General features: G+C 32.0%; 6 protein-coding genes across 7 annotated transcripts; 3 read left to right on the top strand and 3 right to left on the bottom strand.

Moving 5' to 3' along the window:
• Positions 1–7,315: 7,315 nt before the first annotated feature.
• On the bottom strand, positions 7,316–10,395 carry LOC109815397 (rust resistance kinase Lr10). Its single transcript, XM_083072835.1, has 2 exons — positions 9,239–10,395; positions 7,316–9,144 (listed from the first exon to the last, which is right to left on the bottom strand). Exon 2 carries the CDS (start codon positions 9,050–9,052, stop codon positions 8,027–8,029), a length of 1,026 nt encoding a protein of 341 aa, XP_082928961.1. The 5' UTR covers positions 9,053–9,144; positions 9,239–10,395; the 3' UTR covers positions 7,316–8,026.
• A 711-nt stretch (positions 10,396–11,106) lies between these two features.
• LOC145957465 (uncharacterized) lies at positions 11,107–13,685 on the bottom strand. Its single transcript, XM_083073727.1, has 3 exons — positions 13,428–13,685; positions 12,156–12,381; positions 11,107–11,693 (listed from the first exon to the last, which is right to left on the bottom strand). The coding sequence occupies exons 1-3, from the start codon at positions 13,683–13,685 to the stop codon at positions 11,107–11,109; spliced, it is 1,071 nt and encodes a 356-aa protein (XP_082929853.1).
• Positions 13,686–16,730: 3,045 nt separating this feature from the next.
• On the top strand, positions 16,731–25,181 carry LOC109815398 (rust resistance kinase Lr10). The gene is given in 5 exon segments (XM_083072834.1): positions 16,731–17,632; positions 20,213–20,236; positions 20,800–20,823; positions 23,502–23,680; positions 23,683–25,181. Coding segments are annotated over 4 exon segments (1,320 nt in total). The 5' UTR covers positions 16,731–17,632; positions 20,213–20,217; the 3' UTR covers positions 24,781–25,181.
• Positions 25,182–28,184: 3,003 nt separating this feature from the next.
• On the top strand, positions 28,185–28,742 carry LOC145957464 (uncharacterized). Its single transcript, XM_083073726.1, has one exon. It carries the CDS (start codon positions 28,185–28,187, stop codon positions 28,740–28,742), a length of 558 nt encoding a protein of 185 aa, XP_082929852.1.
• A 10,398-nt stretch (positions 28,743–39,140) lies between these two features.
• On the top strand, positions 39,141–45,098 carry LOC109815408 (uncharacterized). 2 transcript variants are annotated; one of them, XM_083072833.1, is made up of 7 exons: positions 39,141–39,283; positions 40,639–41,264; positions 41,352–41,478; positions 41,583–41,864; positions 41,947–42,048; positions 43,958–44,645; positions 44,776–45,098. In XM_083072833.1, the coding sequence occupies exons 2-6, from the start codon at positions 40,663–40,665 to the stop codon at positions 44,609–44,611; spliced, it is 1,767 nt and encodes a 588-aa protein (XP_082928959.1). In that variant the 5' UTR covers positions 39,141–39,283; positions 40,639–40,662; the 3' UTR covers positions 44,612–44,645; positions 44,776–45,098. The 2 variants fall into 2 exon arrangements, with proteins under 2 accessions (XP_082928959.1, XP_029130611.1); XM_029274778.2 differs by having other exon boundaries at positions 43,958–45,098.
• A 2,365-nt stretch (positions 45,099–47,463) lies between these two features.
• ATERDJ3A (DNAJ heat shock N-terminal domain-containing protein) lies at positions 47,464–51,585 on the bottom strand. Its single transcript, XM_020380119.3, has 7 exons — positions 51,351–51,585; positions 50,707–50,762; positions 50,543–50,616; positions 49,519–50,033; positions 48,786–49,124; positions 48,320–48,673; positions 47,464–48,000 (listed from the first exon to the last, which is right to left on the bottom strand). Exons 1-7 carry the CDS (start codon positions 51,450–51,452, stop codon positions 47,707–47,709), a joined length of 1,734 nt encoding a protein of 577 aa, XP_020235708.1. The 5' UTR covers positions 51,453–51,585; the 3' UTR covers positions 47,464–47,706.
• Between the last annotated feature and the right edge of the window lie 16,036 nt (positions 51,586–67,621).

Raw genomic sequence — 67,621 nt, 5'->3', positions numbered from 1 at the left:
CCAAACCACATGGAGACATACAAGGGTAAGCTAGACTGCTAGAGACAATAAACAAATCATAATAATTTAATATTCAACATGACAACTATATAATCACCTTCGCATTCGACACTTGAGACAAACAATATATATATATATATATATATATATATATATATATATATATATATATATATATACTATACATCTTAACATTCATTTCAACTTACAACATAACAACATTATCGTCATCCTCAACAAGGTCAACAATACAACACAATCATAGCTTAACAACACAACAACAAATATACAACTCATATCAACAACAAATCAACTCACCAACAACTTATGCGTCGTTCTAGATGGAGAACAGGCCGTTCTGGATGGAGAACAGGCCGTTCTGGATGAGTCCCAAAACGGGCCGTTCTGATTTCAGAACGGGTCGTTCTGCATGTGATTTTTACACATGATGGAAGAGTACAGAACGAGCCGTTCCGGATTCGGAACAGGCCGTTCTGGCCACTCCTAAACCTCTATAAATAGGTGTTGAGGGGGGGGAGAAAATGGGAACTTAGAGAGAAGTTTTAGAGAGAAGGACTCTGGGCCAAAAAGCTTGCTTTTGAAAGATGGAGGCCCTGGTTGAGCTTCGGAAGGAAATTCCACTTCTTCTCAGCTCTTGGAAATGTTGAGCCAATCTTCGGGTAAGAGAAGCTAGATTGTAAAGTTGTTAGTTGTATGTGAGTTGAGAACTCATTTTGGTGCTTAGGTTGATTAACATTGTTTGGGTATTTATGTTGGCATGATATAAGGGTTGTAAATATGTAATATGGGTGGTGTTATGTGATGAAAACATTGTGTGTTGTTAATATGTGATTAAATAATTATTAATGATGTTGTTGGTGATGCTTTTATGATGAAAATGAGATGCATATTGTAGTTAAGTTGATAAGGTTGTTATATGTGTGGACATGTTTATGTTGTGAAATATGATGAGATGTTATTAATAGACTGTGTTGTCAAGTTGTTAGAGGAGAGTTATATGTTGCTAAAAAGTTGTATGTTGTGCCATGTGTTGTTAAATAGCGTTGATGAGTTGGTGTGCTGATAAACGGTGTTGTTAAAGTTGAGATTGATGACTAAGTTTCTTATTGTTGTAAAGTTGTTAAGTTGCTTATTGTTGTAAAGTTGTTAAGATGCCTATTGTTGTAAAGTTGTGTTGTTTGAGTTATAAGCTGATAAAGCTGTGATGATAAGTTGTTGATCACTAGGACTAGGAGAGATGTTTTCGAAGTTGCTCATCCCATTGTGTGGATTGAGACAGTTGTGGTGCTCTGAGAGCCCAATTTGTTGAAAAACCTTCCTTGGGAAGTTGTCCCTTAGAGTGGTCGTTGTGTCCTCTAGGACTTAGTTGATCCCGTGTGTGGGCAAGGTCGAGGCACACGTGTATAAAACGACCACGGTACATGGGCAAGGTCGAGCTATACCGATTATAAAGTGACCACGGTATAGGGGCAAGGTCGAGCTATACCGATTATAAAGCGATCACGGTATAGGGGCAAGGTCGAGCTATACCGATTATAAAGCGACCACGGTATAGGGGTCAGGCCGACCTCTATCGATTACAAGTGACCAATTTGAGTAAAGTACGAAGTCGGGAACTCAGTTCCTAACCGAGTACTATACTTCCTTGTTTAAGTGGCAAAGTCTGAGAAACCATTATCGTGTTGTGGATTGATATCCAAATGTGTTGTGTTGTCGGTTTGGTAGGACCTAGCCACTTAGACTACTTACTATGTTGTAGGAGATCTCCGAGTCGAAATGCGTGACGACGCATAAGTTGTTGATGAGTTGATTTGTTGTTGATATGAGTTGTATATTTGTTGTTGTGTTGTTAAGTGGTGATTGTGTTGTATTGTTGACCTTGTTGAGGATGACGATAATGTTGTTATGTTGTAAGTTGAAATGAATGTTAAGATGTATAGTATATATATATATATATATATATATATATATATATATATATATGTTGTTTGTCTCAATAGTGTCGAATGCAAAGGTGATTATATAGTTGTCATGTTGAATATTAAATTATTATGATTTGTTTATTGTCTCTAGCTTACCCTTGCATGTCTCCATGTGATTTGGATTGCGATGATCATATGTGGTATGGAAGCAGGGCAGGGATAGACTGGGAGGTAGCTGCTAGAGGCCACAAGAGGTGCTTGATAGTAGCAGATTTTCTTGTTTATAACTAGTTGTTTATTGCTTGATTAGCAACTTGTGTTGTAAATATTTATTATACTATTTTAGTATATTTTAGAGCAGTAAGTAATGTCGTTTCGTAGTGTGACGGTCACGGCAGGTCGTTACAATACACATTCCATCCTATTTATAAATGGACAAAGAAATATTATGCCTATTATTTGCAGATATTTATTTATACTAACTTTTTTACTATCCATAACAAATTTTATTTACTCATATAGATATTTTTGCAATCCCCTATATCAGAGGCAAATGTGGAGACTATGTTGTAATATTAATGAATATACCTTAATACACCACTTTAATGTATATTTCATAATTTTATATTTAATATTTTTTATCATCATAATTACAATGATATTATTATAATTTAAATATAATATATTATAATTCAAATATAATACTTTGTCTATTACACTTTTATTACTAGATCAATTTTAATAATATTTTTATATTTAATATATTTTTATTAGTAAAACTTACATTATTTTATCATTTTGAATCAACGTGATACTAAGAAATTTACGATATTTCATATAATATACTCGACTTAATAAACTAACATTTTAGTAAATTTACATATAAATTAATATTATTTTCTTACAGGATAGATTAATATTACCTGGGAGTCTATATTAAAATAGTAAGTCAATAAAGTGTTATGTTATATCAATTTTATTAGTGCAATTAATCTAAGTTGCAATAAGTCGTTTTGTTTGTGTGGGTTCCACTATGACATATTTCGTATTTTATATATCTTAATTAAGTAACCTCTAAAAGATCATTTAATAAATTTCATAAATTATCTTATATTTTTAATTCTTATTTTATTTTAATTAAAACTTTAACTGGTTAAATTTTAATTTTAAAACTAAAAATATAACAACACAATATTTATGACTAAATATAGTAAATTTATTTATATTGTCTTTTTATGAGATATTTATATTCTTCCCTCGATAAGATACTAGAATTTTATCATTTGTTTTTACCCTAACTCTTTTGTTCTTAACCATTAAATTTTATTTTGCGAAAAGGTTTACTTTGTCGCCTATATATAGTGTATTTGGTTTCAAGTTTAAAATTATCAAATTTTTGTTCAACTCGATGATATAAAAAAAAAAATGTGTGTTTTCAGTGCGCAAAATCCTAAAAGTAGCCTTATAAAATATTGAATCATATGATTAAACAAGACTTTAGCATATGTATATTTAATAACTTAAAGGGAAGAAAATTTTGATGTCCCAAGTTTATTCAAGGCTCTAGAGATATATTATAAGGGAAGTCGAATCTTATAAAAAGAACTTTCATAGGAGAATGTGACATTATCTAAAACGGAAAGGTGACAGGAGTTAGATTTTTAGAATGAGTGTTAGGATGTCATGTTTAGAATAGAAAATTCCACATACCCTTTTACGTAATGTTGTTACAGTATTTTCTTGGATTATCAATTGTATTCAAATATCACTTAACTTACGTTGTAACAGAAAAGTAGGTTATATCATACTTCAACAACAATAAATAAATTATTATAAAATGATTTACTATCATAAATGTTCTTTGTTAAAAAGAAAAAATTCAACATATATAAATAAATTTTTGTAGAACAAGAACTTTTTTATTTTAGTTAATCAACTAAGAGGTTGACGCCTAAAGTTTTCTTTATGAGCATATTGTTTATATGAGTGTTATCATAAAGGTTGTTTTTATGTTCTATGATTTGATATAATTTTTTATTGTTGTTGTTGTTATATTTGATTTTCTGCAAAAATAAATATATATGAACTTATCAGTCATTATTTGTTTGTATTTTGTATGTATAAAAAATTATACTCAAGAATTCTATATTAATCTTACTAAAACTTAAAGTTAGACTAGTTGGAAATAGATATGATTAAAATTATTTTGTATGTAATTTTAATTTTTTTTTATATTGAAATCATATTGCATGTAATTATCCATATTGATCTATGTTATTTAATGTATTGATATGGTGACCATTGGAGTCTGGCAACATGTCATGTGACTCACGAAAGTCACAATTAATGATTCTATTATTGATACATGAGATGAATCAAATTGTTAGATTGAAAATATAAAGACAAATAGCATATATATGCACATCTAAGGAATTGTGATATATTTGTTACAATATGTAGTTCAATAGGGAGATTGTTGAAATTTTGTATTCTACTAAATAATGTGACATCTTTCTACTCCAAAATGTAATTCTTATATATTATGCTTAAATTCACTTTTGTTCCTTATAATTTTGTAATTGTACAATTTTAGTCCGAAAAATATTTTCATTGCAAATTTTGGTCTCTCTAGTTTCAAAATCAAGTCATATAATTAGTTCACTCATTAACATATCATTTAAAATTAAATAGAAAATGCTATAGTGCTTTTTGTGAATGACATCGTCTGGCAATTAGTTAGTCGCGTGTAGGGTTTAATGTAAAGAACAACATTGCTTTTTTACGACATAAATGATACATTTTTTTATTTCAATTATAAATTATATTCTATTAAAATAATTTTTAAAAATATTTAAAACTATTATTTTCTTATGTGACTAACTAATTATTTGGCAATATCTTTCATAGACACATTAGCATTTTCTCTTTAATTTTCAATGACAAGTTAAAGGGTGAACTAACATTTACATTGCTTAGTATTGAAAACTTCAAGAAGACTAAAATTGTAAATTTGCAATATAATAAGAACCAAAATCGAATTTAAACACTCATATATATATATATATATATATATATATATATATATATATATATATATATATATATATATATATATATATATATATATATATATATATATATATAGTCATGATAAATAAAAAATAATTAGTTGCAACTTTATATAAAAGGAGTTCCCATGTATAATTTATATTGAAAACAAAAACTTCGATAAAAGAACAAACACCATATATAAATAAGCATAAAAGAGACCTTTATAAAAGTCCTTAAAACTAAACTATATATTAACAATGATAAAAATTCTAGTAACATATTCCACGATAGAAGATGATAAAACAAGCTAGTCCTTTGTCTTAATGTCACAACCTAATAAGAGCAATTTCATTAAAGCTAGTCCTCGCCTGGAATCGGCATTCAAGTCAAACAAGAACACAAAATAGAAAATAAAAGACTAAGAATATGTCTCACACATGTTTGAAGCATATTTAAAAAGGTCAGGTAGTTAACTAAACACAATTACATATAACAAAAGCTCATACACATACATAACACACAAGACATTTTTCTCATGAAGATTCATGCTAGTAGTTCTATATGCATGTGGTAGCATAAACTCTTCACACAAAGTGTACACATATGAGGCAACTCGAGAGTACATGAAATAACACAAATTACCAAACAATGGGTAGTGAAACATCCACTTTCACTAGGACGAAATTCAACCTAAGCTAGTCGAGGTCCAAAAGTCATGCATGGTTACCCCTTATCACATGTGTTGATAAGTTGCTCCCTACTATTAAAATCTCCAAGTCAAAGATAGAAGATCATGGAGACCTCCAAGTCTTTCACAACAAATACTTCTAAACAAAAGATACATGATATGCATGGATTCTCAAACAACACACATAGCATATTACTCATGACTAGGCAATGCTTAGACTTTAACACTGCCGAACAAGGTCTAGGCTTCATGAATACCCAAACAAAGCTTACAAGTATAACTTGGAATTTACCCTACTAAGCATGGTTTAAATTTAAATCATATCACATATATATCAGATCATTTGCAATTATATATATATATATATATATATATATATATATATATATATATATATCAAAGGCACAAAGATTCAAATGCTTCAAAGTTTATTTAACTTTTAGCTCTCTTGACATTTACTTATATTCTACTATTTTAAGTTCTCATGGGTTCCTTTGCAAATTTGTTTATTAACTCATACCATTATATTGAATACAGATACTCATTCACATTACTCTTACTCTTAAACTATTGTTTTTATTTGCAACTTAGTCTCTTCAAAAAGTCCCTTCATTTTAGTTTATAATCTCATATCGTCACACTTGCTAATCACCAAGTTTTTCCCGCTTATAAAAGCACATTTTCTCTTACACAGCTACAACCTATGTAGGATGTTAACTTAATAAGTAAAATTATACTCATCTTATTAAATTGATCCTTATCTCATTTGAAAGCTAACAAAATTATCTAGAACTCTCATCGACTTTGCTAGTTACTAATCTTCATCGGAGAATCTAGCTAGTTACCTTCAAACCTTGTTTAAGAGGATCGAGTCTAGTAACACTGAAACTAACAACTAAAATTGGTTCATCTCAATCTAAATCTAACCAAAATCATGCAAGTTTTAAAGCAAGTTGGAATAAATTAATTGAATTTGAAGGCATTAATTTGCATGTGTTTTCTTTGTTCGCTGTGACTCTCATGTGGCGTGCTAATATTTGCCATGATGATGGACGATGAGTAGTGACTCCTATCAAGAACATCATTCTCATTCTCAAGTATCGGCAAGGGGAAAATAAAGTAAAATTATTATACAATGTAAATATAATATTAGTCAATGGAAGAATCATGAATGCAATGTGTAGTAAAGAAATTCAAGAAATTTAAATGTGGGATCTGAATGTTTAGTCCAATATATACATATAGCTAGTTTGATATAGTTTGATGTTATAATTTGTACATATAGTCTAATGGTATAATATGTATGTATTGTTTATATACTTTAAACTATATTAATGTTATGTGATTGTATTATTTGTTGAGCTAATAGTTAGAGTATGTACTCAATAAATGTGTCTGTGATATTGCTCTATAATGAAAAGTGTGTATGTTTAATATACAAGAGTGAGAATAAAATTTTATGTACTCAATTTTTACTCTTTATTCTTATATTCTATGTGTGTGTTTGTATTTCATCTCCAACAAAAGTAACCGGAATACACACATACACAAACTGAGCAGTAGCAATTCAATAGTAATAAGACAGTCGTCTGTTGGACTTTCTCTCACCTTCATGCGAACCAACTTACTCTTGTAAAAGCCAACCTTGAGCTCAAAAGCTAACTCAAAGTATCTTAAAATATTCTTTATATTAACCATGTTCTGCATTGAAGCTTCGACAAAGAATAATGTGTCATCCACAAGTTCCTATATAGATATATCCATCTAAACGTTTACCATTTTAAATCCCAAAAACATATTATGCCTTACAACATACCCCATCAAACCACTCAATCCTTTTGCTACAATTAAAAAGAGAAAGATGTACAATTGTATTATGTTGTCTCAACTTTTTTATTTGTGGTGAATATCTTGTCTCAACTTAAACACTTAATTTTGTGAAAACTCTTACATTTAATTTCTCCAAAAGTTAAAGTTCGCAATCACAAATTAATTTTAGCTTATGAAATAAGCTCAATTCATTTTGTCTTCATATTTCCTTCTTTTATAAGTATTTATAGAAAAATTTATTCACATAGAACCTTTTATAATCAAATTTGAAGCACAAATCAACAATGCTCATTTATGATTTTTTTATCGATGGAAAAGATTACAACGAAAACAATGAACATCGAATAAATTTTCATATACCTACTCTGATTCCCCGAAACCACTATGTCAAGCCTGGTGATTTCAATGCTCATCTATGATTTGTATGCCTTCCGATGCCTCCACACCCAAATACTACTACTACAAATAATAATAACAAAATGAGCGACTATTATCAATTGCTTAATTTGTATGTCTAATCCTCTTCTTGGATTACTTCCAAAGTTCTAGTGACGCACCTCGCAGATATGTTTGTATCTTCTCTTGCTGTAATTGAGTCAACAAAAGGATTGGGAGGAATTGTTAAGCCTTTCCCTTGGCTTTCTAACATCTGAACCGCAACAGCCATGGACACACGATCCACAGGGTGCCACTGAATGCACCATAGCCCCACAATTGCAAGCTTCTTTGCAATTTTAGCGTCCCCTTCTTCCTCAACACAAAGTCTTATGTCATCTCCTTCTTCCAGGAGATTATAGATCCAAGTTGGGTAATTGACATTGCTTCTGTTTCCTGATGACACGACTTCAGTGATCTTCCTGCCTCCTATCATTTCAAGAAGCACCATTCCAAAACTGTAAACATCTGACTTACAAGAAACATTTCCAAAACATCGAGAGAAAACTTCTGGTGCAATGTAGCCCATGGTCCCTTTAACTGTCGAAATTGACACTGCGCTTTGAGCTTTGGCGCATGGCTTAGCCAAGCCAAAGTCGCAGATTTTGGGAGTGAAGTTGTGATCCAGCAAAATGTTTTCGGGTTTTAGATCAAAATGGAGGATTTGTTGGTCACACCCTTGGTGAAGGTACTCAATTCCGTTAGCCATGCCTATAGCAATTGCCTCCAACTTTCGCCACCCGAGGAAACAGTTGGTGTTGTCTGGTGAAGTTATCAACTTGTCAAGTGAACCATTTGGTGAGAACTCGTAAACAAGGGCCCTTCTGAAACCTTCCGCACAGTAGCCAACAAGCCGAACCACGTTTACGTGGTGGATTCTAGCCAGCATTCCAACTTCGCTTATGAACTCTTCCCCGTTTCCCTCGGAAACTTTGAGGATTTTCACTGCAACAGTCACATCTTCTGAAATCCTTCCTTTGAATACAGTTCCATAAGCTCCTTCTCCCAATCTCTCTGCAAACTGATTTGTAATTTTCTTAAGTTCGTTGTAAGAGTATCGTGTAGGCGTGAAAGCTTTGTAGTCTTGCAAAAACTTTTCCATCATTGCTTCATTTGCCTTTCGTATTCTGTAAGAGATGTAAACAGAAATAACTGCAACAGCGATAGCTGCAAAAAGTGATGGGCCTAGAGTTGCTCCTGCAAATTAATTATAACTATTCCGTATCAAGGAAAGTGTCTCATATATAGCATCGTGAAGAAATAATCGAATAACATAATCTGAAAAAATGACCTTTAATTACTATTGGGTTTGATTTTGATGTACCTGTAGAAGATAAATATTAGACATCAATCCAGTTTGTATATGTAGAAAAACTAAGAGAGACGAGTAACACTAAAATTGTGGGTGATCGTAGCAACTCACTGTGATTTTTATTGAATAAGAGATGACCTTTAAATAGCCATTGTACAACGTACTGAATTAACAAGAAGATAATAAAATATCTTATCAAATCAAAACTTACCAAAAAACTATCTTATCTAATCTGAAACAAAATAACTCAAAATCAAATAATTCCAGATAACTAAATCGGATATCCCGGATATCTTGGATATCTCGAATATCTCGGATATCTCGGATATCTCGGATATCTCTAGAAATTTAAGATTATCCAACAAAACTCCCCCATAATCTTAAATTTCTCCTTCTTCTTTCATTTCGATGCTTCTTCCACCAGAGCGCGATACTCCTCTGTGTACCATGGCCCCGCGAGCCATGCAACGTCCAGCACCCCCTGCGTCGAGGTGGCCGATGCCTCTTTTGGGACACAAAAATACCCGTTGCTCTTTGGTCCACCTTTAAACCCAGAAAGTACTTCATGATGTCCAAATCGGTCATCACAAACTCCCTCTTCACTTCTTTAAACTCCTCAACTAGCTCAGCTTTACTTCCCATCTCACTCTTCTCAATTGATCCGATCTCCTCATCCGTTGCTTTCTTCCATCTTTCATCAAGTACCACCTCTTCAGATTTTATGTCTTCTGTTCTTGTCAATAGACATACTACATGTAACTCGTCAGTGGAGTTGTAGATGTCTTGCAAGCTCCGAGTTCTAAGTTGCTCAGGTTCATCATCTTCCTCGGAATGCTCATTGGTCCTATCCGAGCTTCTCCCTATTATCTCCGAGTTCTCCCTTTCAGAGTTCGAGCTCCCCGAGGTCGTTTCCGAGTTACTCCAACTCCACTCACTTTCCTCATCTACTTGGACATCTCGGCTTACCAGAATTTTACCTGTAACAGGGTTATACAATTTGTAGGCTTTTGCCTTTTCATCATACCCGATCAAAATGTACTTCTTGCTCCTATCATCAAGCTTCGTTCTGAGCTGAGCTGGAACATGACCGTAAGCAAGGCTTCCAAAGATCTTGAAGTGACGTATACTCGGTTTTTGTCCACTCCATGCTTCTTGAGGTGTCACATCATCCAATTTTGAATGTGGGCACCTGTTCTGTATATATATAGCACACTGTACTGCCTCTGCCCAAAACTTCTCAGGCATATTCTTCCCTTTAAGCATGGTTCGGACCATTTCAAGAATAGTACGATTCTTTCTTTCAGCTACTCCATTTTGTTGTGGTGAATATGGAGCTGTGAGAAGACGCTTTATACCTTGCTCTTCACAGTATTCCATAAACTCTGCCGATGTGAATTCTCCACCTCTGTCCGACCTCAAAGCTTTAATTTGCTTGTTAGTCTCTTTCTCCACCATGACTTTAAACTTCTTAAAAGCTTCAAATGCCTTTGATTTTTCTTGCAAAAAATATACCCAGGTCTTTCGAGAGAAATCATCTATGAAAGAGATGAAATATTTCTTACCACTGAAAGATGCTGGAGAGATTGGTCCACACAAGTCAGTGTGTATCAGCCCAAGTTGCTCCTTCGCTTTGTGCTCGGACGAGCTCGGAAAACTTGTCCTTGTATGCTTTCCAAGTACACACGCTTCACAAAACTTCTTGTCAAACTCAACACCACGTAGTCCGAGTACCAACTCCTTCCTTGATAGCTCGGCCAAGCCTCCAAAGTTTAAATGCCCAAAACGAAAATGCCACATCATGGCTTCATCCTTCACGTCCAGCTTCAAGCACTTATTTTGAAGGATGTTCAGCTCCAGTTTATACATCCTATTCTTTTCATCTCCACTCGGGCTATTAAACGATCATGCTTGTCCTTCAAATAAAGCACTCGATCCTTCATCAGAACCGAGTTTCCTTTCTCCATCATCTGCCCCATGCTTAAGATGTTATTCTTAAGCTCGGGAACGTAGTAGACATTCCTTATTTCTCCAACTCGTCCATCCTTCTGCATAAACTTGATGGTTCCACGCCCTTTTACCGCCACCTTGGAATCATCCCCAAATGACACGAATCCAGCCTTTACCTTGATGAGTTCGTTGAAGAAACTTTCTTCTCCACACATATGATTGCTCGCTCCAGTGTCCAAATACCAGACCGAGTTGTTTAGGCAACTTGAATCAAGCTCGGCTTCTGACTTCTCATATGAGCTTGGAGGCTCAATTGTTGATCTCTCGACGCAACTCAAGTTTAGCTGGACCTCGGAGGCAGAACTCGGACGTAGCTTGGTCTCCGAGCTCTGCGTCATCATCAAAATTCCTGCTTCCTCGTCCTCTTCTTCTGTGAGAAGATTCTTCCCTTTTTCTTCACTTCGGCTTTTAGCTCGGCAATACTTTGCTATGTGACCGTATTTGCCACAGTTGTAGCAATTTGCCGATCTGCATTCCTTTGCGTAGTGGCCGAGTTTGCCACACTTATAACATTCCACCTCGGACCTCGGCTGACTTCCTTGGCTACGATCACCTCGTCCTTGTCCACCTCCATGGTCACCTCGTCCTCGACCTCGTCCTTGATCACCTCCATGATCACCTCGTCCTTTGCCTCGTCCTCCATGATCACCTCGTCCTTGTCCTCCTGATCTTCGGCCCTGAGTGTTCCGAGTTTCATTCAAATCAAGTTGCGCCTGTAATGCTTGATCAAGAGTATTCTTCATCTTCCTCCTCCTTTGTTCGTGGGCTTCGAGTGACCCAGCGAGCTCTTCCACTGAGAGAACTGACAAGTCCTTTGACTCCTCAATTACGCATGCAATACTTTCGAAATCATCTGTTAATGATCTCAAGATTTTCTCCACAATTCTACTTGCTGGCATTGGCTCCCCATTCCTTCCTAGTTGGTTAGCCACCTTCTCCACCCGAGTTATGTACTCGGATACTTGTTCCTTATCCTCCATCTTCAAACTCTCAAACTCTCCTCGGAGAGTTTGAAGTCGGATCTGTCTGACACGGTGGTTACCTCTGTGCGCAACCTCTAAGATCTTCCATGCTTCCTTTGAAGATGCAGCGTTTGCAATCTTCTCGAAACCTGACTCATCCACGGCATTGTACAAAAAATACAAAGCCGATTTGTCCTTCACTCGTGTCTTTTCCAATGTGGCAATCTGAGCCACAGATTGGTCTTCGTCCTCCTCGGGTTCTTGGAACCCCTTCTCCACTATGTCCCATAGACTTTGGGAACCCAACAGGGTCTTCATTTGTAAACACCAATTATCATAATTGGTTTTCTTTGACAGTTGTGGTACGGTCATTCCATTCACAACCTTTGCCATTACTCTCTCTTTCTTCTTTCTTCCCCCTTCACAGGCGCACACTGTTTTCCCCTCACACTCGGCACTCAGAGCATATAGCTCTGATACCAATTTGTAGAAAAACTAAGAGAGACGAGTAACACTAAAATTGTGGGTGATCGTAGCAACTCACTGTGATTTTTATTGAATAAGAGATGACCTTTAAATAGCCATTGTACAACGTACTGAATTAACAAGAAGATAATAAAATATCTTATCAAATCAAAACTTACCAAAAAACTATCTTATCTAATCTGAAACAAAATAACTCAAAATCAAATAATTCCAGATAACTAAATCGGATATCCCGGATATCTTGGATATCTCGAATATCTCGGATATCTCGGATATCTCGGATATCTCTAGAAATTTAAGATTATCCAACAGTATATATATATATATAACTATCCATTAAAATCATCACATTCATTAAATGCACGCTTTGAATGATACATAATGATTCATTAGACATTTAAAAGAAATCATTCATATGGGACAAAGGGTTGCTTGGTCTGTTAACGTGGAGTAATGGGGCTGGCATCTGTTAAGTTGCTCTCATAAAATTGAGACACAGACGTTCCAACATATTGATTCTACCGTGCTAATGTTGGACACTTTGTGCTGAAAGTTTATCTCTTTTGTTGATTAATAAATACAATTTTTCTTATAATAAAAAAAAAATATAGACGTAGATGGATGATTTTCCTTTATTCTATAGATGTAAACTCGACTAATATGATTGTAGAGTAATAAAGAAAGTTAGTTGAAGAGTGTGAAGTGAATGTTACCTTCACCAAAACATTCAATTTCCAAATCCGAAGTGTGGTTGCTGTAACCATTATCCTTGAACCGGCATGATTTCCCTTTGGATTCACAGTGTTTACAACTTGGCTCAAAGCCAGGGTAACCGCAGTGTGGTGGTTGGAGGCCTTTGATACGGAAAGGGAAACGTGCAAGTGGCCCATCATCTCTACACCGTGCATCCTCGCACCCATTTTTCTCTCATCAAATTCTTCTTCATGTGTAAGTGTCCACGAGAGTCTCATCTCTCATGTTGAATGTATTAAATTTTCACCCTCAAAATTTTATATTTTTTTATTATTTAAATCACCTCTTATTTCTTCTTCGTATTTCATTGGATATGACATGACATCTTCAAGAGGTACTCTCAAGTATCAATTATTCGATTATTGTCCATCTATTTATTTTTATTTATAATATAAAAATTGAGTCATTCTTTATTATATGGATTTTTTTATTTGTCATAGCTTTTCAGTTGAAGCAAAAATCGTGACGATCATACCTTTGTCACCTACATGGAATGATCACTCCTCCATTATCTCTACCTTCTCCCACCTTAACGACCGCTCATGCATTGTCGTATATTATGACATGTCTAAATACTAATTTTCAGGTGATCTTTCTTTCTCATTATATTCTTAATGTCTAAATACTAATTTTTAGGTGGTCTTTTTTTCTCACTATATTCTTAATTTGATTCCACTAACATAATTTGAGATTTGATAGTCCGTTTTGCAAACTAACAAAATAATGTTCTTTTTATTGTGAAATCAATTTTTTTATGATTTGTTACAATTGATATATGAATATCTATTTTCTACAAAGTCAAATGTGATTGAAAATCAATAAATACTTGTAGTTCCTGCGAGACTTATTTTTCTGTCTCTTTAGTCAAAACATTTATGTTTCAAAATCTTTACTTTTCTTTTGTTCTCCAATCACATCACTCTTTTTTTTTATTCTTTTTTCATAAAAGAGTTAAGGCATACCAACCCATCTTTACATGAGAATTTGATAGAGGTTTTATAGTTGTGATTTTTGATGGTACAAACATATAAGTATATTTCAGAAATTGAAAAAGTTGATATATAAATACGAGGTAGTTCTTTTTCTCATTATATTCTTAAATTGTTTCCTTTAAGATATTTTGACAAATAAAAAAATATTCTTATATTGTGAAATTATTTTTTTGATGTTTTCTTTTGATTATCATGAGCCTTTTTTTCACAATTTTTCATAGTGCATGTTTTGTGAAATTTCAAAAATTAGGAGTAATTAAAGTGATTCTTACTATTTTATTTTCATTGTTCTAAAGGAAAATCAATTGTGATTGAATGTCAATGAATTCTTAAAATTCCTATCAAACTTATTTTTTATATTCTTGGTCAAAATATTTAAGTTTCATAATTTTATTTATTTAAGTATATATATATATATATATATATATATATATATTATATTTTTATTATCTTCTTTTCTCACTCTTTTATTAAAATTATTTTTCCTCCTTAAGATTTAAAATATTTAATTTTTTAGTTATTTAAAAGTTGAATTTTTACAAAAATAAATTTTCATAAATATTCAGTATTAAATAATTGATCATTGAAAATTATATTTAAATGTTTCATTGAGTAATTAAGAGATTGAATTTAATTAAAATGTAGTTATAGAAAATAATTAATAATATGTAATTAATACTAATTATAAATGAAATAAATATCTATTTATATTTATAAATTATAAATTACAAAACAAAAATATTATCACACCATTATGATATTTATTAGTATATTATAATATTTATTTAATTTTTTTATGATAAAAGAGTTAATTGTAACCTTCTATTTTAAATCTTAAAAAAATTAAAAGATTTCATCATAGTTAAAGTCGTTTATTAGATAATTAAGTTAAAAAACAAGTTTGATTTTTAAAAAAAAATTATTAAAAGTAAGTTTAATTGCTAATAATATTTTTTATAATAATTTTTAATTTATTCTCTAATTTTTTAGTTTTACTTTAAATATTAATTTAGAAAGTATTATCAAATTTCACATACAAAGTATGTAATAGAATTTGAATTAAATAGTTTTAATGATGCACTATTTATTTAATTTTTTATGACAATAAAGTCAATTGTAACCTTCCATTTTAAATTTTAAAAAAATTAAAAGATTTCATTATAGCTAAAGTCATTTATTAGATTTAAGTTTGTGAAATGAGTTTCATTTTAAGAAAATAATTAAAAGTAAGTTTGATTGCTAATAATATTTTTTATTATAATTTTTTGTTCTCTTTTTTTTTTAATTTTATTTTACATGTTAATTTAGAAAAAATCATCAAATTTTACATACAAAATATATAACAGAGTTTGAATTAAATAGTTTTAATAAATGTGTCGAAGAATACTATATTATAAGAATTATGTAATTTTTATTTTTTTAAGTGAATTATTCACAAATTAATATGAAAAGAGAATTACACAATTGCAAGGTGAGAATTAATATGTATTTTTTATCTACTAAATTTCATGATATTTTTTAACATCATTTATTATTTTTATATCTTTAATTTTAATCACCCTTTAATTTATTTTATAATTGAATTACCTTTTTTGAGCTCAAAAAGTTAAAATTATAATAAAATTCAATGTCTTACCAATTTTTTTTCTAATTTGTCACAAATATATGTAGGTATCTTACATATAATTATTATATATTTATTATTTAATTTTTAAAATATAATAATTTAATATAATTTTAATCTCTTTAAAATATAATATATAGATTTCTTTAGCCGTGAAACCCACGGGTCTAAAATTTAATATATTTTTTATTGAGTAATTCACATAAAAACTAACTATGATTAAAAAGATTGTGAAAGTTAATCCACATTTAGGCAAGGTTAGGGGTTTGAATCTTGTCTTGTTTATACAGCCACGTTAAATCTTGAGATCAATTATCCCATTTTTTGAGGTGCCTCCAACGTAGCAAGGAGATTAGTCACTATTATCGATGGTAGATACTTCAAGAACGAACTAAAAAAAATTGTCAAAATCACTTAATAAATTATATTTAATAAGTGTAGGGTCTCTTTGAAATTCGAACTTAAATTCCTGCCGACATAATTGTCATCGTGGAAAGAAAGATTCGTTTTACACTCTTCGGGCCCCACCCCAATGTTCTTTCTTTCAAGTTTACTGGGTACCAATGTCAATATATTTTTTAAGGGTGTAATTGTAATTTTATACTTTTTAAAATTAAAAAAAAAATTAATATTTTATTGGTTATGTAGCTCAATTTTGATTCTGTATGGGTGAAGCGCGTGATATAGATGTTGACACTAGAAGTGATATATATGTTGAGTTTGGTAAGCGAATAGGTGAGTAAAAATGCAAACATACTTGTCTTCGTCTTCGGAACTTAAAGTAGTATTGCTGATTCTTATATTCCTTGAAAGCTCTCATGCAGTCTGTGTTTCTTCTTGTGGCAGCATCCATAGTATACGCTACCCTTTCCGGCTAAATGATGATCCCAAAAACTGTGGTCACCCCCGCTACAATTTACACTGCCAGAACAACCTCACACTGTTGTACCTAAATTCAATCAAATACTACGTCAAGCCAATCGATTACGCCAACAACACAATCCGAGTGGTGGACTCAAATATTCAGGAGAATAGTTACTCCTTTGTTCCTCGTTATTCTGTCGGTCCATATAACAATACCTGGTTTAATTATCTTAATTATCCCTATCAGTAGTCGTCCTATTTATCAAACGATTCATATTGGTTGCCAACCATAATGTCCAAAACTAAGGAGTTGTCAAAGGTTGTAACATATTTGAGTACCGAAAGCTCAATAAATTCGTCTGGATACGTGGAAATTGGTGGGTGCATGAAGGATTATTCGTGGTCATTGGAAAATAAGAAAAGGAGGCTTTATATAAGCATTGGAAGGAATTATTTAAGGGATTTGAGGGTGGTTGAGTATCGTATAGAGATGATTTACATGATGTCATGGCCAGGTGCCTTTAAAGATCAGCTAAGCACTTCCTGCTCGGATATTCGAAACGGCCATTGGAATATGGGACTGATGAGCTTTCGTGGCGAGAAGGAGTCTGCGGCGGTTTCCCTCCATTGGTTCAATCGGACCATGTTTGTACGCCTGCCTTGCGTTACGCAGAAAATTCCTTTGGTAACAACATTTCTCACCTTTAATTACCTCCATATTTTGCCTTCAATCACTCTTTTGCTTAAACCTTAATATTCATTTAACAATTACTTCTATATATTATTTTTTAGAGATTTTGAGAAAAGATGGTTGGAGAAAAAAATGTTAAAATTTAAAAGTAGATAACATACTAGGTAGTTTTATTATTATTATTATTATTATTATGAAAAGTGAGTAGTTTTAAAAATTATAAAGTTTGTAATATAAATTTAGGAATAAAAGTGTGTAATAAAAAAATAAAGTTAAAGAAGTGTTAGTATTTCCTCTATAATAAATTAGTAGGGAAAAAAGGTACTTCCTGCCTCTTAAATTTTTTAAAATAAAAATTAAATAAGCAAGAGATAATGGAATAGATGGTTGTGGGTGGTTATCGAGAGAGAAGATAAGAAGTTATTACTTTCTTAACATTAAAGGAATATGTAATGGTTCACTAAAAAGTGAAAATCAAAAACAATTACACATATTAGTATTCCTTTTATAATAGGTACAGATTAGTATGAAAAAAACACTTCATGCTTACACTATATTAAAAAATACATATATTTTTTTTATGTACAGTTACTTATGAGTAGTTTCATAATACAATGAATAAAAAAAATAGAGAGATATTGATGTATGAAACAATAGTTATAGGAAGTTATAGAAAATAAACAAAAGTTAAGATGGTTCATATAAAAATAGAAATTAGAAGTAGTTATTAAAAGGTGTATCACCTTTATGTATTATAGTATAGATACTAGTAAGGAAAATAAACACTTTGTCTCTTATTATATTTAATTTTGAAAGGTTTTAAGGAAAAATGATTGTAAGAAAAGAAATATTGAGATTTGAAATAAGGAGGGATCCACTCTAGGAGCAAGTCTATTTATACTTACTCTGTTTAATAATTCATGTTCTACATCAAATTTTAACTATCCAACCGTTGAATTTTAAGTTCTTAATGCATAGATCAAGTCTACAAAGTTTTGAAAATCATTTGATATTTCATTTCATCAAATTCAAATTGACGGATAATCATAAAATCATTTTATACATTGATTTGAATTAATGAAATGAAGTATCAAATGATTTTAAAAAATTTGCAGATTTGATCTATGCATTAAGAAATTTAAATTCAACAATTAGATCTTTGAAATTTAACATAGAATGTGAATTATTGAACGGAATAAGTCTAAGTAAACTTACTCTTGGAGTAAATAGATCCTCTCTCTCTCTCTCTCTCTCTCTCTCTCTCTCTATATATATATATATATATATATATATATATATATATATATATATATATATGAGGAGGGGTCTACTTACTCTAACTGTTGAATTAAAAGTTCTTAATGCATAACTTAGGTTTGGAAATGTTTAAAAAATTTTAAAACTATTTGATATTTTGTTTTATTAATTCAAATCAACGTGTAAATATTTTTATGATTATCCGTTAATTTGAATTAATGAAACGAAATATCAAATAATTTTCAAATTTTTTAAGAATTTATTGACTTGATTTATGTATTAAAAATTCTTAATTTAATAGTTTGATTGTTAAAAATTGATATATATATATATATATATATATATATATATAACATGAGTTATTGAGTGAAATATATCTAGGAATGTCAAAAAAAATTGTACCCACGAATATTTATGGATAAAATTTGCTATGAGTAGAAAATAGATATTGAAAATGGGTACTCACAAATAAAGGGAACGTGTTCTATCCCACATGTTAATAGGGTGGGTACTGGGTATGGGTATCATAGTATCCGTATCGGTAGGTACCCACTAATATCTAATTACATATTAAATTTGTTTAAACTTATGGGATTAAAGTACTTTAACAGTTAAATTTAATTTTAAAATTAAATAATTTTAATTAATAAAATTATATATAATATTTGAATAATTTAAGTTTTGACTTTAACCTATTATTTTTAAAGAAATTATTAGAATAAATAAAAAATTTTATTAAAATTTTTTAAAAAAATTATTTACTTTTCTTAAAATAAATATTCACACATACTCGTAGATATTATAAAAATATATAAATATCCATTTTTACGAATACTCGCACGAATATAAAAACAAGGATGCATGAGATGAATATTTATCCGGAGTGAATAACGGAAGGCTATTATCTATACTCACTCTTTCTCGTTAACATTCCTAAGTAATTTTAAGGAAATTTTTTCTATATATATAGAAAAGTGGTTTCAGTATTTTTATGAAAACAAATTACGATATTATGGTATAAATTAGGAGTAAAGATATCTATAAAAATAGGAACTAAATGGAATTTTTCAACGAGGCGTCCATTTATATATAATATATAAAATATAGAATATGGATAATAGGTATAGATTAACTCAGTGTCGTTAAAAAAAATAAAATTAACTCAATGGTTATGTACTTATGTTATATGCCTCCTTCTTTCTTTTCCTTTCTTTTTTGGTTTTTTTATTGCTTAATTAATTTATGGTTTTGTTATTTTGATAATGTGTTTAAATGGACGTGCTTAAATAAACTTACAATTGCCTTTGGTTGATGCAGGTTTTATGAAAAACAGTTTAAGAGGTGAGGAAACTTCCCATCGTTAATTTGCATGTCTCTGTATGGATAACGATCAAATGATGGCACATATTGTAGAAATTCTCTCTCCCACACTCTTTCAAGATCTAGTCCATTCTAGTTCATCCATATATATATCCGGTTGAATTTTCATCGACTTATAAAAGAATTAGAATAAAATTTCAATTATTGGTTCCTCAAAAATTTAGAAATGGATATATCAATATCTTCACAAATAGAAAGATGAAATAATGTGAAAAAATCTTATTTTTAGTTCTTAAAACCTATGGATGCAGATCATCATGTTAATTAGCCCTTCTTAAGAATTAGTTTCCTTCTAAGGAATTGGAGTAAAACAACTTTTACCTGTGATTTTTAAGATTAATGTGTGTTTTTTTTTATATTGTTAAGAACTATAATGTGTTCTACATTAAGTTTATCAGGGATGAATATATATTCATTAAAAAATAGAGGTTAAAAAGAAAGCATGAATTGCGCATGTACATATTATTTATATTACGCATGGACGCATTTCATAATGATTCTTTAACGCAAATATTTTCTTGCAGATTATTTCCGTGGACTTGTGGAAGGTTAGACCCCGTATCTTTTTAAGCTAGTATATCTTTTTAAATAATTTTTTCTATAAATATTTTAGAAAAAAAAACTAAAAATAATGAAATAAGAATATGTTTGACAAGAAATTTGAGAAACTTGTAATTATAAGTTATTATGACTAATTTATAAATTCATTTGACTAAAATAAGTTTACATGCGAGTTTATTTTAAAAGTTATATCTTATCAAGAACGGTTTAATATACTATTAGGTCTAAAGCAAATTTCGATGTAGGTTTTTTATAAAATTAGTCAAAGTAATATAAAAAAAAATTAGATTCTTATAAAAAATAAAATAGTTTTTTTTAGGAATGTTCAAACTCTATTGATAAAAAAAATACACCCTAATTATTATTATACTAATAGTATAAATATTACTAATATTAATATTATAAATACCTCTAATGTGCAAACTAATAATTATATAAATTGTATAAATATTAATCTATACCTATTATAAAGAGGATATTAAGGGTATGTAACTGTTTTTTGTATTTACTTTTTAGTGAACCATTATATCCTTTAAATATAAAAAAAATTATTATATCATTTCTGAATAACTACACATAATCTTCTAATATTCTATGTATATATAACTATTAGAGGCATGAAGTACTTCAATCCATTTAGTATTATATAAGTTTTTTGGGAGGCCTAAAGTAAGGGCTTGCTTAGCTTTAGGATTGGGACAGTAAGTTCTATAACTTATTTTCATAAGTTAATTGATATAGTTTATAGCATGCATGCAAACTTTTTGTTTTCTTTTTCCTTTTTTTTATCAACATTAATTTACTTCAAATCCTTTTTGTTATCCTTTTTTAATTTATAAATCATTTTGCTTGTATCTTATTCCCTCACTCTCCTTATTATTCCCTCACTCTCCTTATTAAATAAATAAATATGTCATTTTATATTAACTATCTAAACTTATTAACTAACCTTGCCAATTATTTTTAATTCAATTAGTTAGCTTGTAAGTTTTTGAATTTCAACTCCTAATTTATAGCTTAGCTTAGCTAGCCAATGGTGGCCCTAAGCACAGTCAAGGTGAGCGACCGTCCAAGGTTTCATTACCTAATTGAATTATATAAGAAAAATATTATTATAAAAAAAATAAATTGATCAACAGTAATTAATCAATTGATATGTGGTATTTTTATTTCTCAATAAAAATCTACTTGTAATTTTAGGAAAATAAATCAGTGATATTAAATATAAAGAAAAAATGTGATATATAGTATAATGTATAATTGACTTATTGTCTTTAATTTCTCTTATCCTATATTCTCTTATTGTTAATAGATAAGGATTATCTTGAAATTTATCTCTTTTCCTTTATATATAATCTCTTGATTTTTTTTTATATTCTCTTAATTATGATCTTTTATGCTCTACTAAAATCTTAAAATCAAATTAAAAATATTCTTTTGTTAGCCACACTAAATTTCTTGGTGAAGTGTCACCATTGTTATTTTTTTTCTTATTCCATCACAAATTGAGAGTTCAATGTGAATGTTTAAAAATAAATAATCAAATACTATTGTTTAATCTTATTGTCATTTACTCACTAAAGATCCATAATTTGAATATAGCTTATAAATAACCTAGTTTTTTGTTTATACTTATCTAATTGTTTGAGTTTGAACATGTTGCACATAAAATAACCTTATGGTCATCTAAAATGAAAAAGAAATAAACGAATTGAAATTGATATTGATTCTCATAATAATTTTTTTTGTTTAATATCCTAAATTTTTTCTTTGAAATGATGCAAATCTAGACAATCTAGACTCCAAAACTAAAAATTTTGAAAGTGAAAAACTATATAAAAATAATGAAGAGCATGATATTTTTGTTGAAAATAGTAAAAATAAAGATGATTATCATGAAAAAATTAAACATATCAATGATAAAAACATATCCACACTAGACAATTTAGTCGATATAATTCATTAGACATTTACGATCTAATAACATGAAATAATATTAGAAGTGATTTACAAAATGAATTACTAAAAATGGTACTAAATAAGATATTTATATTGTGAATGATCCTAAGAATACTTTTGATATCCTAATAATTTTGCAATAAAAAATACAAAGACAATACTTAAATAATTGAGAGTATCATGTTTTAGTTCGTCTAGGGCCTTAAAAAACTCCAAATCAACCCTCCAGCCAATTTATAAGTTAATTTTATCCAATCCATTCTCTCCATATATAAAAATTATAAATTGACTTTTAAAAAAATTAATATGAGAGAATTTTTACAAATTAGATTAAATATAATTTTAACCGAAAACATATTTTACTTTGCTTCTTATTTTCTTGTGTTAGAAATGCATGCAGAGTCCAAATAAGCCCTATGTTGGGGTTTGCTTGCAAATACTCGACCGCACAGGTTTATAGCCATCAGAAAAATATTGACATGGATGCTTTAACTTCAAATAAAATAGTGAATAATAATTATATTTTTTTAACTATGCGGTTAAATATTCAATCATAAGTGCATATGTATAGAAAAGAGGTTAGTTCTTTGAATAGATATACGTACATCAAGAAATTAGAATCTGGTTTTCTGCTAGAGGATAGCATTAAAATTAAAATTTGATATTGGAAATATGTTTTTATCTCACCTCGATGACACCTGCACAGGACTATATGAGTTGCGTTATGGCCATGAGTTACTGACATCATCTATTGGTGGCTTTACTGCAACAACACAATATTACCTTGGACTACTCACTGCACGACATTTTCTCCCATCATACCTAATCTTCAGAACCGTGTTTGGAATATCATTTGTGATTGGTATTTTACTCACCATATTTGGTAGAACCGTAGAAGACATTTATCAACATACGAAAACATTGAAGCTTTTTTGCAAGATGGTAGCCTTATGCCTATAAGGTACTCTTATTCAGATATTGTGAAAATGACCAGAGGTTTTAAGGATAAGTTGGGTCAAGGGGGGTTCGGATGTGTGTACAAAGGGAAGCTACGCAGCGGGGTCTATGCTGCTATAAAGATGTTGGAAAAATCTAATACAAATGGACAAGATTTTATCAGTGAAGTCGCAACTATTGGAAGGATACACCATGTGAATGTGGTTAAGCTTATTGGATACTGTGTTGAGGGTTCGAAGCATGCACTTGTTTATGAATTCATGCCCTCTAGCTCTCTTGATAAGTATATATTTTCAAATGAAGTAAGTATCCCCTTAAGTTATGATCAAATATATCAAATATCCCTTGGAGTGGCCCGTGGGATTGCTTATTTGCATGAGGGCTGTGACATGCAAATTCTACACTTTGATATCAAGCCCTACAACATTCTTCTTGATGAAAACTTTATCCCAAAGATTTCAGATTTTGGACTTGCAAAGTTGTATCCGGTAGATGATAGTGTCATTACTTTGACTGCTGCAAGAGGCACAATTGGCTACATGGCTCCAGAATTATTCTATAAGAATATTGGAGCAGTCTCCTTCAAGGCTGATGTTTACAGCTTTGGAATGCTGTTGATGGAAATGGCACATAGACAGAAGAATGTGAATCCACATGCAGAAAACTCAAGCCAAGTTTTCTTTCCCACTTGGATTTATGATCAGTTTAATAAAGGAGAAGACATAGAATTTGATGATAGCTCAGAGGAGGAAAAGAACATAGTCAAGAAGATGATCACAGTTGCACTGTGGTGCATTCAGTTAAAACCCTGTGACCGTCCTTCGATGAAAAAAGTAGTAGAGATGCTAGAAGGGGCACTTGAAATCCTAGAAATGCCCCCAAAGCCTTTATTGTATCCACATAAAGAACCTGTTGAGGTTCCAAGAGTCTACTCGGGCCAAACCTCATCAGATGACTTCACAAATTCTGAAAGTTATCCTGATGAGAACAGTGGGGATATTATACCTGAGACTGAGAGTTGTTCATGAATCATGATCCAATGAGAGGTGTTAATTTCACAAATCACAATCCAATCAAAAGATACAATTGTTTCTGAAGAATTCTAGATGTAATAAATAAGGTTGCATGGCTTATAGAATACTACTACATATCTGACATTTAACGACGTTTGTTTACCGGCTGGTAGTAAAATGTTTCTAATACTTGCAAGGTTATATCTATTACTATACAGCCCTTCTTTATCCATTAACTTGTGCTATACGAGCATGAAATTTTGATGTGTTTGATAAATTGAAAGTTTCTCTGCTACGTTTATCTATTCTAGCAACATGAGGGTCGAATGATTTCTTAATTTTGTGTAGTTAATGAGAACATGGCAATTCCAAGTTTTCCCTTTAGTAAAAGGTCCTAGGACTCTTGTTCTTTTTACTCTCCCTCTTTTCGTCGCAGAGCTCTGCATGTTCTACGTTGTGCTGCAGCTATAATATTTTTACCTCGGTTACATTACATCTCTGTTTCCATATGCAATATTGGCCTCGATCTGCATTTCCGTCACAGGAATATATTCAGCTGAAAGTTTAAGTTCTCTTCTTTATGCTTATTATTAAACAAAATCAATCACAATGACACAATTTACATTTGAGACATGTATCTAGTAATAAGTCCACATGATATAATAACAGAAATCTCAAAATAAAAATAACAATATAAAATTAACTTAAACCATATCATTTCATCCTTAATTAATGGCACTCATGCATCAAATTTTTAATTTTGTCAATCTACATGTATCAGGTTAATTAGAAAATATGTCAATTTTCTGCATCTTGACACATTAAGAATTGTTTGAAGCAAAACTCTATATTGTGAAGTCAGAAAATGCAAGAATACAAGCATATTTTGAGAATAATAGAGCAAAACTATTATGACATTATTTTGAGAAGAATGCAAGGGCTCTTCTATTCTTACTAGATAGATGGACATAAAATTCATAGAAAAGAAATGTGACTGGTCATCCTAATAGCTTATGCATCCTTACCAAATATACAGAAAAATGCCTTCTTATCTTAAAATGACTGGATTTCAATGAAATTCTACATAACAATTAAGATCTAAAGGGAAAAAATCTACTGCTAGTTAAGGCAAACAGCATGTGATACCCTTTTGCTGACAAGCTATCACGCCTGTAGCTTAGAAAACTATACGATGAATGAGAACAATAATCTTAACAGATTGACTCTTGTGAGTCAACTATATCAACGCAGAGATCGATAGCTTGTGAGGCAACTATATACAACCGTTGTAACCATTTCAAGATCAACAGTTCAAGACTACAGTACATTGATGCAAATTTCTATACTTTCTCTCCATGAACGATTAGAACTAAAAATTGACGTGGATACTTGTGGCAGCATATATGCAAAACCTAGAGGTGTTAAAGCTTCATTAACAATTTTGGAATCAAGTGCTGAAAATTGTCAACCGTTGCATTGTTACTAGTTCAAACGTAAATATGTTACTCTTTGTAAATTGCTAGGCCTGTTTTTTAGGCTAATGGCCCTTCAATTGATCGGAAATGATCACGAATGAAAATTACCATACGTGTTGCACAAGGTCTTATTTTCTCGTATGAAGAACTACCTTGCCAAGTAATAAACTTGCTAATCTTAGCTTAACTCGGCGTAAAATGCATGTTAAATATTCGAAACTGAAGCAGCCTTGTGCATTATCAGCACTCTTTTACCCTTCTCTACATCTGTGATCAATTTAGACATCAGAGTGAGTACCATTGTCCACTCCGAGTTGTTGTGTTTTTCTCTATGGTTATGCAAGTATCATAATATTACTTAACATACCCATATTTCTCACTCTTTTGTCTCATTCTCTCTCTAGGTGTATACTAATATGAGTGTTCATGAATCATTTTCCTTTTTATGTGGGCTCAACAAGTATACAATTGTTAAATATGTTTTAGAACGTTCGAAGAAATGTTATTCGATATATTATATGGAAGAGTGAAATGATTTTAAAAGTTAATGAACTTATTGGATGCAAGGGTTACAGTGAAAATAGTTATATTATTTGACATAATGGGTATAGAAAGATTATTCCGAAATTATATATAACATGTTTTGGTGTATATTTCCTTGATATGTTATTTAATACATTACTTTTCTTTTATGAATTTAATACATCATTTAATATCATTTATTTGTTAATATTACAAACAATACGTTACAAGTTATTAATAATTCTTAATTTTTATCTTAATTGTATAATTTTCTTTTATTCAAATGTTGTTTTTCTTCTTTTCTTAGTACATTATCAAATAGTTCTTCTCTATCAAACACAAGTAATTCCCCTCGAAAGTTTGATAGACATTAAGTAAGTAGATATTTCTTCGGGCTTTAACTTTATGCATTCATAAGAGGTAAAACTTGATATCTGACCACTTAGTTAACTAATGTGAATCTTTTGTCACTTGTATTAATGGTTGTTTTTCTCCTTTTAAATTCATACAAAAATTAAATAATTTTTTTTCGCAACTGAATTTGTTTAAATAACTATTTCTTTTTAATTTTAAAATATTAATCAAAATATTATTCCAATTTCTTATATTTTAATTAAAACAACATAAAATAAATATATGAGTTGGTATAACATTTAAATAAATAAAAAAGTATCTATGCTACTATTTGTTAAAGTTAGTCTTAGAAGTCAATCCTTTATTTTTATCATGACTTTGATAAAGACATTTCAATTGTCATCTTAATTGTTAAAAATAGTATTTTAATAAAGTAAAACAAGGTCATTATAATAATTGTTTCATTCAAAGATATATCAAGTGTGTCCAATTATGAAATTATTCTTAAAAAAAGTTATTCTTAAGTGAGGGTGTTACAAAACCACGTGAGGTGCTAATGCATACACGTGAACAAGAGCATGCAGTAGAGGTGGGTAGTGCAGCGGTGGGCCATGTACTGCACGAGAATCCGAAGTTAATGCATACACGTGAACAGGAGCTTGTAGTAGGGGCGTGTTGTGTAATGGTGGGCCATATACCCCACGCGAATCCGAAGTCATTGGGGTCTAATAAAGAGACCAAGAAACGTAACCGAGTGGAGGAACTAGGTGCTCACTCACGGTCCAATCTCATGGGCGGTGTTGGCAGTGTTATGCCTTCTCATATAGCTCGTAGTGCGCACGTCAACTCCCCTCTAGGAGACTCACGAGATGGGCACACGGGGATGACGGTCTCGAATAAGAGTTGGGTCTCTAGTGTGCTTCACACAGGTGGCACGTCCAACCTATTCCATGAACCCGAGGAGAGTGGACCAGATATACCAGGGAAGGAGGACGTCATGCAGTATGACCAATCATTGGAAGAGGAGGCCATGTTAGCGTGAGTTTTTGTCGTATCTTGTGTTAATTAATGACTACAAGTTTTAATATTTTGAGCTGGAATATTAGAGGGGCTGTTAATGCCAAAGGAAAACGGAGGGTTTCGGAGTTAGTAAGGCTCTATCACCCGTCTATTTTTATCGTATTGGAAACCCATTGCCAATTTTCTTCGGTGGAATCCTTTTGGAAGAAGATGGATTATAAGTTGTGCTATAGCAGTGAGGCTACGGGTCACTCCGGGGGTATTTGGGTTTTGATGGCGACGTCTTGCTCTGCCACTACCTCAAACTTTGCCTCTCACTCTCAGGCCATCTCGTTTACGGTTGTTGAAGGAAGCAAGAGTTGGGTTTGTACTGCCGTTTATGCTAATCCTCGGGTGGAACTCAGACAGCAGGTTTGGGCTCATCTTCGGGAGTTGGGGGGACGGATTGCGCTTCCATGGATAGTGCTTGGGGACTTCAACGAAATTATGTTGTCAACGGAGTGTCGTGGGGGTCGTTTCTCGATGGCACGGGCGTCACAGTTCATAGAGGTTTTGAATGATTGCAACCTTCTCGACATGGGGGCTAAGGGCCTTCGCTTTACGTGATATCGAAATCAACGAGGGGTTATGCTGGCAAAACGGTTAGACCGTGCGGTGTGTAATGTCGAGTGGCAAGCAATGTTTCCGGAAGCATATGTTGAGAATCTGTGCCGGGTCTATTCTGATCATTGTCCACTTCTACTACGACGGGACGGCTCAAGAGATAAGTCTCCAGATCGACCCTTTCGGTTCCAAGCTGCATGGGCCACCCACAGAGATTTTGAGCGAGTTGTTAGGGAGGCGTGGTGTCGTAGCACGCCGACCCTTGCTAATGGGCTACACGTTGTTCGAGTAGATGTCATCAAGTTTAACAAAGAGGTGTTTGGGAATATCCTTACGAGGAAGAAGGCTCTCCAACGTCGTCTTAAAGGGGTACAACTACAACTAGAGAGAGGGGATTCAGAGAGCCTGTCGCGCTTGGAGAAGGCTATACAAATAGAGTTGGATGAAACTTGTCTTCAGGAGGAATATCTATGGTTTTAGAAATCTAGAGAGAAGTGGGTGAAGTTTGGGGACCGTAACACGTCATTCTTCCATGCCCAAACACTCGCGAGAAGACGGAGGAACAAAATACAGGGGTTGTTTTTACCAGATGGAACTTGGCATACAGACCCTGTGGTCATGAAAACTGAGGCAGTCAGGTTCTACAAGGAGCTTTTCTCGGCGGATAAAGATCAAGGGCCGCTAGACATGCATGTTGGGATTTCACCTGCCTTGGGAGTTGAGGCCCGATCTGCTTTAACTACACCAGTCACGAAGGAGGAAGTTCGTCAGGCAGTGATGAGCATGAAATCTTTCAAGGAACCAGGGCCGGATGGGTTTCAACCGTTCTTTTTTAAGCAGTACTGGCCAATTGTGGGTGATGAATTATGGCGGACAGTGAGGGATGCCTTTCGGTTGGGGTACTCAGATTTATCACTCTTGGAGACACAAGTAGTGTTGATTCCGAAGGTGAACCACCCGGTTAGCCTTAAAGAATTTCATCCTATTAGCTTATGCAACGTCGCCTGGAAGGTGATTTCTAAAGTGCTTGTAGCTCGTCTACGACCGTTCTTGCAGGGTGTCATTGGTCCTTTCCAGGGTAGCTTTATCCCTGGGAGGGGGACTCGTGACCATAGTATTATTGCTCAGGAAGCCTTTCACTTCGTTCGGAAAGAAGGCTTAGGGGTGGGTTCCTTGGCCTTAAAAATCGACCTTGAAAAGGCATACGACAGGGTCAGGTGGGAGTTCTTGGAGTCTACGCTGGTGCAGTTTGGGTTTCCTACAATCATAATTCAACTTATCATGTGGGGGTTGAAGAATTCGTCAATCTCACTCCTTTGGAATGGAAGCACACTACCGTCCTTTGTCCCGTCTCGAGGACTTCGGCAGGGAGACCCACTATCTCCGTATCTGTTTGTGTTTTGCATGGAGCACCTAGCCCTTAGGATATCTGAGTTGTTCCATGAGGGTCTTTGGAAACCGATTCAGCTATCTCCTGGGGGGTTACCACTTTCACACCTCTTCTTTGCTGATGATATCTTACTGTTTTGTCAAGCTTCAGAAGACCAAGCTCGTTTGGTGGCATCAATCTTGGAGGAGTTTTCGCGTTTATCAGGCTTAAGAGTCAACTTGACTAAGTCCAAGTTTATGAGCTCTAGGAAAGTTTCACAGAGGAGGATTGATACGTTGGAAGAACTGCTAGGGATTGGCTACACGGCTCAGATCGGGAAGTATTTGGGTGTTCCCATGACTCATGGTCAGCCGAGGTGTGCAGATTTCTATGATGTGATGGATAAGATTCATAGTAGACTTGCGGCTTGGAAGGCCAAGCTTCTTAATAAGGCAGGTAAGTTGTGTCTGGTAAAGTCCACCATCTCCTCTATTCCTGTATATAGCATGCAATCATTGTGGCTTCCCCAAGCAGTGTGTAATAGAATTGATCAGGCTTGCCGTCGTATGCTCTGGGCTAAGTCTGACAATACTCGGTTTTGGTCTCCAGTGAGTTGGGATGTTGTTACTCAACCTAAAGAGTTAGGTGGCCTTGGGGTTAGGGAGGCGCGCAGGGTGAATGTATCACTCCTTGGGAAGCTAATTTGGGATCTGCTTTCGGCTCCACAGAAGCCTTGGGTTCAACTCCTCAGCAACCTCTACCTACATGGAGACTCTATCTTGTGTGCTCATAACAAGCGGGGTGTTTCTTCAATCTGGTCGAGTATTATTAAGGCCATTCCCTCACTCCGTGAGGGATTCAAGCCTCATCTAGGATCGGGCGCCTCATCACTTTGGTACAAGGACTGGTCAGGTAATGGGCTTTGGTGCGAGAAAGTCCCTTTTGTTCATATTGCGGACACCAATAAAAAGGTTGTCGACTGCTGGGTTAGTGGAGAATGGAGCTTCAATGCCTTGTATACGGTTCTTCCGACCGAACTAATAAACTCGGTCCAACAACTGAGTGTTGGCAATTCCCCTTTGGGGTTGGACCACTTTGCTTGGAGGGGTGATATCTCGGGTTGCTACACAGCGGTATCTGGGTATCGTTTTCTAACTCCGGGGTTGGCAGCAGAGGGGGATGCAATTTGGAAGAAGCTTTGGAGGATCATGATTCCTGAGAAGGTTAAGTTCTTTCTATGGCAATGCCTTCATTCAGCCCTCCCAACGAATCAGGTTCGGGCTGATAGGAGGTTGGCAGAGTCAGGTGCATGCTCGCGATGCTCTTGCCCTCATGAGACTATTTTACATGCTCTTCGGGATTGCCCATATTCGCGAGAGGTGCTGATGTATGGCGGGTGCAGTGTGAGGTGGTCCTTTACTGTAATGGATTGTTTTCAGTGGCTGAAGGGGATTATCTTGCACAAGGATGCTATTACGCTATCCATCACCTTGTGGTGGGTCTAGCGTTTTAGTAATAACATGGTTTTTAACGACGAACTCTGGCAAATCTCGGTGGTCCGTCGGAAGGTGATACTATCTACGGTGGAAAACAGTGTGTATAACGCTAAGAGGCGCTTATGGGAGGAGCAAGCCCTTTGGAGGCCTCCGGAGCACCCGTGGATCAAGCTAAACACGGACGGAAGTTGGTTGAGGGAGACTTCGGCTATGGGGATGGGTGGAGTAATTCGTGATTGGGCAGGTATGTGGCGGGGGGGCTTTTCACGTGGAGCCTTACATGGTGATGCGTTACGTGCTGAGTTGTTGGCCTTGGAGGAGGGTCTATTGTTTTGTTGGGAGGGTGGGTTTAGGAAGGTGACTTGTGAATGTGATTGCCTGGGAGCTGTTACGGTGTTTCACGATCGGCCAACGGACAGAGATTACCTGCACAAGCACTATGATGTTATTCGTCGTGTTCAGCAAATGCTTGCTCGGGATTGGATAGTTTACGTAAGTCATATTCCTCGGGATATAAATTCAGTAGCTCATACGTTTGCTAATTGGGGTGTAAGGAACCTAGGTTACAATGTATTTTGGAGGAGTCCTCCAGATTTTATTTTGCTTCAGTTAGGGAAAGACTCTATTTCTTAGTTTGTCTACTTTGTTTTAGCTTTCATATTTTACAAAAAAAAAAAGTATCTACAATATTGTTGTTAACTAATTTAAAACGACAATAATACATTAAGATTATTGAATGAGTTAACTAATGATTGTATCACACAGATCATGAATATAGAGATATCAAGTGAGATATACAAGTTTAAATGTTGATGGTAAATATTTATACGGGATGAACTTACTATAAGAAGGCTTCATAATACATTGTACAAGAGTCATAAGCGCTTTCTGTGACGATCATAGTAGAGTAGTCTTTTAACTTGAAGTCACTATAATTCTTACATGTAGAAGTAGGGTCAACCCAACATATTATTAGGTCTAAAACGAATCTTAAAGTTGGACTTTGTTTAAAATTAATAATAATATCTTTAGAAATAGACATTGAAAAAAATAATTATGTTTGTATATATTTTAAAAATGAGACTTTTAGAGTTAGTTTTCAAGAATCCAAGAAGTAACATTTAAGTTATGGAACCTTGAAAAATTATATTGTTATTAATATAAAATATTTTTTTGAAGGGGGGCTTAAAGCAAGGAGTTTGTTGCCTTTGATGTTGAGTCAACCCTGTGAAGGAGTTGTAGGCTTTAATGTTATCAAACAGTTATCCATAATAAAGTAATTAATTAAAAACGTAGTTAGTTGGGTCTGCAACCACTTGTGAGGCGTGTGAGTGATGCAAAAAGGATTTGTCCTTCCTACATAATAGGATATATGTCTTGGACCTCTCAATACAATAAGACGTGAAATATATATAGGTGGTCACATGAGATGAATCAATATTGGATATTGGGCCCAATTGTGTTTGAACATCTACGTGGATATCAAGACATGTTTATGTCTTATGTTCAACCAAAGGCATGTGGACAAATGGACAAATTATCCAACTTTAATCATGGTTGTAGAGAGGTTAAAATTAGATCACTAATTTATTCTTTTTGATCAAGTGACAATGATGCATTGTTAGATGTCAATCTTTGTCTATAATGTTTAATATAAAAATATAAATATTATTGTTGAGAACCTATAAGGTTACACACAAAGTAAATGTTTGAGGCAAAGTCATTAAATTAAATATATTTTAATTTAAGAGTCAATTAATTGATTATATTTTAATTAATTAATTGGCAGCATATTTAATTAAATATAATTTAATTAAATGGACAAGATATTAGACAAACCTAACAATAAGATAGATTAGGTCAATCTAGCCGTCTATTAATAAATAAGTTAACCTAATCATACATATACTTTTCTCCAATTGGGAGTTTTGCAGGGGGAGATATCTATTTAAAAAAAATCATTTTATTCCACTTTACCACAAAAACATTTTCATAAGAGGGATTGAGAATCTAACTTTCTTGATTAGGAAGAAAAATTTTAATTATTTAAAATATCACAATATCCCGTTTTAAAATATATAATATATAATTGAGTTTTATCTTTCCAAAGTATCGTTCTCTTTTTCCTCTTTCTCTCACTCGATCTCACTTCCCATGTTTCTCTCTCTCTCTCTCTTATTAAATCCTGTTTTATTTTTACTTTAATAGTATTTGTTAACACTTTATTTATTTTTATTTTTAAATGAAATGAAATAATATATTTTTATTTTTCTTAATTATAAGGTATCACTTTTCTTTATTTATTTCTTTTGTCAAATTTTGTGTTTAAATAATTTTAATTATGTTTTAACTTTTTAAAGTAGTTTAAGTTTTATCAAATACAAATATTATTATATAAAAATTTATTTATATATGTATTAATTTTTTTATTATCTTCAAAAAGTAATTAAATTATAAAAAAAAGTTTAATATCATATTTTTAATAAGATTTGAATAAATAAATTTATGTAATGAAGTTATTTTAATAAAGGATATTTTGTAAAAAATATTTATATGCTCAAGAATATACTATTGTAATTAAATATGAAAATCTTTAATTCTTAAGAATCTTGTATAAATATTTCCAAAAACTTTTATGAGTAACCAAACATATTTCATTTATTTTCAAGAATCATAATTAACAGGATTTGTAATTTCTAGGAATCATGATTCTTGAGTCTATGATAGTTTTGGGAGATGCACAAAACTCTAACCCTATGGACACCATGACTAGCACGAAAAGCTTGCTCCAACGTTATTCGTGTGGACTAGGTAAAAGCACCATACTCTTTAATGCTTGGTAATCATCTTTTAACTGCATAAAGGATTATCCAAAAGGCATAAAACACACTACAAAGGTAAACTCTATAGTCTTAGTGTGATTCTAAGCAATGTGAATCATGAGAAAATATTAATCCACTAATGAGCTTTTTTTAATTAAAATTATTTTTGAAAACTACCCATAAAACATCAACACTGTTTTACCTCCATAACTTTCAAAACATTTTTTTCATTAATTTTTATTACACTTTCTAATTAACTACCTAAATTACTCACATCCATTGTTATCTACTTTCTCATATTTATTTTCAATTATTTTTTGTCATTTATTTTAAATTTATTTTTAAAAAAATTCACCGACATATGATGAAATGTTTTTTTTTACGCTTGTAAATATAAAATAGTTCATATATTATTATTATTTAACAACATTCTTTTAATAATTGTTTTAAATTGTTTCCTTTATGATTTTGTTATCACTGTAAGAAGACAATGAAGATTACCAATTTATATATCGATGGTAAAAAAATTAAATATTTATATATTAATTGTAACAAAATAAAAATTTTAATATTTATACAATTTAGATCCGAAAGTCTAGAATTACTAACATTTTAGTCCCTTTGTTAAACTTGGTTAACAGACAAACTAAATGTGAGTAATATAGGACTAGATTGTAAAAAAATAAAGTGCTTTTAGACTTTTAAAAACTAAATTATACAAAGACATACATTTAGCACTTGAAGTAAACAACGTTTTACATTGGGAAAACTTGGATATCTCTTTATTATTATTATTTTATAATGTTTTTGGAAATTTACGGGAAAATTTATAGATATTTCTTGCAAATTTTTAAATGGATTTAATTTTTCCTTTTTAATTTGAAAAAGAATCTATAGGAAAATTCACGAATAGTTCTTGCAACTTTATTTACTATTTTTTTAAAAAAAATCACTACTAATTCCTGTAAATATTCTCCTTATTCCGAAATTTATTTACTGGTTTTGATTATTTTATTTATAAAAAAATCGATCACCGGCAAATTTTCCTCAAATCTCATTAACACAAATAAGAAAGTAAAATAAAAAAAATAAAAAATAAAAAATAAAAAAGGGACTTCCTAATATTTGAAGGTGAGATTACTTCGTAATCTTTTAAATATATTAATAGTTTACAAGTTTAGTGCATTATATTATTTTTAATATATTAATAATGAATTTTTTTTCTAGTCTCACCTAAGTCACAAAAATCTTCGAGAAAAAAGTATGGTTGATTATGAGGATTTGAAGATTGTTCTTGGGGGTGGAATTGCTAGTGGACACACTTCCATGTCAGTAACCCTGATGATATTAATGCTAGAACTTTCAAAGAAGAAAATGTTGATTTTGGGATCGAAAACTTTTCATATGATCTTAACAATGATACATTCATAGTACTAAATCACTATGAACCATCTTACGAGCCTCCATCACCTTACCCAAGTATTTCACCACCTCAACCCCTTTTATGCTCAGAGGTTTACACTAAAAAACCAATTAATCGTAAGTGGAGTAGGCCTAAGTATGGGGGAGTTCTAACTCAGTTGAGAACAACACTCTAGCCAAAGTTTTAGAAAATCTATCTATTGGCATTAAGACTATAGCCATCAATTTTGAAAAAATGTTTAACTTGATGGAGAAAAGAGAAAGATACAAAGAGGCAAAGGAAAATATTTGGAGTGCTATAAAAGAGATTCCAAATTTGGATGATCAAACTCGCTACATGGTGACTGATTTGCTTGATACTAACACAAAAAGAGACTTTTTCTTGATGATGTCAATAGAAGAGCGCTCAAATTGGATAAAGTACAAGCTAGGATGAACAATATTATTTTGGTGTTATTTTGGTGCACTTGATTGAAGTATTTTCTTTATAATTTGGTTATGTATGAACACATGTTGGATTTGTCAAACTATATTGTTTTTGTGTTATTTTGGTTGCACTTGATTGAAGTGTTTGCTTTATATTTTGGTTGTGTATGAACACATTTTGGAATGGTGGAACTATATTGTTTTGATGTTATTTTGGTAGTACTTGATTGAAATATTTTAGCATGTTTTATTTTTGTTATTATATAATTATTTTTAGTTATATTGTTTTATATAGGTACAATGTCACATTCAAGCATGTATGAAAGTAGTGACATAGATGAAGAAGAAATGGGTGACGAAGAGATAGATTACGAAAAATTTAATGAGGCCATGTACGCATGTGTAATGGAAATTCATGCATTAACGCATGTGTTGATTCAATTTCTAGTTATGATACGTAATGAAAAAATTGAGCGTCCATTAAATTGACAAAGAATTATTAACATAAGAAATGACTATATACACCGAGCATTAAAAGATGATCCTACAATATTTTGACAAGTTTATAGGGTATATCCAGATGTGTTTCAAAAGTTATGTGCAATTTTTAGGGAAAAATACCTCTAGAGGATACACGATATATTTGTGTTGAAGAAATGTTTGTATCATTCCTACAAATTGGTCAGAATACTTGATATTGTGTAATTTGTAACATGTTTGGCCGATCACAATTTGCTACAAGTGAAAATTTTCACACGATTTTGAAGGCTTTGAATACAATAGCACCTACTTTGATGGATAAACCAGGATCAACTGTGCCAACTAAAATTAGAGAAAGCTCAAGGTTTTTCCTATTTTCAAGGTATATATTAATTATCTTACAATAAAAATTATAATTAAATTTGGCAGTACTATATCTATATTTTTCATACGATGAAGTGTTATATATGCTAAATTTTAGGATTGCATTAGAGTTATTGATTGGACACATATTTCAACAATGGTGAGGGGGTGAGATGTAAGTAATTATCGTAATCGTCATGGAAAAATATCACCAAATGTATTAGTTGCTTGTAATTTTGATTTGGAGTTCATGTACGTTCTTAGTGGGTGGAAAGGTTTGACTCATTATTCTAAGCTACTAAATGATGCTATAATAAGGAGGAATAGATTTAAAGTGGGTCAAGGTAAATGTTTATTCTTTAAATAATAATAATAATAATTATTATTATTATTATTATACTAATATTATATATATATATATATATATATATATATATATATATATATATATATATATATATTGCATGAGGAGGGTTATAATAACATGGTGTAACTTTTACTAATTATTATACCGTTCAATAACTTTATATTGAATGTGAATTTTGTAAATCCAACCGTTAGATTGAAAGTTTTTTACTCTTATATCATATATACAAAATTTTATATTAATCTAAGATAATTTGATAGTTCATTCTTATAAAACAAAATTGATGTAATATATTCATTTTAAAATATATTAAAATATGAACACTTTGATTACCTTGAAGTTGTTGTGCAATTTTAATAAAATTTGATATACACATATAAAGTAATATGAACTTTCAATTTAACGATTGAATTTACAAAATTTACATTTAATATAAAGTTATTGAGCGGTGTAATAGTTAGTAAAAGTTACACTAGTATTATTATAACCCTCCTCATATTGCGTATGTAATTAGGTAAATTTTTTTGGTGGATTGTGAATTTCCTAATCAACGTCAATTTTTAGCTTCATTTCGATGTGTAAGATATCATTTATAAGATTTTGCAGGTCAAGGTAAATGACCCTGAAAATGAGAAAGAATTATTCAATCTTCGTCATGCATCTTTAAAGAATGTGATCGAGAGAATATTTAGTATTTTTAAATCAAAGGTTCACAATTTTTAAGCCAACATTCCATTTTTATTTAAGACACAAGTATAACTTGTATTAGCATGTGCAACACTACATAACTTTCTTTGTAAATAATGTCATTTTGATGAATTTTCAATTGAACTAGTGGAAGAACCTTCATCGTTAATATTATCGATTAATGAGATCATAATTTTGAATCTATTATTCAAATTCAGGAACAAGAGCGAGAATACGTTAATTCTTGGAAGACTGATATAATTATGAATATGTGAATAAATATTATTTAGGGAGACATGATATTACGAAAAATTATTATTATTATTTATCTAAATATTATTATTTTTTATTATTTTTATCTTTAACTCTTTTTAAATTCAAATTTATAAAAAAAATTGAATTCTTATCATACATCGAAAATTCACAAAAATCTACAAAATTCACAAAGTCCCGCAAAATTCATTAAAATCTTGATTTAAAAGTCTTGGAAAATTTATTAAAATCATAATTTAAAGTCTTATAAAATCCTACAAAATTTTAAACATTATAAAAATCTGACAAAATCTTTTAAAATTAAAAAAATACAATTTCAACTAAAATAATTCTTTAAAATTCTAATCCAAGATCCGAATCCAATTCACTGCCTTGAGTGTTTCCCATTACACACTTCCAGTTCCCACTCGCGCCTCAAATGCAGCGATTGTACCCTGTAACTGCAAGCTATATATATATATATATATAGGGAGCGTATCAAGTGAGAAGTTTTTATTGTGAGAATGTGAGAAGGTGAAAATATAACCTTTAGATTAATTAAGTGAAAGAAAATTTGAGATTTAGTCAAATGAGAGAAAATTAATCTAAGGGTTATATTTCTACCTTCTCACAATAAAAACTTCTCACTTAATACGCTCCATATATATATATATATATATATATATATATATATATATATATATATATATATATATATATATTTCTCTTTCGTGTTTCAGTTTACACTTTTGCGTTTATCGCATAAATAATAATAACTGCTTCCATTGTTTCAGTTTAGCTACTCTCAGCATTGAACCCTCGTCTCCAGCGCCGCTTCAACCGTTCTCCAGCCACTTCAGGTAACTCGCATTGCCACCTTAACCCTCGCTCTGTGATTTAGGGTTTTTATTTCGAAGTTCATCTTGTGCATTGTTGAACCACTGGACCCTTCTTTGTTTTGTGCATTTGATTCTTACACGCATTTGAAAATCGTCAGATTACTTATGCGAAGCTATTCAAATTTTCAGATTAAGATTTCAAAGTATTTAGTTATTAATTTAATTTACGTAGCTGCCGAAGGGAGAAACATCGTTTATGCCGTCGCATAAATGGCTGGATTTCGGCGCTAATTAGGACTGTTATTAGGTTTCTTTGTGGTGTATTGCCGATGGATTTTTTTCTTTTTGCTTCCAGAGGATCTTTTTGTGTTTTGAAAACCTCGTGTTTTTGCAAGCAGAATCCTCGTGCCCTTTAGAATTGGAAATATGTTTCTCTAATTACTTTTTTAAATTTTGTTTTCTTTGATTGAATTCCGCAGTTGGTGATGATTCTTATATGCATCTGTAAATTTTCAATGTTCCTGAGCTGAGGCCGGAGTGATATTGTATTCATTGTGCGGGTAGTTTTGTGTAAGGTCCATTTGTGAATCAGGGAAATTAGGAAATGCCATTCTTTAAATTAGGAAATTAGTTTTGTGTTGATAGCGATTTTATTATTTTTATATATCATTGGGTTTGTGCACCTCACCTTGGTCTTGGTGTAGCAACTAGCTTGCGTTGTGACTGTGTTTGGAAACTCTTGGGGAGTTCAACTCTTGGGAAGTATTTAAATTCTTATTAATGTGTATTTATTATTAAATATTATTATATGTTGTTCATTTTCTTAATGGTTTTTAGGTATAAATGTTCAAATGTATGTTGTATGTTCAATTGTGTTGTTTCTCATTTAAGATAAATTAGAGCAATCTTTAATTTCTCGTATGAGATTTAATATAATGATCAAGTATAATTGATTAAAGTACTAATCATTGTATTGAATATTGAATTGTCCAATTTGGATAGTTTAGGAAGATATTTTTTCTTTACTTGATTAATAGGCACAAGTTAAATGTCGTATCTTAAATTTGATTAAATATTGGTTTGTTGCATTTCATTTTGACCTCTAGGTGAATACTTGATTTGATAGATGTGATGTCATCATGTTCATCTTGTGCACTTGGATACCAATGCAAAAAGATGCCAATAAAATTTGTAAAATTAAATATTGAGATTTATTGACTAAACTATTATTCAAGTTTAAAAAATACCTTGTTGAATGAGATTTTTTCTTGAATACTATATATAATTGAAGGTTGAGTTTTTTGTTGTTTGATTGATTCATTCATGTTTCTTATCCTGCTTTTTATTTTCTAACATTTGAAAAATACTTATCATAGAGTAATATTGGAGTTGGGCTAAAAATGGAAATGCCTACACACCGAACATGGATGTATAATAGGCTTTTTCGTGGTCGAAGGCGTTATACAACTGCATTTATGAAAGGCGTCAAAGAGTTTATTGATTTTGCTTGTCGGCAACCAAAGTATTTAAGTGAGGGTGTAATAAGGTGTCCATGTAAGCTATGCAAAAATAAGAAGCTTTTAACCCCAAACGAAGTAAATGCTCATATTCTTAAAAGGGGGTTTACACCTAGATATTTATATTGGATATTCCACGGAGAGAAAGTTCCTCATATTAATGATGATGTTGAGCATTCAGTGCTGCCCGGGTCTAAAAATACATCAGAGTTCTCTGCTGCCATTGCAATGTTAAGTTTAAAATCTAAACAAAACATGTCGCAGGCTTGCTTCAATGATCAAACAGAACTCACTCATTCTGAACCTCAACCTCAATCTACTCCACCTTCACTTCTACCTCAATCTAACCAATCTCAAAATATCCCTATTCAAGTCCTTTGTATGGAAGAATATCCAATGGTCAATGAAACCCCATCTTCTTCATCTCTTCATGTCAATGGAGGCATTAATCGGGAGAAAATCATGATATTCCCAGAAGGGGATGGGTAGGTCTTCTTATTTTCTTAGCATGTTATATGATTTTTAATTATTTTGATTTTTAATTATTCATCAATTTTTGTTGTTTTACATAGGTTTGATCATCATAAGTTGGTAATTGGGATGATAGCTTCAATTATACGTACTAACATGGAGGAAGCAAAACCATCATGGAAGCAGTTATCTATAGGTCAAAGAGATTCGTGGTTTAACATATTTAAGGTAATCAAATTTCAATGTTTGATTAAAGATGTTATATTTTTCATATTAATTTTTTAAAATGTGTCTAATTTAATCATTTTTTTCATTCTTGTCAAACAATGTAGTCAAAGTTTACATGGTCACCTCAATATAAGGATATGGTGCGGTGCAACTTTGAGAAAATGGGTTCAGCTAAAATGTCTCAATTAATGCAAGAAGTCCGAAAAAATTTAAATCAGAAACCAACTTGGATGGAAGATGGTGTGTGGGCACAATTGAAGGCACATTGGGAGTCCTCAAGTTTCAAAAACAAGTATGAAATAAATAAAAGAAACCGTGAGTCTATGGATGGTGCATCTCTTCACACTGGTGGATCAATTCCTCATCATTTGCATTGGAAGAGAATGGTACTATTAATTTACTATTTTATTTAATTATTTAGGTTTCAAAATTAATTGATATTAAAGTTTCTGTTTTCATTTATTACAGAAGGAGGCTAAAGAGACAGATCCATCATTGGCTGAGTTTTATTTTCATACTCATCGAAAAAAGGATCATAGTTGGGTGGGTCCTCAGGCAGAATCCGCTTATGTAAGTGTTATACTAATGAATGCATTTGAGACTTGTTTTATTTTTTATTTTGGTTATAATCTCAACGTTATGTTGCAAATTTTTGCCAATGTCAATGTTGTAATTCTTCTTTGTTTTTAAGAAATTAAGCATTTTCCGGCATAAGGTGCACTAACCAAAAGATTAATAATAAATCGAATAGTTGTAGTGTCTCTAGGATTTGGTTTTCACGACTAAAAAAATGTACTTAGAAAATTTCTCATGGAATTGTGCATTGATTAATTTTTGGTGCATTTGATTCTTATGCACATGCAGCGTTCGTATTGCCATGCTAAAGCCCTCGACTGAGCACCCTTAATATGTAGATCTTATTCTGGGTATGTTATTTATGGTTGAGGTCCCCATCGGCAAACTGAGGGTTCCAGCAATTAGCTTAGGTCATATAAGTAGAGCATTGGACCAAAGTGATATAACTTTTTTTATGGTACTCTAAATTTCCCCGCACTGATAAATCTTTGGGAAAATTTAATCCTTTCTATCTACTTCAATATGTATAGATTCTTTATGAATCTTTACACTCCATATTCATGCAGATAGAAAAAATGAGAAACTAAGAATTCGAGTGAATGAAAAAAGTGTGCTTGCATATTTTAATCCTTTTGCCAGAAAAAATAATATTGGATTCAACAGTTGCCCATAAGCATGTGCATCTCTGGGTGTGTCAAGAGTCAAGGATGTCTTATGCTGAAGTAAATATCTAAGGTTCAAACCTTTTCCATGTCACCACCAAAAAAAAAACTTTACTAAGTTAGTTCTAGGCTTAAGCAATAGTTAAATGAAGACATAGGTTCTACTTGGCATCCTCATGGTACATTCGTTAATGTTATTTACACATTCATGGATAAAGAATGACAACCTTCTTTTCAACATATTTTAAGATAGGGAAATCAGTGTGCGGATTGGATGACAAAATATGGAGTCTCCAATGATGCATCCTTATTTTTTTGGAATTCTTGTCCCTTTGGTCTTTCTCAGTTATTGATGGTAGACACCATGCAAATTGCTTTTATTAGGAGAGTTAGGAGTTAGTGTCCATTCATTTCTTTCTTTCGTTGTACTTTTCATAATGATCAAAATAAATGAAGACATAGTCACTACACTACATGCGTAATAAATTTTTTTCTAATTTCTATTAGTACATTATACAAGTTTGGCAGAGTTGATACCATAATCCACATGATGGGAGCTTCATGAATAAATAATAGCTAACATTATAGGACTCTGATTTGGATAGCTTAATGATTAAATAGAGCAAAAATTGGCGTTAAACCTCCATGGTAGAAGTTCCACCAAAGATTATGACACAATAGTCCTGATTCATTTGTGATATAGGTCTGGAGATTCGACAAAAAGTAACCTCTTTATTCTATTTGTTGTTCCATTCTACTAAGCCTTTATTTACTTAATTTGCTGTTCTTTAGATTCTAACTATATGCAGAGCAGATCCGATGTTACGAGGCAGATCCAATTTTATCAGCCCCTCATAACATTTAGAACACATGCATTTATTGAATAACGTGCTATTTGAATACCCCCTGGGCAGGTACACATGGACATTTGGTTATCTTTTTGAGCAGCATATTGTCAATATGTATATACACATAGATGTGTGATTCTTGAAGGGATGAACTAACCTTTTCTACTCTGAGCCAATGACACATTTAAGTATGTTTGGTCTGACCTGATACTGGTGCCCCTTTTGTTATACCACAATCATCTTGACTCATGACATGATAAAATATAGAATTATATTTGTCCCTTTTTTTCAAAATTATAATGCTTGTTTGTTGCTATAAACCTTTAGTTTTATGTTAATATTTGATCTGAAAAGATGATATTTTACTCATGTTACTATTTTACTATGATGTAGGAGAATTCTGAACAGAGGAAACTTGAGTTATCTTCTCAGAGTTCAACATTTAATTCGGGGGAGGATGGAGTTGATAGTCAACAGTCCATAGATCATATGCCTTTAGACTTTGATATATCGGTAGCTTCAGTTGGAAAGAAAAAAAGGAGGATCTTTGGCCTTGGATCCATAGACAAAACATTATTTACATCCTCAAGTCAACCAATAAAGCTTTCTGCTAATTCAGAGGAGGTTGATGTTTTAAGAAATCAGATTCAGGCATTAAATGATGAATCACTACAAAAGCAAGAAAAGAAGAAACTAAAGATGAGACAGGAATCGACTCAGACCAAAAAACAAGGATTCATTGGCAAAACATTTACATCCAGAAGTCAAACAATGAAGCTTTCCGCAAATTCAGAGGAGGTTGATGTTTTAAGAAATCAGATTAAGGCATTAAATGAAGCACTACATAGACACGAACAAGAGATGCTAGACATGAGACAGGAGTTGACTGAGACCAAAAACCAAGTAGCAGCTTTAAGGCAACACTTAGGACTTGTTGGTTCTTTTTCTCATCCATCTTCATCACCTCAACACAGCGGTGTAAATGATGACGATGACAGTGACACTGTTAGTGATGACAGTGATACCATTAGTGATCATACTGGATAGGGTATTTGATTTCTTGCTGCATTTTTTTAAAGAGGTTTGCTGCCTTAACATACTTTATTCAGTTGGTTGTAATTTCTTTATTTGTTTTGAAAGAGATGTGTTGCCTTAACATACTCTATCTGGTTGGATGTAATGTCTTCATTTTTTCTTTTATTATGATGCAGGGCATGGTCGGCTCAGAGCCGTAGTTATCTGCTTCAGCTTGTTGCTACATCTTGCAGAAATTTTTACTTTTTCTTTCAACTTCTGTCTTTTAGCACATTTTAGCACTAGACCTTAGGCTAGGCAAGAAGTATACTGTACAGTACTGGCATAGTGATGGATTCCAATTAGACCTTTATTTTTTTTGGAGCAGAGGGTTCCTGCAGTTGCTACCAAATTCACGTTCCTAATTCAGTATCCTTCAACACTTAACACTAGCATGTCATTATTATTTTTACGGCAACTTGATTTGGGCCAATATAACTGGATTCTTTTACTCAATCAATATTTGGCATGTTATTATATACTCTGAAATTAAAAATTAGGGTATTAAAATTGTGGAAAGAGTATTATAGAACGTTTAAAGTGTATAATATAAAATATATCTATATGAGGAGGGCTCAAATGACACCGCTCAATAATTTTATATTAATTGCAAATTTTGTAAATCTAATAATTTTATATTAATTGCAAATTTTGTAAATCTAACCGTTAGATTGAAAATTCATATCACTTTATATGTGTATATCAAATTTTGTTAAAATTGAACAATTTAAAGGTGATCAAAGTGTTCATATTTTAGTATATTTTCAAATGAATATATTACGTCAACTTTGTTTTATAAGAATGAAGTATTAAATTATCTTGGATTAATATAAAATTTTGTATATATGATCTAAGTGATATGAACTTTCAATCTAACGGTTGGATTTATAAAATTTATAATTAATACTCCCTCCGTTTTTTTTTCATAGTCGTTTAAGGTTTTGCACGGGATTTAAGGAAATCATTGATATTTTAGTTTTCAAAAATGTTTATTACTTACTTTTCAATTTTACCCTTTATTTTTTTTTGCATTTTTTAGACTGTTGAACTACTCCATTAAATAGTTGTCCTTTTTTTTTTGTTTTTTATAGTATTTTGTTGGGAACATATTGCTCTTATAAATGCACATTAACTTTATATGAGTAGTTGGAGAAAAATTAGGTAGACATTAAAAATAAATACACACATTGTTCAGGAAACATGTATTAATTATCAAGGGTAAAAATAGAAGAAAAAAATTAATAACTCATTGATTTTAGTAATATGACAATGAAAAAAAATAACAAACTCTGACAACACGACTATGAAAAAAAAACGGAGGGAGTATAAAGTTATTGAGCGGTGTAACACTTAATAAAAGTTATACCGGTGTCGTTTGAACTCTCTTCTATATATATATATATATGAGGAGAGATTCTTTTACTCCATCAGTAAGTAGACTTACTCCGTTCAATAATTTAAAATTTTGAAAATCATTTGATACTTCATTTTATTAAATTCAAATTGACGGATAATTATAAAATTATTTTATACATTGATTCGAATTAATGAAATCAAGTATCAAATAATTTTTAAATTTTTTAAAACTTTGCAGATTTGATCTATACATTAAGAACTTTAAATTAAATGGCTGGATCGTTGAAATTTGATATAGAATATGAGTTATTGAACGGAGTAAGTCTAGGTAGATTTACTCCTAGAGTAAAAGGATCCCTCATATATATATATATATATATATAGGGGAATGCTAATATACTCCCACCTATTTTTTAGTTGAAGTATGTTAGCAATTTACACCAAAATTTAACTCATTTATCTAAATCATTTCTCTCTCATATTAAATTTGCTTTCCAACCCATTTCTCTTTCTTATTAAATTCCTTCTTTAACTCATTTATGTCTCTTATTAAATTTTCTTTTCTCTCACATTTCATGATGTCTCCCTTCTCTCTCTCTGAACAAATAAAAAACTAATTAATAAAAAAAATGAGTTGGAGAATGAAGTTAATAAAAGAGAGAAAATATTTTATTTTTAAAAAAAAATTATATTAAATTATTATAATATCCTTTATACAAATTAACCAAATCAAAAGAAATTAATGATTTTTTTGTCTTAAAATTTTGGTGTAGATTGCTAACATAATCTAACTAAAAAATATGTGAGAGTATATTAGCATTCCCCGTGTATATATATATATATATATATATATATAAAACTCAGATATGATGGCACTCCAACTGCGATCAAATCTATCTAAATCATTTAAGGATTAGGGCCTATTTGGTTAAAAAAAAAAAAAAAAAAAAGAGAGAGACAGAGAAGGGTTTGAACTTTGAAGATGCGAAAGAATAAATGTGTAAAATCTCAAAAGTAACTTGAGAAAAAAAAAAAGGATAAAGCATTTAAATAATTTTATATGCCAAAAATAAAGATGAGAGATGTATCTAATGAATATTGTAAATAACAAGTTTGGATACAAATGTACCTTTAGTCCTTCATATGCAGAAATTGTGCAATTTCAACCTTTAATCGAGTAGAATTAAATCTCCCAGTTATTATAATTTTGAAGTTTTAGTCTTTCCATCTGCATTTCGTTAAAATCCTAATAGTTTTTTTTTCCAACGTGACACTAGTGAATTATATTTATTAAAATAAGTTATATATAAATATACTAATAATATTATTAAAAATTAATATTAACAATATATATAAAAAAATATTTAGTAATAATAAATATATATTATTTAATACATAAATAATGATAATTATAATCTACATAATTTAAATAAGTCAACAATTATATAATTTTAAAATACTAACAACAATATATTAATATACTAATAATATTATCTGTAAAAGCTAGATGAATGAAGCATCCTTGAGGAAGAACAAGCATGGATCAACAATAATAATATCCGATTTGCTGTTATCCTCATCCCATCCTACTTGGAATCTTAGATCATCTGTATTCTTGATAGTATCAAAAAAACAAGATTTTATATATCTCTTGACTATGTATGTACATGGGCATGCAGCCAAAACAGTGCAAAACCCAGGTTTATGGTCATCTAATGCTCGAGTACAGGCTTCCTACGTGTTTCTCTGAAGGGTATATCTCCACTGAGAACAGAACTGATGAAATTCTCTATCTCTTCTATGCTCATTTCATCCATAAATACACTGTACTTCCCTCTCCGAGGTTTGTAGGCAATTAACAACTGATTTGATGATTTAAAACCTTTTTTATCAAATGCATTTAGAAATGACTGTTGCTTTGCAGCATCCAAGAGAGCATAGGAAATTGAGTCCCTAGAACTGCTGGATCCATGATTCGGTCGTCTTGACAAAGATTTCTGAGAGACCTGAAAAGTTTCACCAATGCTCACTTTTAAGACGTTGCACAAGAAAAACATAACATACACAATCTGATTAGATAAACTTATTCAGAAATACGAGAAACAAAAAGTGAAATTAACTTTTACAGTTAAAATTAGTTTATGTACAAGTTAAAAATAAAATTTTGAAAAAATTATATAAGAAAATTTCTACAAATTAATTTATATATAAGTTAATTTAAACTTATGAAAAAAATTATTTTATTTTCTCTTTTTATTTTTTTCTTCAAATTCTTCTGAAAAAGTTTATATCCAAATGGGCCAAGTACATGAAATGTACACTTACCAAAGAGAGGATTGATTCTAGCTTTTCTTTAGCTTTAGAAGATCTGAAGGCACCAATTATGCAGACTGGAGTTTTCTCACCACAAAGAGCCTCAAAGTTTGACCGAGAAAGTAATGGTATGCGTCCCTCATCTGAATCAGTTTGTGCCTTCTTAGCCTGACCTGATGCTTCCTTTTTACTTACTTTTTCAAAATAATCAAGTGTGTTACTAAGATCAAGAACTGCAGATTTTAAATCTTTTACAGAAATCCCAGTTTTCAGAACAAGCTTTTTTCCATTAGGTAGCCAACCTACAATAGCTGGAAGTGCATCAACTCCTAGAACTTTCACTCTTGGATCAGAAACATCATGAACCTACAAATCATTAAAACTTACCCTTTAGAAAAAGTACAAGGCTTTCACTATATGTCTTAAGAAAGAAATTAACAGAGAAAAAGAATGTGTTTCACAACCAGCATTTACATACCTCTGCATCACTGAAAGTAATGCGGTTGTGATACAAGCCACTAAGAACACGCCAAATTACAGGAGTGTCTTTCTTGGTGGAGAGAAGCAGCACCCTAGGCAACTTGGCAGTAGTGCTGTATTGATCAACATGATTCAAGTCAGTTCGTTTTGAAAACCTTGGCAAGTGTTCTTGACAGAAAGACTTCAAATTCTTAACACCCAAGTCTCCACTGTACTCCACCAAAGAACCTTTTTCATTCTCCTTGTAAGAAAAAGCAAAAATCCTTGGAGCTCTACGTGGATATATGCCAAGCTCTTTACAGAATGAGTCTTCCTTTTCACAGTTAATGCTTCCAACCTGTTACGCAAAAGAGATATGTAAACCATGCCAACTCCAAAACAATCAATGAAATGAAAAATTACAAAAGGATAAAATATGTTTTAATTCATGTAAATATGGCTAAACTTTATTTTATCCCTACAAAAGTTTTTTTTTTTTTTTTCCTAGTCTTCATTATCACCACTTAGTGATGATGTAATATGCACCTAAAATGTTGTTTCAAAATGACTGATATAACATGCAGTATGGGCATGTCATGCCAACACTGAGGAACCATTTTCAAAAGAAAAATTAAATTTATGAAGGAGCAAAACCAGCAAAAAAATAAAACTAAAGAACTAAAACCAAATTCAGCCATATTTGCAAATACTGAATATATATACTTTAAGCCAATAAAAAACTAAATAAGAACCTTCAAAGCTCCTTGCAATGAACTGGCAACCTCCTCTATAGTGGACTCAAAGTATTGAATATTCTTTGATGATGGTATATAAGATAACAAAAGCCAAGTCATCCCTGCACTTTCTATTTCTTTCTTGTAGATATTTGAATTTATAGCTCTAAGACTTTTGGGAGAACTCTTGGACCCAGATTGAGAACTACTTGAACTGCCAAAACCACCAAACTGTTTTCCACCACCACCAAAAAAACTGCCAAAAAGATCATCCAAACCAAATCCAAAAGGATTTGAATCACCCGAGCTGCCAAAGGAAAAGGAGAATGATTTAGATCCTTCCTGATCACCCATTCCCTGCCAGTCCCCCCCAGGTTTGAAGTTAAAATTGCCTTGTCCAGGACCACCCCCTGTAAAATAAGTATATCCACCCTGGCCTCCAGGATGGCCACCTTGAAATCCAGGATTTCCTTTCTCATCTCCATACATGTCATAATTCTTTCTCTTCTCTTCATCCGATAAAATCTCATATGCTGTTGAAAGAAAAGAAATACACACATGAATATCCTCACACAAGGTAAAGGTGGATAGCAACTAAAATAATATGAATACAAACTAAAATGGAATGTTTTTAACTATAAGGACTAAAATGTAGAATGTGTGAAACTATAGAAACCAAAAGGGTAATTAAACCATAATTAATTACTCCATCTGTTATCTATTATAAAGAAGAAAAAAACAAACATTTTTAATTTTCAATATGAACAAATTTCAACTATTTTATCTCATTTAATGCTACTTCTTCTAAAATATCCCTCTTTTAAAGGTTTCAATTGCACTAGTTCTTTTTGCCATTTATGAGATGGGTAATTTAGAAAAAATATTATAAAATTAGTAATTTAATGTATATAACTAATGTCTTTACTATACATAAATAGAGAACAGAGGGAGTATAGTATCAATTCTCTGTTCCAGTAAATGAGTTCGTGTATGTGAGGATGGGTAGGTAGGAGTAGGAGTGAGATAGGGCAACTTTCAATACCGTTATTGATCTGAGAAAACTTCTCTTGTGCACTCTTGGCTTTGTTCTTGTCAGGGTGATACTGGAGAGAGAGTCTGAAAAACAAAATGAGTCAAGTCAATAAAGAAAATCATATTGGATTTATATGATGAAACGTAACAAACAAGAATACCAAGTTTACATACTTGTGAAATGCCTTCTGTATTTCCCGCTGACTTGCATTTTTATCAACCCCAAGAACCTGATAAAATTGAAGAATGTACAATCAGTTCATGCACTAAAAAACAAAAAAAAACATATATATATACATAAAAATCCCTTTTCTCTCTCCATCTTGATTCTTGATGTCGCTTGAAACAGAAAAATATCAACCTTTACTCATTCAGATTCTGAACTTACAATCCAAGTGAAGACAAAAACTTGTAGGCGAATATCTTCAATTTAAATACACACACACATTGACAGAACAAGATTGCCATTGCTTGATACGATCAAGCCAAGAAGCAAAAACCAAACTTTGGTAATGTGATTAACAAAAGTCAAAATCAGGTGAGCCGAAACCCCAATTTCCCAAATGAACCCCCAAATTCATCAACTTTAAAAAGAACCCAAATTGAGTATTCAATATAGCAGCCAAAATTTAAGCAGGGTACCAAATTCCCATTTCCCAAGAATGTAATGCAATGCAATGCAACTAATCCACCAATCAATCCTTTTAAAATAACACAAATTCAACAGCTTTCCACCATTTTCACCACAAATTCAACTAAACTAGAAAAAAAAAAAAAAAAAAAAAAAAAAAAAAAAAACGAAAGTGTTGTATTCTAACCTTGTAGGGGTCGATGGTTTTGGCCTCGAATTGTGATAAGCTTGCGAGGAAACAGAGCGAGGCCACGAAGATGAACCGAGTAGAGGGCAAAGGGGTCCTCATAATGGGATCCAAATATGTCGCCGGAGGAGAGTTTGAAATCGGTAACGGTGACGGAATGGCGCTGTTAGCGTGTAAATAGAATTCGCGGGAGAGGGTCGAGATGCTTCGAGGTTAAGGCCTTTAGTACACGTGGCACTGTCATGTATCACCACGAGTGTTGGCCAATCAGATTTCAGACTTTCCAACATCTCATGTCATCCATAGCAAAACAATTTCTTCTTTGAGTTACAATTTTTTTAAAAAAACTAAATATGCTGTAATTGACTTCTTAGTATAAAAAGCAATTCCTTAATTATGATGACCCGTGGAGAAGAGGTACTTGGTGTATTTCTCTATTTTGTTAAATAAAAAAAACAAAGAAAAGTTATATGAGTAATGGATAAATAACGGCTTTTTCACCTCAATAAAATAAAATAAAAAATTAATTTTTAAAACAAATTATTTAAGAAATAATTTATTAAAATAAATTGCTTTAGTTACGTGAATACGCAGAAACATCATTGACTCCAATGTCTTGCATGCACGCAAAAAACGTTACAATTGGTGATACACTACATGCAAAAACTCTGAAGTGAAAGATGTCACGGGACATGATATCTTCCATGTAATGTATGTAGAACATGTCAGGGGGCCTGACACCTTTCGTGCAACAGTCACCTCCATATAAGGTTACAGGCTTGTGTAGTGTGTATGATGAACACGTCAGGGGACTTGACGCCTTCTATGCAATGGTCACCTCCTTGCAGGGTCATGATGTAGCATGCATGCAGGTTTGTAGGCTCCTTGTTGTAGTGTGCAGAGAACCAAAAATGTCATGATGCATCACACCACCTATATACGTAGTGCTTGTTTCGGGTGATTTACTGTTTACGAGCAACGAAAGGCGAGAAAAGTTGACGTTTGTTTCTACCGATTTGCGACGATGGAAAGGCGAAGAAAAGCGAGGAGAAGCACTGTTGCTCTCCTCGCACGAGAGGGAAGAAAAGAGGTGAAAGACACGTAGGATTTGTGAAAATCCAAAAATGCCCCTCCCATGCATGTGCCATGCAGCAGAGGATTCACGTTCAACGAAGGAGCATAATCGATTGGCCACATAATCGATTATGCAGGGTATTTTCGCTGCTAGTGAAAATCGGAACGGCCCCGGAACGGCCCGTTCCAAAAATGCATGTTATGAGAAAAATAAGAAAGCAGAACGGGCCGTTCCAATTTTGGAACGGGCCGTTCCACTTTTGGAACGGGCCGTTCCACTTTTGGAACGGGACGTTCCACTTTTGGCCTTTGCGTAGTACTTTATAACCCCAGAACGGCCGTTCCACTTTCGAAACGGGCCGTTCTGGGCACATTAATTTTTTTTTAATACGTGTATATATATATATATATATATATATAATATTAATATTTAATTTATAATACCTTAAATTAAATATAATTATTTAATATTAATATTTAATATATATATATATATAAATTAATATTAATATTAAATAATTATATTTAATTTAAGGTATTATATATTAAATATTAACATCAAAAAGTGGAAATATAAAAAAAATAAAGTAAAACATGTTTATAAAATTATAATAATAACACTTTCATAAACATTAATAAAATAATGTTACAAAATATAATTATCATAATATATTTTTGTTATTATTATTTATTATTATAAATATTATTATTTTTATTTTTATTAATATTAATATTATTATTTATTATAATTAGTATCATTATTATTTATTATGATTCTTATTATTTTTCTAATATTTATTATTATTCTTATCATTATTTATTATTTTTTAGTAAATAAACCCTATTAATATAATTTTATTGTAATTATTATTAATTACAATAAATAATATTATACTCATTTTTAATCCAAGGGTAAAAGTGTAAATTATATATTCATCTCTTAAATTTTTATTTTTTATCTATCATTAAATTTAAAGCAAATATTTAAATTAATTTATTTTTAAATTAATTTTTTATAATTTTTTTAGTTAAAATTTATATATTTATCTTTTAATTATAATAATTATAAAAAAATTTAACCTAAGGGCAAAATAGTAATCTTTCACAACTATTAATTAAAAAAATTATTTTTATCTATCACATCAATCAATTCATTCACAAACTTTCACAAACTTTCTCTACACTTTCCACTCACTTTCCCTTAATCCAATCAACCTCATTTTCCACTCACTTTCTCTTCAAATCCCTCCTTTTCCACTCTCCATTTTCCATCCTCAAATCCAATCAAAGCCATAGGGCACGTTTAAATAGAAAATGTCAACCCTATGACGTTTTCTGATGTCCTCCCACCCCCATCCCCCTCTTTAAGTTTGGACAGAGTGATTAAATGAAGAAGAGAAGAAGGAGAAGAAAAAAGAAAGATAAGAGAAGGACGTAAGTGAAGAAGAAAAAGAAAGAAGAGAAAAGAAGGAGAGAAGAAAACATTTGAGTGTGATAGAAGAGAAGAGAAGAAGAGTTGTGTGAAAAAAGTGGTGAAGAAGGTGAAGGTAAGTTGGTTTTTTATTTTAATATTAATATTTTGATTTTTCCATGTATAGTTTTAGGTTTTAGATTTTTTTTATGAGGAAAATTTGTTGATGATATTAATGATTCAAATTTTTGTTTTGTTTTGGAGAAGGAGAAGGAGATTAGTGTAAAAGGTATTTTTTTGTAAATTTTTATAATAATAATATTTTGTTTTTTTGCATGTATATTTTTAGGTTTTAGATTTTCTTATTTGGAAAATTTGTTGATGTTGTTGATGATTCAAATTTTTAGGAGTTTAGATTTTTAAAGTGTTTAGAAATAGAAAAGTGAATAGTTATGATTTTGCATGATTTTAATTTTTTGATGTTGATATTGAGGAATAGAAGAGTGATTAGTTGTAGTTTTGATTTGGAATTAATTTTGTTATGTCTTATATAATTTAATTTATGTGAAATTAATTTTTTTGTAAATTAAATTGTGATAGAAGTGAGTAGAAGAAGTGATGAACAAGCTTCTCCTAAGCTACTTATAGGCTCGGATCCTTCTTCAATGGAGATAACTCAAGTAGATGACGCCTTTAGGAGGAAGAACACACGCGGAAATAGTAGAGGGAAGCATCCAAGCTCAAGCAATCAAAGGATTGCACACTTCAAAGGGAAGGAAATTAGGTTTTCCTAAGGTTTTTGAAAGCATTCTCTTTGGTTTTCTCCCTTGGAATTTCGGTGACTCTTAAGGGAATTAGCTGAAGAATGATTTCAGAAATTCTCATATATTCAAAAGTGTTTTAACATGGTAGGAAAAGTTACATTTATAGGAAGGAATTAGGTTAAACTTGGCGGCACTTTTAGCAAACCTAGTTGGCGCCAAGTTTGAATTTCAAATTTGAATTTGAAATTCAAACTTTGGCCAACTCACATGCTCACACCGGATGCTACCATCATTTAGGTGTCATTTAGGAGTGATTTGAGGTGAATTTGGAGCTCACATGGCCGGAACCACTTCATGCCATCCATGTGACTCAAATTCAACTCAAATTACTTCTAAATGATGCATAAATGAAGCCTAATTCTCCTATTAATGTATTCTTCATATAACCCTAATCTAATGACCGAAATACATTGGTCTAATGAATACAATGAATAGGAAAAAATATAAGAAGAAGAATGAGCCCAATATTGGGTATCAAAAGCCCAAAGCTCAAGAAGCCCAAAATTAAGCCCAAGACACCTAAACCCTAATCTATGGTCAAAATACAAGACCAACATCAAAGTAAATTCCTATACTAAGAAAATACAATTAATCATGGTGTTCAATCAATCAAAGCCCAAGTGAAAAAATCCTAGGCCCACCATGTAACACCCCAATTTTCAAAAAGGTTATTATTATTATTATTATTATTATTATTATTAGATGGTATTTGGTCATAATTATTTTAATAATTATAGAGGAATATTATTTTGTACGTTTTAAATAATTATTATTTTGGACAATTATTTTGTACGTATTAAATAAGTATTTTTATTAGCATTTTTAAATAAATATTTATATGTTTTAAGAGAATGTTGATTTTATATGATATTTTGTTATTGAAATTATATTATTATATTTAGGGTCAGAAATATATTATTATTATAGAGAAAAAATATTTTATAATATACATGTATTTATTTTATTTAATTATTTTGAGGAAAATTAGAAGTGGGTTAGAAGAGAAGGAAAATGGGTTGGGTTGACCCAGTCCAATGGATTAATTTTAAGAAAGGAGTCAGGTGGTGTTAACCCTATCTGCCTCATTTGCGTTCTGAAGGGTTACGGAAAAAAAGAGGAGAAACAAAGAGCTCTAAGGAAGAGTACTCAGGAACGATCTTAGATCACACCAAGACCATTCATCTTCTGCTCATCCAAGTACGGGGGAGATGAGTTTCTTCATATGTGAATATAGGGGTGTTCGGGTAGTGAGGGCAATCCCTAAGTCCCTCTAGGAACTCTATTTAAAATTCTGAACGATTATCTGTGCAATCGATGTTCTAAATTCTTAATTCATTTGGAAGAACTTATTTCTTGAATTGTCTTTGAATTCCATTGGGGCTTTCTTGTTAATTCTTTATCCTTAAATTTGATGACTTGAATTTTATGTGTTAAGAAGAGTTTAGATTTTTTTTTGTAAAACCAATGGAAACCAATTTTTTAGGCTTGAGATGTGTATGGATTGATTTGGAACGTATGAAGAATATAAATGGAGTTAAACTGAATCAACGGGGTGTAGAAGTAGTGAAAATTGGTAAAAACCTTGTTGAAACTCGTAAAACGCAGGTTTAATTTCACAGAGGGGAGTCTGGGCAGAGATTTGGGCGCTCAACGCCAGTTTTGGGCGTCGGGCGTCGGGACCCCGACATACGTTTGTAATTTTGCGATATCTTTCTGTGTAGTTATCCAAATCGAGTGCCGTTTGTTTTGTTAGAAACTAGACATCTGGGGCTACCATTTAGACACAAGAATAGTGTAAAAATATTAATATTTGATCAAGTTATGTGAGTTGTAATTTGAGCCTTCCAATCTGTGTGCGAACCACAACATCAATTTTTGTGAGCCCTGAATGGTAACCTAAACGACTTTATTAGGATTTGTGTTCTTCATGAAAGTTGTAGATATTGATGTTAGGATTCTAATGGAGTTGGGATCACTTATAAAGAATATGTATATCTCGAGTTATGGTTAAATTATTAACTGAATGTCATAGATATTGTGTTGTGTGTGAAGAATTATGTGAAATTTGTGGTCTATGATGTTGATAACTTAATGATAGGTACCTAGCATGTGAGGATGATATTGCATGGATTGTTATTGACATGTGATGATGTTATATAATGGAGATGCATTAATTATGAGTTACGTGGGATGCATGAGTTGCATGAGACTTATGAGTTGCATGTGGTGCTTGAGAAGCCAAACGTGGCTATATTGCATTGGACCCTGGGCCCAGAGAGGGGTTGAGACAGGGGGGACCATGACGGGAGGCATTCCATGCGTGGGCCGTTGGGTGTTTAACTGCACAGCTCACTGGCCATAGAGGGTTTAACGGTGGGTGGATTGCCTTTGCACGGGCCGCTGGGTGTTTAACCGTGCAACATACCGGCCCTGGGAGGGTGTGAGAACGGTATGCCCGCATTGGCAACAACTAAGGGAATTGACGAGGTACGCCCATTGTGCGGAGTGCCAAGTTGAGACTCTTAGGAGAGGAGATGTGTATGAGCATATAGTGAGCATGTGTATGAAAGCTTGTATGATTGAAAAAAAATGATGTTTGGTAATTATATGAGATGTATTTGTTGTTTATAGTTAATGATGATATTTTGGTGCACGGTGTGGGGTGGGTATTGGGTAGCTCTATGTTCATATATGATGTTATTTATCTCTCACCGTCCTGTTTTTATGTGGTTTTCTTTTAGGTGAAGATGAAGGCACTCATAGTGTTGAGTTCTAAAGGGAAAGGGTTCTGCTCTGATAGGATGTGACATTGGGGCATGAATTTAGGATGCTTTAGTTATGAATTGTTATTTGTCGTTTGAGGAGACTTATTTTTAGGAGTTTTATATTCACCTTATATTTGTAAATTCTGGATCCCTTTCATTTTTCCTTAGAGACCTTGATAATTTTCTTTTAAGAGTAAAACTTTATTATTATTATTATTATTATTTCTATTTATTTCAAGACTTGTGAACCTATGAGTTTTTATTAAAATATGTGGACCCTTCTTGATGTTATATTTATTGAATTATTCTTATTGTTATTACTTATCTATTATGGGGTAGAAGGGTGTCACACACCAAGCCCATTGGGCCCACTAAGCTCTGAAGCAGTCAAATCTTCAAGTAACCTCCTGGCCATTGCTCTAGTGATTGGGCCTTTAGCCCATGCTCTTCCATCAAATTGAAGTTTAAAAATTTATGTTTCTATGATTTTAATTATTTGATCTTCATGCAGGAAGATACAATTATTTTGTTTAGGATTTAATTGATTATTCATTATTTAGGGGCTTAAATATTTATTATTTCAATTTTATGTGTGCACTTCTTGATTGTGTATAATGAAGTTGATTAATTTATAGATTGTGAGTTTATATTTGATAATCGTGTGTATATATACTAATTAAATATTTATTTTTCATTTTAATTTTAATTTACTAATTGTGGATATTGTATAGTTAATAATTATAATTTCATAATGCCTTATCAAAGAGTTAATCCGGAATCCATTGATGATTCATTGTTGAGTATGCAATTCGTTCACATCTTTGAGCACGTATGGAATGATTAGTTTGATAGAGTTCTTCGTGTTAAAAGAGTTACCAAAAGTGGCCATCGAAATGAGTCAATTCTTGACGAAGTTAAACCTTTTCTTGCACAAGCAGGAATGCTAGGAGTGGCAGAACTGTTAATTTTCTATTGTCCACCACTTAATTTTAGCATTAGTTGAGCGGTGGAGACCCAAAACACATACTTTCCACATGACATTTGGGAAGTGTACAATTACCTTGGAAGATATTTCAATTTTGCTTGGTCTTAAGGTACATGGAGACCTAATTACTGATTGTTTGACATATAGATGGGTTCCACTCGTTGAAGATTTGATAGGAATTACACCATCACTAAATGCAATTAAAGGTGAAATGTTGAAGATGAGTTGGGTTGATCAATACTTTTTTGATGTTTTCATGCATGTGTGCAACGTGCAACAAATGGAATGATATACTTGAACTTATATTTTGTGATTGCTTGGGGGTATGCTTTTTTTTGACAAGTCTTCAACATTAGTATTGATGGGATATTTGGTGATGGTAACTAATTTAGACCAATATGGTCAACTAAGTTGGGGATCAATCGTGCTTATTAATTTATATCGAGAATTATGCACTACCACTAATTATGATCAAAAGGAAATTAGTGGGGTATATGTTCTATTGTAGTTGTAGGCATAGTATTGGATGCCATATTTTGCACCCCTAATGGCACCATCAAGTATTATTTGTGTTCCTTTAGGTACAAGGTAATATTTTCAATTAAATTGCCTTTTTAAATATAAATGATGATGATCATATCAATTTTGAACAAGATGGTGAAATTGCAGATGATAGTTCATTAAACGAAGGTAACATTGATACCAATAATAATCCTATGATAAACATCCAATCACCATTTGACATTGAGCCTTGTACAATGAACGAAATAGGTTATTGTAAATTTATTTCTACCACCATTTTGTTTTTGTATAACCTATTGTTCATATTGGGCCTTTTGTCACTATGTAGGTACATCACAACCTCCATTTTGGAGCAATACTGCACATTATAGTTACGTTGATTGGTCTCATCCAGATCAAGAGATGTGGTATGGTAGGTTAGATGTTGCCAATTCTTGGAATGTTGGGGATGAGTTATATGTTGGACTACATTTTCATACGAAAGTTGATGTCCAAATGGTTGTTAAACACTACTCTATGAAAACACACTAGACATTTGTAGTTGTTGAGTCTTGATTGAAGTTTTGTTTGTAAGATGCCCTAATAACAATGAAGGTTGCCCTTAGAAACTAACGGCTATTATGTCCACTAAGTTCAATAACAAGTGGGTCATAAAGAAATGAGATGGTCGACACACATGTATTAATGCAAAGTTGTATCAAGATCATAACAAATTAGACTCTGAAATCATTTACTCTTGTATATTAGGTAACTTTATCTATACATGCCCTTTCAAAAATTAGAAAATAAAGGTTAATTTGATAATAATTATTAATAGTATGCTTAGCATGTCATTTCAAAAATGGAGAGGGAAGATGTTTTTGTGTCAATTTCGTTAATTCAACAAAGAATAAGTAGACAATTTAATTATAAGATTTTGTACAAAAAGACATGGGAAGCAAAACAAAAAGTCATTTAAAGAGATTTTGGTGATTGGGAAGATTCATACGACCTTTTGCCAAGGTGGTTGGATAAGATGCTAAAATGTTGTCCACTTGTCCTAGGTTTAATTATAGACTTGAGACAACAGATTATGTGTTCAATAATGTCCTAAACGCATGTTTTCGCAAGTTTCGTCATATGTTTTGAACATTCAAACCTGCTTGTGATACATTCAACTACATAAAATCCATCTTACAAATTGATGGAACATGTTTATATGGAAAATATTGTGGCAATCTGTTAATCACTATAACACAAGATAACAAAGCTCGCATTTTACCAATTGTTTTAGTTGTAGTTGAAGGTAAAACATTAAGTGATTAGTTATGGTTCTTGTCAAATATTCGTTGATATGTAACTACAAAGTAAGACATTAGTTTGACATCAAATCAACACCAAAGTATCAAATTAGTAGTGGCAAATTAAAACAATGGTTGGCAACCACCTAATGTTTATCATGTCTATTGTAATTGCCACATTACAAACAATTTCAACCATCATTTTAAAAATATCAAACTCAAAAAAGAGTTAATTTACATGAGTATAACATTATTTCCTTTTTATATTCTAGGTTTTTGTACTACATATTATGTTATCCTATTACCTAATGTTTATATTTCTTGTGAAATTTAGACAAGCTACACAACTTGCAAACATAACTTTCTTAGGAGACTTGAACAATTTCATGAGAAAGACCCAGAAATTCATTAGTGGATTAATGAGATTTCACTAGAAAAATGGAGTTTTGCCCATGATGATGAAGGTCGTAGATGTGACGTAATTAGTAGACTAGAACGGGTTGTTCCCAAACTAGAACGGGCCATTTCAAACTACTAAGTGAACCTATAAATCCTAATTGATAACGGGGCGTTCCCAAACCGGAACGGGGTGTTCCCAATCTGGAACGGGCCGTTCCAAAAGTGGTCGTTGTGAGTAAAACTCAACTCCAAAACGGACTGTTTTGGTTTAAGAACGAGCTGTTCTAGATGTGAAGTTTCACACATGATGAGTGAGTGCAGAAATGGCCGTTCTGAATCTGAAATGGGCCATTCTGGCCACTCTTAAACTTCTATAAATAGGACTTGTGGGCAGTTGAGGAGAAATAGAGGTTTTAGAGAGAAGGACTATGGGTTTGTGAGCTCCTTTCTCTCTCAAATTTCTCTATATGATTCTTCTTCTCCTCTAGATCACTAATGTCTTTTATCTTCTCTTGAATTTCAGACTAGAAAGTTTGTTTTTGGAGGATTGAAGTTCAAGAGTCAAACTTTGGAGGATATTTCTTCTTCTTCTCCTTCTTTTTCTTCTTCTCAAATTCTTGGCTTTTTAGAGCCAATCTTCAGGTGAGGGAAGCTAGAATGTAGGTTGTTTAATTTCAGGGGAGTTTAGGGACTCCATTGATGTATGAATTTTGAGAAGTTGTTGAATTAAAGAAATTCCTCATTTTTGGGGTTTCTGGGAAAAATGAGGTTTTGATGATTTTGATGTGTGATTCGTTGCTTGTTGAATTTGAGATCATTTTTGAGTTGTATGATTTTTATATGTTGTGTAATTGATGGAATTAAGTTGTTTACATGTTGTTAAAGTTATTAAAGTTGTATAGTTGTATAGTTGAATAGAAAGTTGTCAAGTTGGTATGTAATTTCTAATGTTGAAAGTTACTTTTAAATTGTAAGTTGCCTTAAAGATGCTTATTGTTGTATTGTTGTAAGATGCTTATTGTTGTAAAGTTGCTTATTGTTGTAAGATGCCTATTGTTGTATTATTATAAGATGTCTATTGTTGTAATGTTGTAAAGTTGCTTATTGTTGTAAGATGTCTATTGTTGTATTGTTGTAAGATGTCTATTGTTGTATTGTTGTAAGATGCATATTGTTGTATTGTTATAAAGTTGTTTATTGTTGTAAGATATCTATTGTTGTATTGTTGTAAAGTTGCTTATTGTTGCAAAATGCCTATTGTTGTATTGTTGTAAAGTTGCTTATTGTTGTAAGATGCCTATTGTTGCATTATTATAAAGCTTCCTATTGTTGTAAATAGGGGTGGCAAAACGGGGCAGCCCGCCCTACCAATGGCCCGCCAAAAACGGGCCGGGCCGGGCTGGCCCGCCAAGGAAAAACGGGCTGAAAATGCTGGCCCGCCCCACCTAAGGATGGGTTGGAAAAATATTTTGTAAAAAAATGGAAAAAAAATATTTTGTTTAAATAAAAAAAATGGAAAAAAGTGGATTTTGTCTTACATCTTGAGTTTATGCAAATAAATATATTCAAAACCGAAGTGGGTGTAGGTGTAGGGGCTGGTAGTCGTATACGCATCATTGGAAAAATTAGAAAAAAATAGAAACGGTATGCACGGAATCACCTGTTCTGGACGAAGCCAAGCAGAAAGCACGCGAAATGCGAAAATGGTATGCTCTTCGGTGGCTGCGGCTGGAATGGAATTGATTTACGTTTTGGCTGAAATGTTCTCTGTTGGCTGAAATTGATTTAGGTTTTGGCTGTGGCTGGAAATGGGCTCTATTGGGCCTAATTTTTTTTTATTAAGCCTATTATTTATACTAGCCCAATCACTAAATCAATAAATTACCTATGCGGGCTTGGCGGGTTGGGACGGGCCAGCCCGCTATTTGGCCCGCCGAGTTGGCGGGCTTGGCGGGGTGGGCTTGGCGGGTTGGCGGGCTGAAATACTGGGCCCAGCCCGCCAATTTTTGGCGGGCCAGCGGGCCACGACCCATTTTGCCATCCCTAGTTGTAAAGTTGAAAAGTTGGCGACATATGGTGAAGATATATGTCCTATGTTGAGATACATAGTACTAAGGTGATAAGTTGAAAGTTATTTTAAAGTTGAATCCCTTAATACTGTGTGGACGATGTGGAAGTAGTCGATCCATGTCATGGTTGAACGACCAAATTGAGTAAGGTATCTAGTTAGAGATGTAGTCTTTGACTAGATACTGGAGGGTGCGTGATACTTGGAGGGCAGTGGGTGGACTAACCTCATATGTGGATTGGTTATGTAGACTAAGGCCGTGGTAGGTTCATACCCAAACCCTTCTGCCATAACAGTAGTACTGGACCTCCGAGTCTAAGTGGCACACCTGAGCAATCGCCTATTATTGTCTATACCTGGTTCTCTTTGGAGTTCCTAGCGATGTCCTATACCTGACCTGGTTAAGATAGGTCAAACGTTGGATTTGGTAGGGTTTATGCCACTAGACTGCTCAACCTCAGTTGTTGGAGATCTCCTAGTTGTATATGTGTGACGACACATTAAATTTTAAGTTATATATTGTTGTTGTTATTGTATTAAAGTTGTTTCTAAGTTGTATGAATGAGTTGGGTTTTTATTTTGAACTGTGTGGTTGTGTTGTGATGATGATTGGATGAATGAGTAGTATAATATTTCTGTATACTTGTATGGTTGTTTATTGAACTCTAGCTTACCCTTTTGTTTCCATGTGGATGGACTGCTATGATCATACTGTGTATGGGAGCAGATTAGGGCTAGGTTGGAGCTGTTAGCTGCGTCTGCTGCTAGAAGTGGAATTTTTGGTTCCTAGTGTCAGAGTTACCACCTTGGGTAATAGTTGTTGTGCTTGACCGATACTAGGAGATATTAGTTTTGGATAACTGTATAAATACCTTATATTTAAAAACTCAATTAGTCTTATATATTTTCCATGTTGTTTTTTTGTATTTATGAGTTATCCAATTTTATAAGTTCACTATTATTAGTGCAATTCTACTAAGTGTAGGGACCATGACGGGTCATTACACAGATACAATCACATGACTACAAACTTGTTTGAGATTGTCAACAAGATCTTAAAGGGTGTCCATAACTTGTCAATAACATCACTTGTAAAGTGTACATATGCTAGATTAGTTGAGTATTTTATGCAAGGATTAGGTCAAGCAAACGTAAAGCTTGTGATTGGTCAACAATATTGTTGAAAGTCAATGGATGTTATGCAGAACAATTAAGAGGAGGCAATATCTCATTTCATTCAAAGATATGACTATAGGGCCACTAGATTTGAAGTGGAAGAAGCTTTCAATCCAGTTACACAAAGAGGTGTTCATACTTAGACAGTAATTCTTAATCAACGAAAATGTGAGTATGGTACTTTCCAAGCTTATAGATATCCATGTTCACATGTCATTGCTGCATATGTTTATGTTCGCATAGATCCCTTGAATTATGTTGATGTTGCCTATTAAAATGCATATATCAATGGTACCCACTTGATAGTAATGACAACATTCGTTTTACCAATGGATCTCGCATTGTCCTTAATCAAACTATGTTGCATGCTGAGGGGCATCTAAAATCAACTCATATGAGAAATGAAATGGATTGGACAGAGTCTCAATAAATACAACATTGTAGGTTTAAAGGTCATAGTAGAACAAATTATTCTCAACTAGCAGAAAATATCATCGATAACCTTAATCATTAATATGTATCCAAAATCTTAGTGATATAATACTCATTATGTATATAAGTTCTATATATTTTACCAATGAAATTCTTAAGTTGGATAATGATTGTGCGTTTGAATAAATATCCTATTTAAAATAATCAAAATATTTAATTATTTAATTATTTAAATATTTATTTTCATTTCACTAAATAAACCTACATATTTTTTGTCTTTGTATTAAAAGATAAAAATTAAAAAATAATATAAAATATGATTATTTTAAAAGCAAATTAATTACATATTGTAAATTACAAAACAAATAACAAATAAAATTTTTTAACAAATAATTAGCAACAAATATTTTTAAAGCCTATTACACTATTATTAGCAATAAATAAAATTATGATTACTAAAAAAAAATATTTACATTTATTAATACTATTACACAATCAAAACACAAAAGTCAATACTAAATTATATAATTAACTTAAACCCTTAAAGCCTAAAATTTGAAACACTAATCTTTTAAATACTAAACCTAATATTAAACCTTAATTATTCAACCATATAAACCCAAAAACTAAACTCTAATATTAAACCTTAAACATTTGCCCTTAAACTTTCATTAAACTTTCAACCTTAAAATTCATAACACTGAACCCTAATACCAAACTTTAAAAACATATAACCTAATACTAAACATTAAACCTTTAACTCAATAAACTCAAAATACTACAATCCAAATCTTAAACCTTTAAACTTTAAAACCTTAAACTTGTCAACACGTTGAAGGGTCTCTGGAGTAAAAGCGCTTAGTGCTTCATAAATCCGCTCAAGGCTTTAGAGTTCATAAATTAGTGCTCTTTGGTAATAATTTGGTGGTTTCAAAAGCGTTGAACAGATTGGAGTGAGTAAGAAAATGTCAAGGAAGTTGACATTTTTCTTGTCACACAATTCGTCACCCTCATTGACGACTTCAAACAAAAATGAAAACATCAAGGGGGTTGACAATTTCCTTGTAACAACTAACGAGACACAAGTCCTCACCCTTATTAATGATTTTCTTATAATTAAGTGTCATCAGACCCATCGACGTTTTCCTTGTATATATGTCCATGTGACCAAAATAATTTATTTTGATAAATTATTTTTTAAATAACTTATTTATGAAAATATTTAACTACTTAAATTTATTAAGGCCAAAAGGCCAGAAATAGTTAAAAATAAAAATATTTTTTAAGAAAAAGGTAAAATAAAGAAAAATATTTAAGATTATTTCAAGTGAAGACTAAAAGTAATTAGTGGTAAAGATATTTCTTTTATATATTGTCAAAAATATAAATTGTTTATACCTTTTTATTACATTTTAATTTAATTTCTTGCATCAACTATATCAAAAGTTGTCTCTTTTACATACTAACAAAAGAAAATAAGTACTTTGTTCTTTTAAAAAAAATACAATATAATAAATAATAGGTAATTACTTAAAAGTATGTAAGATTTTTACGTGATAGATTTTGAAGTTTGAAAAAAAATAAAAAAATAATTATAAGGATAAAATAATATCAATTCATATATATCAAAAGAGAATATGTATTTTATTATTAATATAAATATAAATACTGTGACACCATATCCTTTCTTAATTTGTATATTTGTGATATATGTAATTAAGAATTATATTTAATATTATTTGGTTGATTTTAGTCTATGGAGTAGAAGTTAGAGTTAAGATAATTCTAAGCTTAAGTTTAGGATATAATTTAAGTGTGTGAAAGTTAGTTAGTCAAGGAAGGCTAAGGTATTTAAGGGGGATTCAAAGAAATCAAATTCATAAATTTATAATTCTAAAATCTTAGAGAGAAGTTAGAGAAAGATGTTATGAAGCCAACAAAGTATGATATTCGATTTGATTCCACCGATAAACCTCTTTTCTTCCCCCAAACATTAGTTGGTGTAGTAGAAGCTAAGATTTAAGCTGGAGAGTTTGAAATCTTATAAAGACATCGTTGTATGCGAGTTTGAGGTTCTCAAGTTTTCTTCCCTTCTTCCTTGTTTTATGGAGCAATCAAGGTAAGGGAACTTGTTTTTTGATTCTTTGGAGTTGTTGCATGTTGTATTTGTTGTTAATTTGGAAATTGGTAGCTTAATTTGTTGTTTTTAAGATAGTTGTTGAAGATGGTGAAAATGGGGTTTTGGAGTTGATGAACCAAAACCCAAAATTGATGATTTCTTGATGTCATTATGTAACATGTTGAATCTAAGTTTGGATTTGTGTTATCTAAGTTGTTTAGAATCATTTTTATGGTTTGGATTTCAATTTTGAACTTGTATATGAATTAATGAGCTAAGGGTTCCCAAAAATTGTGTATTTGCATGTAGGGTCAGCACAATTGCACTAGGTCAAATTTTTATGGTTAGGGGAAATTAGAGTCGAGGCCATTTTGAAATTAATTTGGTTGGGTCAAATTTCTTTAGCAAGGCAAAATTTGGATTGATTCATTTGAAAGGTGTTTAAGACATTGATGGATGCTATTGAACTATCGTCGGTTGGACCTCTAACCCATTGGCTTAAAACTCTAACCAGTTTGATGATCAATCTAATTTTTAACATTAACTGCTAGTTATTGTTTGGAAGGTAGAAAATTGCAGTTTAAAACCTAAACATGCACCAATATCGAACCTTGATAGTTCTAGTGAAAATAGTAGTAAACTATTGTCAAAGATAGTGAATGTTGCACATTAAGCCACCCACTCAATATGAGTTTGAAGATTTGGTTTCTTTTGCACTTCTCATTAGTTCAAGAGATCCATCTAACTTTTAAAAGGCTATAAAAATCCCAAACTTGGATAGATGGACAAGTGCCATGATGGAAGAGATGTAGTATTTGCATAAGAACCAAACATATGAGTTAATTGAACTTTTTGAGGGCATAAGAACCATTGGATGCAAATAGGTGTACAAGAGGAAGTTTGTAGTATTAGAAAAAGAAGGGAAAAAGTTGAAAGCTCGTCTTGTAACAAAAGGTTATTCACAACAAAAAGGGATTGAATATGATGAGATTTACTCTCCAATCTAAAGACCTGCTTCTATCAGAGTAGTGTTAGCGTTGGTAGCCAATTATGATATGCATTTGGAGCAGATGGACGTGAAGACAACTTTTCTTCATGTAATGTAAAAAAGCAAATTTACATGGGGTAGTGTCGCCACCGGCCCGAAACGGGCTTTCGGCATTCGCGAAGGATGGTTGGACTCTTTTATTTATTTAAAAATATGGATTGCTAGAAT

Source organism: Cajanus cajan, chromosome 4 (genome assembly GCF_000230855.2).
Source record: "Cajanus cajan strain Asha chromosome 4, NIPB_CcT2T_4, whole genome shotgun sequence".
Taxonomy (NCBI): Eukaryota; Viridiplantae; Streptophyta; class Magnoliopsida; order Fabales; family Fabaceae; genus Cajanus; species Cajanus cajan.
This window is presented reverse-complemented; position numbering and strand designations above follow the sequence as displayed.

Excerpts from the sequence above, each read along its gene's own strand:
- LOC109815397 (XM_083072835.1), bottom strand. The coding sequence starts at position 9,052 with ATGATGGAAAAGTTTTTGCAAGACTACAAAGCTTTCACGCCTACACGA.
- LOC145957464 (XM_083073726.1), top strand. The coding sequence starts at position 28,185 with ATGACTACAAGTTTTAATATTTTGAGCTGGAATATTAGAGGGGCTGTT.
- LOC109815408 (XM_083072833.1), top strand. The coding sequence starts at position 40,663 with ATGGAAATGCCTACACACCGAACATGGATGTATAATAGGCTTTTTCGT. Across the intron at positions 41,865-41,946 it reads ATTTGCATTGGAAGAGAATG|AAGGAGGCTAAAGAGACAGA; the intron begins GTACTATTAATT and ends CATTTATTACAG. Across the intron at positions 42,049-43,957 it reads CTCAGGCAGAATCCGCTTAT|GAGAATTCTGAACAGAGGAA; the intron begins GTAAGTGTTATA and ends ACTATGATGTAG.
- LOC145957465 (XM_083073727.1), bottom strand. The coding sequence starts at position 13,685 with ATGAGACTCTCGTGGACACTTACACATGAAGAAGAATTTGATGAGAGA. Across the intron at positions 12,382-13,427 it reads AATTGAATGTTTTGGTGAAG|TCAGGTTTCGAGAAGATTGC; the intron begins GTAACATTCACT and ends GCCGTGGATGAG. Across the intron at positions 11,694-12,155 it reads TGGGGAGCCAATGCCAGCAA|CAAAGTATTGCCGAGCTAAA; the intron begins GTAGAATTGTGG and ends ACGGTCACATAG.
- ATERDJ3A (XM_020380119.3), bottom strand. The coding sequence starts at position 51,452 with ATGAGGACCCCTTTGCCCTCTACTCGGTTCATCTTCGTGGCCTCGCTC. Across the intron at positions 50,763-51,350 it reads AAACCATCGACCCCTACAAG|GTTCTTGGGGTTGATAAAAA; the intron begins GTTAGAATACAA and ends CAATTTTATCAG. Across the intron at positions 48,674-48,785 it reads TTACTTTCAGTGATGCAGAG|GTTCATGATGTTTCTGATCC; the intron begins GTATGTAAATGC and ends AATGATTTGTAG.